Source organism: Syngnathus typhle, linkage group LG3 (genome assembly GCF_033458585.1).
Source record: "Syngnathus typhle isolate RoL2023-S1 ecotype Sweden linkage group LG3, RoL_Styp_1.0, whole genome shotgun sequence".
In the NCBI taxonomy this organism is placed as follows: Eukaryota; Metazoa; Chordata; class Actinopteri; order Syngnathiformes; family Syngnathidae; genus Syngnathus; species Syngnathus typhle.
In genome coordinates this window covers 12,853,187-12,925,275 of record NC_083740.1, presented here as the reverse complement: position 1 = coordinate 12,925,275, position 72,089 = coordinate 12,853,187, and the positions used below count along the sequence as shown (strand labels likewise).

At 41.5% G+C, this 72,089-nt stretch overlaps 4 protein-coding genes across 10 annotated transcripts in view; 2 read left to right on the top strand and 2 right to left on the bottom strand.

Moving 5' to 3' along the window:
* Positions 1-5,544, bottom strand: part of LOC133151719 (high affinity choline transporter 1-like) — a 10,792-nt gene extending 5,248 nt beyond the window's left edge. The window contains exons 1-4 of one of the 4 annotated variants that reach the window (XM_061274982.1): positions 4,474-4,527; positions 2,579-2,629; positions 905-975; positions 202-350 (exon numbers count right to left, since the gene is read on the bottom strand). In XM_061274982.1, coding sequence (XP_061130966.1) covers positions 202-342 — 141 coding nt within the window. In that variant the 5' untranslated portion in view covers positions 343-350; positions 905-975; positions 2,579-2,629; positions 4,474-4,527. Of the gene's footprint in view, positions 1-201; positions 351-904; positions 1,601-2,578; positions 2,630-4,473 lie in introns of those variants that run through there. The other 3 variants (XM_061274984.1, XM_061274980.1, XM_061274981.1) reach the window with 3 other exon arrangements.
* The window catches only part of LOC133151093 (multidrug and toxin extrusion protein 1-like), a 306,257-nt gene extending 276,852 nt beyond the window's left edge, over positions 1-29,405 (bottom strand). Inside the window, exons 1-7 of the mRNA XM_061273845.1 lie at positions 29,253-29,405; positions 29,014-29,115; positions 27,806-27,874; positions 27,474-27,622; positions 26,754-26,796; positions 26,629-26,673; positions 26,405-26,502 (exon numbers count right to left, since the gene is read on the bottom strand). Coding sequence (XP_061129829.1) covers positions 26,405-26,502; positions 26,629-26,673; positions 26,754-26,796; positions 27,474-27,622; positions 27,806-27,874; positions 29,014-29,115; positions 29,253-29,405 — 659 coding nt within the window. The remainder of the gene's footprint in view (positions 1-26,404; positions 26,503-26,628; positions 26,674-26,753; positions 26,797-27,473; positions 27,623-27,805; positions 27,875-29,013; positions 29,116-29,252) is intronic.
* Positions 29,406-32,855: 3,450 nt separating this feature from the next.
* Positions 32,856-36,964, top strand: LOC133151092 (multidrug and toxin extrusion protein 1-like). The gene is made up of 12 exons (XM_061273844.1): positions 32,856-32,924; positions 33,108-33,256; positions 33,934-33,976; positions 34,057-34,101; positions 34,228-34,325; positions 34,617-34,708; positions 35,013-35,194; positions 35,934-36,042; positions 36,304-36,379; positions 36,489-36,558; positions 36,632-36,764; positions 36,858-36,964. Exons 1-12 carry the CDS (start codon positions 32,856-32,858, stop codon positions 36,962-36,964), a joined length of 1,173 nt encoding a protein of 390 aa, XP_061129828.1.
* A 15,931-nt stretch (positions 36,965-52,895) lies between these two features.
* LOC133151678 (high affinity choline transporter 1-like) lies at positions 52,896-70,379 on the top strand. 4 transcript variants are annotated; one of them, XM_061274910.1, is made up of 9 exons: positions 52,896-53,195; positions 58,876-59,074; positions 59,153-59,264; positions 60,501-60,658; positions 64,782-64,930; positions 65,836-65,979; positions 66,162-66,315; positions 68,243-68,460; positions 68,810-70,379. In XM_061274910.1, the coding sequence occupies exons 2-9, from the start codon at positions 58,891-58,893 to the stop codon at positions 69,338-69,340; spliced, it is 1,650 nt and encodes a 549-aa protein (XP_061130894.1). In that variant the 5' UTR covers positions 52,896-53,195; positions 58,876-58,890; the 3' UTR covers positions 69,341-70,379. The 4 variants fall into 4 exon arrangements, with proteins under 4 accessions (XP_061130894.1, XP_061130892.1, XP_061130893.1 ...); XM_061274908.1 differs by lacking the exons at positions 52,896-53,195; positions 58,876-59,074; positions 59,153-59,264 and adding exons at positions 62,503-62,553; positions 64,157-64,227 and having other exon boundaries at positions 60,576-60,658; XM_061274909.1 differs by lacking the exons at positions 52,896-53,195; positions 58,876-59,074; positions 59,153-59,264 and adding exons at positions 62,503-62,553; positions 64,181-64,227 and having other exon boundaries at positions 60,582-60,658.
* Positions 70,380-72,089: the final 1,710 nt, after the last annotated feature.

The following is a 72,089-nucleotide window of genomic DNA, read 5'->3' as shown; positions in this document are numbered from 1 at the left end:
AGAAAAGAAGTCTCCTCCCATACCAATGCATGCATCAGCGGTGCTTCTCGCCGCATATTTGGTCATTGTTTAGCTCTCACTATTTCTTTCTGTTTATTTCAATTTGCAAACGAAAGAAAAGTTGCTTGGCGGTATCAGTCCAGCCCCCCCTTTCACCCCGGGAGAGAAAAAAGTCCTGGAGCCGTCTCTGCATTTACATACCAGGCTGATAAAGATGAGAATGAGCTGGATCACATCTGTGTAAGCCACAGAGTAAAGCCCTCCCAGGAGCGTGTAGGCAATGGCAACGACGGCAGAGATGACAATGGAGTAGCCGTAAGAAAGGTCAAGGATCACACTCATAGTTCCACCTGGAACAAAACAGCATTGTGATGAGCACCAGGCAAGCAGGTTCATGGTGCAACGTACATTCATCACTGGAGACACATGCAACACATTTTTGTGATGGGATTAAATTATTATTATGTTCTAAACCCCTCTTTTGCTTTTAAATCGTTCTCTCTCCTTCTCACAGACATACAGACATACATATACATACATGCATCCACTTTTAACGTATTTATTTGGTCATATTTAATTCATATCCTGAAAAGAACAACCACATATTACAATTGCCTAGCATAGCATTATATTAAACATCTCAAAAATAAATCCTACTGCAAAAGGTGGACATAAAGCAATGATATTAAAAACAGAACCAGAAGACCAGAAGCAGCCTATTGATTGTGACTCCATAACCCTCAATAGACACTGATCATTAAAAAAAGAAAAAAATCAACAAACAAAAAACAGAAGTTTACGAAAGTAATGAAACAGCATGTGTAAAGAATGAGTAAATGTCAATAAGTGAATTTAAAAACAAGAAAATCTTGTTACTCAAACAAGGCAAGCAAAACGTCACTACCTTTACTGTTTCTTCTCCCACCTTGCCAGGGTCCCCCCAGCCGCAGCCTGCAGCCACACCACAACAATGTCCTTAAACAGAGAAGTGTCAGATCTGCACCATCTATCGTTACTTACCACCCTCTGCCCTACCGTGCCCACCCCATCCCACTTTTGTAAAAAACAATTTCTCGCTTCTTGGTGTTTGATGTTTATTTGACTGCCACGTCGTTTACCCTCTTCCCATTCATTGCATTAGTAATACTAGTCTTAACGTACCTACGGGACCCCTTACCAACTAACCTTTACGTAACTTTGACGGCAGTTCACACTTGGCGCTTAAATGCCAAAATGTTCAAGGTGGGGTCAGTCTAAGTCACTCTGTACTCCACATTCACATGTGGTGAGTGGCAGAAAATGAAACTCCAAAACACCACAGCCACCTCTATTTATTTAAAAAAAAAAATAAAAAATCCCCGTCTCAATGATGTCGCTATTTGATTTAATCCCAGTATTAGGTGGTAAGGTATATGCCAAAAGATGGAACAAAAGGTCCAATAATTCGTTTTTAGATGACTTTTAGACAATCTTGAACGAGAAATGGTACCAGTTTTCTTCCGGAAAGAGTATTTTTCACTTGAAGGAAGGGCCTGTCTGTATTTTATAGTACTGAATGTCACGTTGCATTATTTTGTATTACTGGCAGTCATAGTCCGCTCTTGAATTTATATTCAAGAAGGGAAGTGAAGCTATATATGTACTGATGCCACATGTCAACTCAATCTCTTTGGATACATTCTTATCCTTTTATTACCGAAGCCAAGGCTGGCCATGACGTAGCATTGACTGAATTGTCAAGCATTCATGGTTGGTATGCTTTACAGTTTTTGTGGCATCCTCCTTGTGTGTCGAGCTGTGCCCTTTAGCACGGCGCTAATTTTAGGATAAAAATAGATGGTGGAATGAGAATCAGGGGGCCCTTTGGCTTCATAGGTTAGGCCAGAGAATAGGGGTTGCTTAAATACACCCATGTTGTTTTTAGATCCTCTCCCGACCCAGGGACACGCTGAGTGGGGCAAGAAACACGCACACATACAAGGACACACACCACTTTCAAACGTGGCCGATACCAATTTCCTTCCCTGTGGAAATTTGACCGTGGCTGTTGATATTGGATGACGACTGACAGCATGTTTTCTTAAATGCAAAATTCTTTCTTACACTGAATAAGGAGATGCATGATGCTTGGTGTAAATGGTTGAATTTTGCCTAACAAAATTTTTTTGATTGACTTTTTAATCCCATTGGTGCTTTTTTTGTTGTTATTTTGTTTTTAATTTTTTTGCTGACAAACTTCTGTTCTGTTCATAGCGGTCATCCAAATGTCAGAAGGTTTTACTGAGGAGTGAGGTGTCTACCCAGAGACGAAATTGGTTTAATTACTTTGGACATATGTCTCAAGAACATTCCTTTTGTGGAGTGTCAGTGAACAGTTTACAGCGCTTCCATGGTGACTCAAACAGATATTACATGTATAAACATTACGCACGCACGCAAACACACACACGCAGACACACACGCACACACACGCGCACACACAAGAAGCTATGTAAAGGCATATCATTTGCATTGAAGCAATCAGTCAAATAGAAACGTTTTTCATGATACAAACAAACTGGTTTGAATAATTGATCACCTTTCACAATCAACAGGCTGCTCGATGATTAACCCCCTTTTTAGAATACCACTGGAAAAGAAGACAGCGTTAAAACACACACGCAAAAACATTAAATACACTCATAAACCCATTCGCACGGCACATCATAGCACTTACTACATCCACACCTACATAGACACACACAGCAACGTAAAGCATACAGAAATGACAGCAGGAATTACAGTGCAAAATATTGTTTCAAAGAAACAATGCAATATTTCATCAAAATCCTAGCACCGCGACTGAAGTTGTACTAAAATGCATTTGCCAATGCTGACCCTAAAAAGTTTGGGATCACTCACAAAAATAACTGATCAGTTCATGAATGTAAAAGATCAGCTTGGACAATTTAGAGCATTTATAGTCAAACATTTATGCACCCTTCCATGCATCCTGGGCTCATTTGATGTTTAACACACCCTAAAATCCTGTGCATAATAGGCACGCCCCCAAAAAAGTATTCCCAAATTTGGGGTGAGTATTATACATGGGTGTTAATATGACACAAATATATCCACCTTGTTTAGACATTTACCAGTGCATAGACAGTAGCTAGGCATGGTAGCAGGCAAAAATCATGCTATTCATCACGCTACCAATGCGATAAGGCCAACTTCAAAATAAACTTTACCCAACAAAATAATACATGGACATCAATGCCAAAGTACGCTTTTCATTTTGAAGTTGTTTTCGACAGCGTGTTGCAGCATTTTTCAGGCATTGCATCACAAACTGAATTAATAATCAAATAAAATGAACACAGTTTAATTGAGTGCAACTGCTGTATATGTTCAAATTAAGAACAAAGCAATCTGTTTTTTGTCTCCGCACACACTCCTGCTGCTCTCTTCAAAACAGGAAAAGTGCGAGTGGAGGAGTTTGATCCAAACAGTGAAAAAGAGGACAAGTTTAACCCATCATGTCATATAATGTAAAGTGAGACTGTTATGTGAGCATTAAAAAACATAGTTATGGATACCAGCTATAAGGCCACATATTATACATGGGTACAGAGAAAAACAAGTTTTAAAGATTGATTTTGGGGGTGCGGATTATACACAGGTTTGTATTGTACTTGACAGTGAAGTTTAAATATGGTCACCACCTACAAAGCAGAATAGCAGTAACAAAGCAGTCCGGACCATCACATCCGATTATCACTCTTCAGTTAGTTCCGTTGTTGCTGTACATAACTGTCATTTTGAAATGACTTTCCCTGTTACTAATTTTATTGGGAAGGATTCACATTGGTGTTTCGTGGGTAGCATTTAATGAAAGTCCTGGCCAAAATGATTCACCAACATAATGTGCAAAGTTCTTCCATTATAAAAGCGCTTTTCTTTTATAAATATCGGCTTTTTTAAATGATCCCAAACTTTTGCCAAGTAATGAGATTAGTGTTGACATGCGTGTTGTTTATAAATGTAGGTGTCTTAGCATTCTCATTACACTTCAAGAGCATGTACAAAAGCCATGCCCTTATAATTGAGGAGCTGTCCTTGACTTATTTTGGGTATGTCTGTCAGCTGAGGGATCCCGGCCCCTCACCACCCACCAGTGGAAGGACTTCACAAGTTAACATACAAGTGTAAATTCTCGTAATTTAGTCTGGAGGGCGTAGTTTCAACAAGTGCAGGAATAAGCACTCAGGGATCCATCATGGACATTTGACTACCACTACATCAATGGTATGACCTAATTCAATACGGATCTAACTTCAGTAGTTCTATGTATACTACTGACAATAATCATTCGGTCCAGTTGTAGTTTTTCTAGTGCACTGTTCATTGTGTGCTTGGATTTGTTTAAGCCTGCACGGCAGATGTCCACATAATTACTTCACACATGCAGTTCTACAGTATGAAGGAACTCACCCAGGCTGACAAGTGTGCGTGCCACCCACAGAACATCAGCGATCAGTGCAGGGAGGATCAGAGCATTGCTCACAAAGTTCCCATACTTCTTCTGGAAAGGATCCATCATTGTCACATACTTGTTCTCTCTCATGGGCTTTGCAAAGAAAAAGCCACCTGGAATAGAACGGAAAGCATTGGTGCAAAATAAAGCTGTTAGTGCAACAGAAAGAGCTGAGAATTTTCTCAGAGGAACGCAAAAATAGAAATTGGCAAAGAGGGGGTTCAGAAGAATGATGACAGTACATGAGGATGTTAAGGAAAACAAGTGTTCTCTTTAGATCAGGGGTCACCCACGTGGTAGGCCTCAAGGATCACATAAGTAGGACATGGGCCTGTTCCCAAAATAACTCACCAGTGATTTTCTTGTACAAGCAATAAGATTGCACTGTACATTGACAGAGATGTATTAGTGATACAGTATTTATCTATTTCCTAATTATGTCGATAACGTGACAAATGTCTTTGCATAACTTCATATCAGTTATTAGTCATAGCAAAAAGATTTATTGTTTCAAATGTGTGTCAGCCCTCTGCACTAATCAGAGGCCAAGAAGTAGCATTCGGTTTCAAAAAAGTTGGAGACCCCTGCTCGAGATAAGAAAATACTATCAGCTGAACACAGGAGTCCAACGTAGCCAATAGCGGTCAAGAACAGCACATGGCACCTCTTATTTCCCGATCTCACATAACGTTCACATTGTGCCAGCTATTGTGACATTGTCCCAGCAGGTCACATCACCTGTTGCAAATGTTTATGTGCATGTGTATCTCTCAGCGATTAGAGGTCTCTTTGGTTCAAGTCATCACTTTGCACCTGTTGCCTCATATTACCACCCGAAACTAATTTCTCCTGGTCCTATTTTTAAACAGAGCGACACTTTTATAGTTTGGTGCAGTCAGATGGCCGATGGTGGAGAAATTGAGGCTCTGTCAGAACTCAACAGCACTTGTTACTATAAATAAAAAAACAACAACATTGTTTGTCTTTTTCCCTCAAAACGCGGTATGAGATGGTTTGTGTTGATTTGCTGACAATTTTTATCATATTGCAACATGTAATGAAATGCTTATAAATCACCCCCCCCCCCCCTCTTAAAAATGTGCAGCATAAGTTCCATTTACATAGGGGGGGGGGGGCATTGTTGTTGCGTAACGCACAGAAGAACGCACTCCATTTAGCATCTAATTTTACCGGCATTTCCTGCTCCTTGCTGCTATTAATTTCAAAGCTTCTACACTTGTGTGCAAGTGCGTCGTTTATCATCGGGCCTAGCTACGAATCAGAAGACATTTGTCACAAAGGGGAGAACTTTTCAATTTGTGACTTCAGTATAAACAACTTCTACTCATCCAAGAAAAATGTGACAACATAAGGCACTGGCATGAGAGCCCACACTGCTCCCAATGTTGGATTGTACGTGGCTTCCGCTATACCCAAGATAAAACCTCCTCCTACCCACGTGGCTGCAAAGACAGTTTTTATTTTTTTAAATATCTATCATTTGTTGTCTTCCCACAGATAAGCCAGCAACTTTTTATTACCTGTCAGGGTGAAGACGCCCACGAGCAAGTTAATGTTCCGTCCAGCAAGTAGTGTGATCTCCATTCCATCTCCTTTGCATTTTTTCTCCTCCTTCCTGGAACGCATGGAAGCCCAAATGCCTGTGCCCAGGATCAGCAGGTAGAAGGCTGCCATCACCACCAGACCCGGCACGTTTAAAGTCATGGTTAACTATTGCCTCTGTTGAACAGGAAAGACGTATAAATATCGGCCGCGTACACAAAACAAAGACAAATTGCACGTGTCCACTCAACATTAAATTTCAAAATATTTGTCTTAGCCTGGTACAAAATGTGATAGGTGAGAAATGATGGGGTCTGGTTAACATAACTTTTTAGCACATCCTTAAAATAATTCACATCGAAAAGTTTTCTTTGAATGAGCGGACGAGGAAATGCAACAGCAGACAGATTAAAAACGGGCTGGAAATACAAGAGAGTTAAAGGTGGTCTCACAATACCGTACTTCAGAAAACGGTGGACAAACAACTTGAGTGATCGATCAGAGTAACTTGGAAAACAAAGTATTTTTTCAAACATCTCGACATTAGGACACAGGAGAAAAAAAGACAGAGCCTCTGTTCAGTACAAAAAAAATGCATTGTAAGACCAAAGTCAAATTACAACTGCCTCAAGAATGTATGGACATTAACTTGCAAATGAGTACAGGGTAGAAAGGAAGTGTTTGTCAAGGCCAGGGAATAGAAAATAGAAGCCAAGTGGAATGTTGTGTACTATGTGTGTATGCGTGTAATTTTGTGCAAGGTATAGAAGGAATGGCTGACGGACCGGGAAAGTTGCCAAAGGCAACAAAAACTCGCTTATATGGCTCATGTGATCTACAAGTGTGTGCACTGCAGTGCGCGGCTTTTTATCACAGCACACATTGCAGAATTCAAAACGTCGGGCGGAAACCTCCAACATTTGTTCAATTTGATATTGTTTGGCAAAATTGACACTATTGGTCAGCCCCTCACGTGGGTGCGTTATGCGTACAAAATGATTACCCAATCTAAAGTGATGCAAATGGCTTGCGCTTTGTGATTGTTTTTTTTTTTTTTTGGTCCCTTTGAAAAGTGATGGTTTGGGAGATGCGAGAATTCTACTCGACGCCAAAGTGTGTCTATTTTGTAAAGAGGGAGTCGGTGCACTATGTTCATAAGGGAAAAGGAGACGAAAATGGTTTTATAGCTCAATTCTTCTTCTTTTTCCAGATCCAGACAGCAGAGGTACACAGTGGAAACAGCGTTGTGCTTGTTTCTTTTTTACTGTACATGGTTGCCAGTTCTAAATCTCAACTGCATAAAGCACAGTAAAAACAACTTATGTCTGGCGTGTCCAAGAGCAGTGCTAGTGTATACATATACAGTACGGGCAGGGAAGGAGAATTCCCTTAGGATGCTGTTATTTTTTACTAGCTTCTAAAACACACAGCCCACAGCAGGTCTAGATGACACAATCATCCTTCTGTCAGCCACTGTGTGCACAGCTAATACACCATAATCAATCATTACTGCATTAAATGCTGTCTGAGTTGCCCAAATTCATTTATACTAGTTGAGGAATTAAAATGGAAGAACAAACAACCCTGATAGAGAAAACATTGTAGAGCATCTTGTTTACTAACATGTGGTAACTGCCTGAAAGTTTTCAGAAGTTGAATCTTAATATTGAAAATGATATTTGTAGTAGTGGTTTTCTCAATTCAGACAAGTGCACATTTAGTTGTTTGTAGATGGCTGGTTATTTTGGGGAGTCTCCTACTTGACTGTATGCAAGATATTTCACATTGGGGTGATGTCTGGATTCCTTCATAGGGATTGGACTGATTTTGAAGTTGGGGGAGGGGGGCTCCTCTTATATCTACACCCTTAAACACTTTTAACACACAGTAAAATTATAAGCCAAGGAACTCTGGCTGTCAGGTGGCTGAGATATCGGCAGTCGTTTCTTTCTCCCTTTTTTTTTTTTTTACCATGATGGTGTATTGTAAACCACACATCTAGAAAAAAAACCAACAACACCTCAGACATTCATTGTTAATGTTTGTAAAATCCCAAGATCCACATTTTTTTTTGAATGTCAGCTAGTGGGAAACATGATTGATTTGGTGTAATTATAAAAACCGTGGACTACTCATCTTTGGGCCAACTTTTTTTCTTTTCACTTCTGCTGTTGGAGATACAGTAAACATTTCTCACTCCAGACGCATACATTGAGTGCAGCGGGCGTACTCGCATGTGTAATTCGCCGCCACACACGTGACAAATACAGTACAGTAACAAACACTTTATTGAATTATCTCAGTACATATAAATTTCTCTCACTTAGTCTGGCCCCAAATAGTGGGTTGGCTCTGCGTGTTTATCTTATCTGACGAGTACTGTTGACAGACACTGATCACATCACTCTTGTAAGTATTCAGTATTACATATCCTACTGTATATACTGTCCATACTGTATTTTTGGACAAGTCACTATTTACATGTTTTGTGGCTTTTCTGTTTTTTTCGAATGAGCGACATGTTTTCTATACTGCTCATGTTTGGTGCAGTGCATTTTTGGCTGTGTGTACTGTAATTGTTTAGTTTTGATTAAATCATTAAACTATCCCAAATCTGTCATTTTAACCGCTTATAATATGAGAAAGATTGCTATTTCAGCAGGTGAAATAGGTCAAAATGGTCATTTGGCCTCAACCCCAAAACATCTTTGAAATTCCCATTAAAGGAAGGTAATGCAAACATTTTCTTTGTTATAATATGATCTGTGCAGTCCGATTGTGAAAGTTTCAGTTGTGGAATAAGAAATAAACAAGCAAAATCCACCCGTTTTAGCCATCCCATAGTTTTCAAAATAGAAAATGTCTCTCCTAATACATACACTCTCACAACAGCTGCAGCTTCATAAAACACTCAACAGAACACGTAACGTAACAGATCGACAATAATAAAATTTAACATTGTTACAACTTACAACCACCAAGGGGCTAGATCAGGGGTGGGCAATTATTTTGACTCGCGGGCCGAACTGGGTTCTAAATTTGGACCGGAGGGCCGGACCAGGAGCAGATGGACGTAGGCGTTGTGTGAAGTCATATAAGCGACCTGTAAAGGTCATTGCATAAAAGATCTTGGCCTTTAGTAAGTAGTAAAGCATGGATATTCCAAACAAGTTTTTTTGAAAACAAATGCATTTATTAACAGCATTAAAATAATAATAATTCACTAAAAAACTGCTATCAGTGATTCTCATAAAATACGACACTGTTATTATGAATAACAATCTCCATCACTTCAGTGCCTGCAGGTCAGATTAATGAAAGATGTTTATTTTATGAGATCACATCAAACGGCAAACATTCTGACCAAATATATCATCTTGAAGAATCGGTGAAAGCATACATCCAAATAAAGTAATCAAAACAGCAACACGGTGAGGGGTATCTGAAAATCAGAGCAGAGTTTTAACTCGCAAACACCTGGTAACAGAGGTGAGGAAACGGGAAAAACCTCCTTAAAGTAAGCCTTGAGAACTTTACAGGTTAAGATTAGTCGCAAATAGGTGGTGCATCAATGTCCTTGAGCATCCTGCATTGTTTGAAAATGAGAATGGTCGCTAGTTTCAATCCCTGCTATGTGTACAAATCATATTCAAAATGCATTTTTTTTTTACAATAAACTTGAGAGCCTCCCGTTCATTTTCAGTGGGAACAGTGTTATTGGTCTCCCTTTTTTGCTAGTGCGTCATAGTCTGGAGTAAAATTTGTTATGGCAATTCTTAGGCGAGATCCGAGGTGTTGGTCCGTTTACCTTGATCTGTGACGGGTTGATGTTGATGTGGCTGAACGTCACGTCGCGTACGTCGAGCCAAATTGGCCACTCTTTTTTTAACATTCGGCACTCACTTCTTTTTTTCGGGCCACTCATTTTAATGGAAGGATTCCAGGGGAAGGTTTGTGGGTGGCTTTAGCGCAAAACTGCATCTGAAAGCTCAGCGCGCGAATTATAAGAATGCTGTCGTCAAAGCCCACGCTCTAAATTCGGGACTGATACGAATAGAGCGAGAGTGCGCCAAGTCCGTACTACTGAGTACGTACACGCACTTGTGAGTGTGCACCGAGCTTTCTGACACGGCTTCCGGTAGTAAATGCGCAGGCGAGCGCTTCGCCATCTACTGGGAAAACGCAGTCATTGCAGGCAAAATGACCCAAATAAAAAAGTTTAATAATACAATTTGTTCAGGGTTGGCGGGCCGGATTAAACGGTCCCGTGGGCCGGATGTGGCCCGCGGGCCGTAGTTTGCCCACCCCTGGGCTAGATGGATTAAGGAATTTAGGAATGTTATTTTTTTATTGAAACTTCTGGAGTGCAAAAATTATGCATCAGGGGGATACGTTCCTCAGTATAAAATAAGATTTTGAGGTAGGTTTAAATACAGAAAAAGTTACTGCTTATAAATTTAGGGAATTTCTATACAGGGTATTTTATCCAACAGAGCAGCCGCAATTAAACATGTATTGTTGACAGGATATACAATTGACCACCAATTGACATTTGAAGTTGTTGCATCAGAGGGCTCAATGCAACCTTCGGCAACATTTGGCTGCCAGACAGCTGGCAGAGCATTTGTTTATTGCCAGTGTAACTAGAGTAACTTTAGACATGAGGACGCTCTCTGTCTAAATAAGCCATGTCCTCTGATACAGGTGCAGACGTGTGACTTGGCAATGCCCAGCTATTACTATCTATGAATACCTTCCTCCCTAGCCACATGTCTCCATTTCCCTTCCTCTCAGTACTTCTCCGCTGTTGCTCACTATCTTCTCCATCACGCCTGTAATCTTGTGGATAGGTAATTTTCCACTGCTATTAACACCTATGGCCAAATTCCATACAATCACTTGCGCTCATTATTAAAAAAGTAAAAAACGTCTGATGTGTGTTAAAGCTTCCGTGAAATGTGACCTGTGTGTTTTGTCTCATAAAGACAAAAAAAATGCATATCTATCTATCTATCTATCTATATATAAAGTATATAAAGTGTGTGTGTGTGTGTGTGTGTATGTGTGTGTATATATAAAAAACAAACAATTTTTTTTTATATATATATATATGCCCATTTTATGAAGAAGTCTAAAGTCTACAGAATTTGGTTTCGAATTGGGACAGACAGTTCTGATACCTTGGTACAGGGGTGTCAAACTCATGTTTTTTGCGGGCCGCATTGTAGTCATAGCTTCTTTCGGAGGGCCATTATGACTGTCAACCCAAATAAATGAATGAGCACTTCATATTATATACAGTAAAAGCTACAAAACAAACTGACAAATAACTTGTTTTCAAATCAGATGCGTGGATTACACTTATTTAACAATTTTTGCAGTTATTTGTTTCAATAATGTGATCTTTTTCAAGGCTACACACGCACACACGCACACACACAGACACACAGACACACAGACACACAGACAAAGACACAGACACAGACACACGCGCGCACGCACGCACACACGCACACACGCACACACGCAGACACGCAGACACAGACACACGCACGCACGCACACGCACGCGCGCACACACACACACACACACACACACACACACTCCAAGCAGTGTAGTAGTGAGAAATAATCCCTGGGAGATAAAATTCACAAAAAGCAAACTGGCTGTACACTTTGGTGAGACCCTCTAGTTATGTGGCCTCAAGAGTATTATCACTCAAGGCTATTTAGAGAATGGTTATGTGTGCTGCTCTAACTTGAAGACAAACGGAAGCAAACAAGCATGCATACATTATAATGTAAATGAAAGCAACATTTAGGGCACATCGCATCTGAACAGGACATAGGTAACATACCCAAAACGGTGTTACACAGAACGTCTCAGGTCTTTGTGATGATGGGCGGTGGAAGAGAGAGATGCTATTCTTACAGGTCACAGAACACACCAGATGATTGAGTCCTTCCAAAGAGGAAAAAGAAAAAAAAACATGCACTCAAATGGAATGATGTTAAACACTGCTAAGGAAAAAAAAAAACCTAAGAAAAAAACTACCAGAATTGTACTTAGTTTTGATTTAAATGGTTTGGCGTTTCAAATAAAATGCTGGCAAGTTAGAAGTTGAGGTTTACTGACAGACCAGTCTCAAGGAAGGGAGGGTGGAACTCTCTGGAAGTGGCCTGCAAGCCTTTCCTATAAAGCTCTCCAGGGGGCGTGACAAAGTGGCCAAAGTGGAAAAAAAAACAGGGGACCACTACGACTTGATTGGCGACTGCTCCGAAGACCCAGTCGACCGACAACCAATTAGCTGTGAGCAGAATGCATGGCGTGGCCCAGCCCACATGTAAAGTCAATCCATATGTGGGTGACTGGTCCTGGAGTGCCCACTCCCAGCACCTTCTCCGTTCAACACTTGCACTCAATTCACATCCTCTACCCAAATGAAAATAACTAACTATAACTATAAATTGTAGATGTACGTATATATAACATAGGAATACAATTGACATCTTAGCTCAACATCTCACCTACCTGTTGTGTTTGACAGTGACTGTGTACAGCCAGCCTGACACCTCACACACTCACAACATATAGGAAAAAAACAAAAAATGTCCTCCTCTCTCAGGCTGCCTGTACTGTGTTGCTCCCTTACAGTTTGATTAGTGTGTGCTGTGTGGATGTGAGTGCCTCCTTTCTCAAGACTTCCACAAAGCCCTCCTTGTTTCTCTCCATATGGTTTAATGCATGAAGTATTGAGTAAATCACATGGGAAGAAACGTTGCTACAGCACTGAAGAATTGAGTTCACGAAAGAAATGTACCCCAAGCTCTCTACTTTCACTTTGAAACACATCTAGATCCCCGGGCCTTGAGTTTGACACGTGAGATAAACATTTCAATGTTAATATCCACTTTACACACACTCATCCTATCATATAATGCTACGTTTGATCAGGAATTAAGACATTAAGAAGTTGGTAAGACTTCAGGACAATTGTCTGTTTGGGAACAGTTAATTAAGGCCTTTTCAGTTACAGTGCCGAAAGCAAGGTTACTCCTGTATGAATTTGGTGTGAAAGAACAGTTTCAGAAAGGGGCAACTAGTCGTTTACTATATATATATATTTTTTACCTTTTTGGCTTTCTGCTCGTGCAGTAATTGCATGCTCTAATATGATTACAAGTCTGACCAACAATATAGTCAAAAGCCAAGTCAATGAATGCACATATTAAACAGTAACAGAATTCATTGGCGTCATCTGATCAAACTTTAAACAAACATTACGCACAACTGGGAAAAGTAACAATGTACAATGGGCACTGTCCTGGCACTAGAAGTGAACTTTGAGGAATGCTGTCATGGAGATTTACAAGTTAACAACTTCTAGGCATTACTTTTAATATGCCCAGCGGGCATGAAAAGAACAGATCATATTTGACTGTTACTCTAAGAAAGGCAACAAAAACACCAATGGTGTGAAATAGGTCCAAATTAAGGACATGTAATGTTGACCTACAATTTTATAGGGTGAGTTTAACAGTTCAAAATAAATCAGGATAATCAAATTTTCTTCTGAGCAATGAAATGCATCAAAAGGAAAATTGAACTCACGGCGACGGGCTGGCAACCAGTTTAGGGTGTACCCCACCTTGCCCAAAGTCAGCGTGGCAACTCCAGCACACCTGTAATTCTAAAGAAGATAAGTAGAACAGAGAATGAATGAATGGATAATAAGAAACAGTAAACCAGATTACACACGAACAAGAGCATTCAAAATGTCTATGCAAATATTTGTCCAGGTTCTTTGAGTCTCTTAAAGACATTATGGACCATAGTTGATGATGAAATCTAAATTCATTGCAATGTTTCAGTTGAAATGTTCTTAAACAGTTGGATTATTTGTTAACAGTTGTTCACAAAGCAGTGAAACAGAGCCTTTTGAGGATAACTCTTTTGTAACCAATCATGACACTCACCCGTTTTCAATTAACCAGCTCACCTATGGAATGTTCCATTTTTTCCAGCATCCCTCCACTTTCCCAATGGTTTGTTATCCCATCCCATCTTTTTTTGCGGACATCATATTCAAAATGAGAGAATATTTGCCAGGAAATAACTTTCATTATCTTAAACATTTAGTATCTTATTTGTATTGTGATCAGTTATTATAGGTTAGAATGGGTTTGCAAATCACTGTACTGTTTTTATTTGTTTTTAATAAGGGTGCCAACGTCACTGGAATTGGGAGTTCTCATAAATACGTATAAAAGAATCCAAATAGGTTGACAAACATTATGAAATATTTACATGCTGCTATACCAACTAGGTAATTGTACATTATGTATTTCATCAATCATATTGCTGGATTTGGTCCAGACCCCATTTCTTCAATATGCTAAGTTCCATGCATTTTCTATACCTCATGTACAATTAAAGTCATGTGTGAGCTGGAACCTAATGTAACTGACTTGCCAGAGAAATGAGGTTACAGTCTGGACTGGTGGCCAGCCAGTCGTAGGGCACGTTCCTCGTTTGGCGACAAATTATCACTCAGAGGATCTCGAGTTGTTTCAATTTCTAGGGGCGAAAAAAGAAGAGCACAGACATGACACAGAACGAGTTGTTTCAAATGGCAACTTTGTTTTTGCATTTAAGCAACACAAACATTTGTGGTACTCAATTGACAATTTACACCAAGCACAGAGAGGGGGGGGGGGGGGGGGGGGGGTGTTGAACATGGAGTCAACTGGTAAATTTCCATTCCCAAAACTAACACCTTCACCAGATTAGCCCTGCTTGTTTGGCTGCAGTTAAACAGGAGTAATCACACCTTGGAAGAGCTGTTGCATAAAACATGAATCATGGCTCCAACAAGAGAAACAAAGGAGAAGATTAGCAAACTTCTCAAAGAAGGTAAATGGTTATTCACAATCAACAGTGATAAAATCTGGACCAAGAAGAAATTGATTTGGTTTAGTAAAGACAGAAAATTTAAAACAACCTCTTACTAGAAACTAGAAAATGCACAGCAGAACAAATGAGGAACAAATGGAAGGAAACTGGATTCAGCCCCTGTGATCGAACTATTAGAAACCACGTAAAGGAAATACGATTTACATATCCAAAAAGATGAGAAAATGACTGCCTGGAGAAAACATTTCAACAGTCATATGGAGTCATATGGCTCGCATTGCATCATCCGAACCACTTTTTCTCCAGAGTTATGGGCTTGCCGGAGCCTATCCCAGCAGTCTTTGGGCGGTCGATGGGGAACACCTTAAACTGGTCACTAGCCAATCGCAAGGCACATGTAGACAAACATCCATTCACTCACACCTACTGAAAATTTGGAGTGCTCAATTGACCTACCATGTATGGGACAAAACCCACGCAAGCACAGGGAGAACATGCAAACTTCTCACAGGAAGGCCAAAGCTGAGATCAAACACCTCAGAACTGTGAGGTGGACGGGCTGAGCATAATATACAAATTTAGATTTGGATCATTTTTTTTGTCTTATCAATTGAATGTGGAACAAGGACATTTGGGAATGAGTAAATAATTTTTCAAGACAATAACACATCTAGCCGTGATGTAAAAATTGTCAAAACATTCCTTAAAGACACATACGGTCAATGTCAAGTCCTGCCAATGGTTCATTTCTCAATATAACTGAAAATCTTTTCTATCTGGTTGAAAGTTTAAGAAAATGGTCCAGGACAAGAGACTAATCTGACAACAACAGATTGATGAAGAGTTCTGTTTATCACACATTAAGTCTATGCCTCTGAGACTGCAAGCTCTTATATACATATAAAAAAAAGCCAGACAATGTATTAGTGGCATTTTGAAGTGTTCATTTGTTGTTGTTTTTCCATAATCTCATAATTTTCTCCTCAGAATTAAGTGATTCCATAATTTTTCCTAGATTAGTTTGAGTTGCATGATTGAAACAATTGAATAAAGATTCTCCGAGACTGGTAATTCTGTAATTTTCACTAGGGGTTGTATGGAAAAACAAGCGTACACAATTAAGTGAGTTTTTCTTTTAAGGGAGCAACTGACAATTGAAGCCAAACTTCAAAATCGGTCCGACTCGAGAGTAGTCAGACCACGAAGAGACCCCATGCAAAGTCCAAAGCTTCGACTGATCCCCACCACATCCAAAACGGCTTCCATAGCAACCCCAAGTGGTAGTGCATTAGTATTTATTTTACCATATTGAGTCCATCATACTTACATTTGTGTTTGTATTCCTTTCTAAGTAAGACTATTGCTGATTACGGAAATATTTTCCATTTGAAACGGTGCGTTTATACGACACCTATAGCGCAGCAGAATTTTGAAGCAGCTTATGATCAGACAAAGTGACCTAATGCTCGAGGCTACGAAAATATGTCGCGTTTGACGTAACGTTAAACCTTTTGTGGTCATATGTTTTAGCATCGACATATGACAGCTATGTTTAGTCATAAACTTTAGATAACACAATCGAAACGCTTCGTGCTTTCTTTCTCTGCTGCGAATATGCGTAATTTACGTCACACGTGAGTAATATGTTCATGACATAATTTTTTATATTGTTTATTTTATTTTTGTTTTATTTTCCCTAGTGCTTGTTTATTTGGATTATAAAAGAAGTGCTGAATTGTTTCCATTGAAAAATAAGCACTCCTGCAATTTAGAATGTTGCATAAAATATAAACTCTCTAAAAAAAATTAAAAATGTACCAAGCATTTTGTCTACTTTTATATGCATGGATAATAAAAGCAAAACATTTGGACATTTTACAACAATGTCTAACATTCATTCATTCATTCATTCATTCATTCATTCATTCATTCATTCATGACAGCAAGTGTGTGTGTGTGTGTGTGTGTGTGTGTGTGTGTGTGTGTGTGTGTGTGTGTGTGTGTGTGTGTATAAACTAGCAAATACACGTTCATAAATTAACACAATCTAATCTCAACATGTAACATATATCAATACATATTAATTTCTAACACTTCATTTTCTTTTTTTTATTTTAAGAACTGGAGTCCTGTTCTCTGTGAATAAATGTTGATGTGAATAAATGTGCAACTCGATATTGACGTCAATACGATGACAGCGATCTGACTTCCTAGGTAAATGGAACGTGACACCATTCCATGATGACGGGGGTTGTGCCGGGCCGTGAGGGCACGCTGCCTCATACTTTCAGTGGGTAAACATGCCAGTTTGCCAGTCACTCTGCTGCCTTTGGCTTTATAATTCATAGAATCTCTTACTCTTTGCTCGTTCATTTACTTGGATAATATCTCATGGGTCGCAACTCATCAGTTCCTGTGCCAGTCAATCACACGAACAAAAGTAGAATAGAAACGTTTTTGTCATTGCACAATACATAAAATAAACATCGACCGAGAATAATAAGACCGCTGAACAGAATACTTCAGGGAGATCATCAATAGACATCCCTCTCCACACCCGGTAGAAGCACAATTAACTGAAATTGTTGATCCGAACAAAGCAATTAAGTGTTGCCTGCCGACTGCGTATAGGCAGGCATACGCATATCATAAGAAAACGGATGTATATAAAACTCCAACTGCACATACAATATGTTGTACTGTGTTATATGTACTGAACAAAAAAAAAAAAACACGGCACAACCATTAAGAAAATAGCCAATGGCCTCAGATAAAGTAATTGGAGGATAACAAAGGAGAGAGTGTGGATATTTTGAGAGATGGATTGCAGTGATTACTCACTGCACGGGTGCATTCCAGCTACGAAGACTCAACATGTCGTTGCAACATGGTTCAGTGGCAAAGCCCCTGAAGATGTATAGATATATGGTACACTGTCAGGCTGAATGCAAAGCAAGGGAATAGATTAAAATAAAAAATGCAGAATCAGGTGGTTGCGTTCACCGCAATGAACACTGGAATAGTACTGGAATGCAGGTCTATGGGTATGGTGGAAGTTACAGACTAAACAGACCAGCAAGTAGGTGGCAGGGGAGGATAAAAAGACACCAGTGGTACATATCAGGGCAGGGCCATCAGCCACAGCTGCAAGAGAAACCTTGGAGAAAATTCAAGAATCAAAACTCAATGAGGGAAAGAGCTTGCTGGTGCCAGATGAAATTAACGAGAAATAGCAGAGAGTAGAAATTGCTGATCTGATGACAAACATGACATGAATGAAAACGTTACCCCGGGAGGATCTAATTTATAAGGGATTTTGTTTAAATTAAGATTTTGCTTCAGCAACCAGCAAAGATGCTAGACAACCATCAGCTAATTAATCGCCTCCTTCATTTCATTTGGTCTGGTGGGCATGATGGTGCACACAACATGCATTGACATCTTTGTTGACCCCAATCGGACCATCTGAATTTGTTCATTTTGTGTACCCTCCACCTCCAGGCAACGTGTTCTTCCCCAAATATTTACTAAACGTTAAAACTACAAAAGTCACAGTTTTTTTATATTGATAATTCAATGTTTTGGGGGGAAATCCTTGACAACCCCTGATAATGGCTCCACAAGGGTGCACACGTTTCCTATACAAACACAACTGAACTGATTTACAAATCATGCCAGTAGAAAATCATTTTTTGTCCCAAGGGTAAGAAGTAAAAGTTCATGCTCGCTTCACTTTAATGATTACAACCTGACAAAAAGTCAAGGTACAGAGAATAATGTGCTGATAAAAGGAGCCATATTCAAATCTGCAAAAATCAAAACTGTTACGCTTCACAATGCAGAGTTCAATCAAACAGCAAGCAAAGACAATGAAAATAGGAAAAAGCAATGTTGACAATGTACTGAATCAACAGACACTATGGCTTTCCAGACAAAACAGGTCCGTTTACAACACATCTGAAAGAATGAGGGTCAAATCTAGGTCAAGGTGGAAATTATTATTGCAGTGGTGCTGAATGAAGTCAGAGGGATTCTATTGTTTCAGATTCTTGGATTTCAGTCCAGCCCTTTGCCCTGTTTCGACTGACTTTTGCGTAAACAATTTCCCCTGAGCAAAACAAATAAATACACGAGTAAAGGAGGCAGAGAAAAAGAGACTTTAAAGCTATTTTGGAACACGTGGCCGCCACACTGAAGGGGAGTATGAGGGCACACAGCTCACTCTTCTCATAAACATACCGTATAAATGTCATTGGACAGACAGGGTCTACAGATTTTTGTCCAAAAATGATTTGATCCAGAATATTGGATGTGGCAACTGTGGATCATTCTTGGTATCAACATGACTCAAAACATTCCCAATTAGAATGTGGGGTAGAAAGGAAGACTGGAAAGGTTTTACTGAGTTGGAAAGACTTTCGAAGCTCAAAAATGAAACAGAGGCTAGCCTTTTAAATAGATGCAAGAATTTTTATTTGAAATTTCAATTAGCAAAATAGCTGATGGTGTAGGGGTACACGCGGCTGACTTGTGTGCGGGCAGTGTGGGATTGATTCCTGCTCAGTGGCAGTGTGCATGTGGGTGTGAATGGTTGTTCGTCTCCATATGTGCCCTGCGACAATTTCAGGGTGTAATCTGCCTTTCGCCCCATATCAGTTGGGATAGGCTCCAGCGCCTCTGGCACCCCTGAACAGGATAGGCAGTGTTATAAATGAAATGGAAATGGATGGATGAATTTCAATTAGTAAACGGTGAAGAGCACCCTGAGAAAAGCCACACTAGTAAGAGCAAAGCATGAAAACTCCATATAGGAGGGCTTCAGATTTGATGCCAGAACCTTTTGACAATGAGGCCGACTAGCTTACCACTACTACAAATTTTGTGCATTATTTCGTTGAGGATTAACCGAACCTAATGCCCTATTGAAGTTATTTTTTTATTTTTTATTTATTCATTCACAAAAAATCTGCTGTTTACTTATTTACTTGTTTATTTGTTTACTTACCCTAATTCTGCTGCTAAATACATGTAAAGTGCAGCTTCAGTCCGTTGACTATTGTCAATACTGCTCTAATGCTTTGATTTCTGTAATAGATTGACCTTGAAGTATGTGAATGCAACAAACATTTTGATATGTTAAGTCATTTGTGAGTGTTTGTCAAATTGAAAGTTGGTTTATGTTGCCATGTTTACTCTGAATCGTATTCCTTAACCTTCACATGTTCGGCAGCAGGTGCGCTTAGAGTCACCCACACGGCCCATGTACCCTGACTTAATGTGTTTGGCGTGTTGCTGCGTAATTAAATAGCTTTGATAAGGTCACTGCAACTATTATTGTTGTTCCCAGTAAGGATAGGGTCCGAGTGGCATTGTGAACACATTCTGATTCTGTGGATTTATTTCATCTTGGTGATATGTGCCCGTTGAGAAACCTCGACTAAAACTCTATGACACATGCTGATTGTAGTTCTTTGTCAGTTATCTACCTTCCAAATGATGACCTCGAATTGGAAAGGGATTAATTGATCATTTGTAAATAATTGGTAAATTGGTTGGTTTCCTTGTGTGGCATTGACGCATTTTTCATGGATCTTCATTTGAGTTGAGATGAAGCTGTGTACATCTATGTTCTTAAAAAAATATTGAGTGTACCTGTTGATGGCCACGTCCACAACAGCAAAAATCGTAACTTTTTTCACGTACACCACAAAATTTCCACTTGGAGTAACTTAGGGTTGAGTTTCTTGACCAAAGGCACGGCAACATTGCTCATTCAGAGCTGAGATTCAAACCAGCGACCCTTCAGTTACTAGACCGGCTGTAGCAAGTGAGCCAACATCTTAAATTTTACCGTTTTCAAGTGACTCAAGAATGAATTAGCTCAGTTAGTCCATCTATGCCATAGGTGTCAAACTCAAGGCCCGGGGGGCAGATGTGGCCCACTGCATCATTTTCTGTGGCCCGCGAAGACAAACTGCATTGAATTTATGTCGTACTAAAATTGCAAATTGTTTTAACTTTTAAAAAAAGTTTCCACTCGTCTGATTTGAAAAAACATATTTGTCAGTTTGTTTTGTAGCTTATACTGTATATAATATGAGGCGTTCATTTATTTGGGTTGACCGTTATTATGGCCCTCCGAGGGAAACGATGACTACAATGTGGCCCGCGACAAAAATGAGCTTGACACCCCTGATCTATGGCATTTCCTACTTAAATTGATGGAAATGGCAGTAATGCTGTATAGTAAGTACTTTGAATGGAAGCAGTGAAAGAACACTTTGTCTTTCATTTGGAGAACCAATTACATTTTTAGCAGTTCACTTTTGAGGGAGGGCAGACAATATACAAGAGAAAAACAAGAACTGACAACGTTAGTGTAGGACATGACACAGAAGAGAATATACTGCTAGTGTTACAACAAAATATGTGCAGTACAAGTATTATATTGCCTTTTTGGCATGAAGAATGCATGCACTTCAGTACAGCATATCTGAATACAATCCAAATGCTTCAATGTGCACAGGTTTAAAACGGTGAACTGATAACAACATGGAGCTTGTTAAAAAGCCATAAACAGTTAACACAATTTTGTTGCCGAGACTCACTTCAATCCTCAGACAAGGAAGTGCCTAATGATAATTCCGGCTGCCAAGATGGCAACAAAGATAAGTAAAATTAAGGCACGCTTCAAAAGCAGTTGTTTCAGTGTGGTGACTGCAGTTTCATGCTGGTCTGGAATCTGTTGGTCCTCTGCAGTACTCTCACATCTGGGTGAAGGAGCAGGAACCACTGCAGTAGAGTCTAGAAACGAATTAAAAGCGTGATGTATTGACTGATGGGCAAATAATATCACAATAATGTAGCTTCTCATCCAAGTATGTTGCACTTATTGGCAGTTTTGACAAATTTGACCTCCAAATCACTGTATCCACTTTCACGTTGTCTAAACCATGCATTCAAAAGTTTGAGGTCACTTATATGTGAATGATATTAATGATCATAATTATAATAATTAATATCATTTATTGCCCAGTTGTCTTACTGATGTTTTTGATGTTACTGATATCTGTTGTTAAAACCAGAGAACCATCAGTATGTGCATGTTCAAGCCAAGTATATTACGTAATTGCAACATGGTGATAATCTGCATTATTCTAAACGTGGTCTTGCCTGGCTCGCAGACTACCATTTCCACAGTGTCTTCAACCTTGACCTGAACACCTGCTCTCCTTTGAGCCTGACCAGTACTCTCACATCTGGGTGAAGGAGCAGGAACCACTGCAGTAGAGTCTAGAAACAAATTAAAAGCGTGATGTATTGACTGATGGGCAAATAATATCACAATAATGTAGCTTCTCATCCAAGTATGTTGCACTTACTGGCAGTTTTGACAAATTTGACCTCCAAATCACTGTATCCACTTTCATGTTGTCTAAACCATGCATTCAAAAGTTTGAGGTCACTTATAAATGACATTAATGATCATAATTATAATAATTAATATCATTTATTGCCCAGTTGTCTTACTGAGGTTTTTGGTGTTACTGATATCTGTTGTTAAAACCAGAGAACCATCAGTATGTGCATGTTCAAGCCAAGTATATTACATAATTGCAACATGGTGATAATCTGCATTATTCTAAACGTGGTCTTGCCTGGCTCGCAGTCTACCATTTCCACAGTGGCTTCAACCTTGTCCTGAACACCTGCTCTCCTTTGAGCCTGACCAGTACTCTCACATCTGGGTGAAGGAGCAGGAACCACTGCAGTAGAGTCTAGAAACGAATTAAAAGCGTGATGTATTGACTGATGGGCAAATAATATCACAATAATGTAGCGTCTCATCCAAGTATGTTGCACTTACTGGCAGTTTTGACAAATCTGACCTCCAAATCACTGTATCCACTTTCATGTTGTCTAAACCATGCATTCAAAAGTTTGAGGTCACTTATAAATGATATTAATGATCATAATTATAATCATTAATATCATTTATTGCCCAGTTGTCTTACTGATGTTTTTGGTGTTACTGATATCTGTTGTTAAAACCAGAGAACCATCAGTATGTGCATGTTCAAGCCAAGTATATTACGTAATTGCAACATGGTGATAATCTGCATTATTCTAAACGTGGTCTTGCCTGGCTCGCAGTCTACCATTTCCACAGTGGCTTCAACCTTGTCCTGAACACCTGCTCTCCTTTGAGCCTGACCAGTACTCTCACATCTGGGTGAAGGAGCAGGAACCACTGCAGTAGAGTCTAGAAACGAATTAAAAGCGTGATGTATTGACTGATGGGCAAATAATATCACAATAATGTAGCTTCTCATCCAAGTATGTTGCACTTACTGGCAGTTTTGACAAATTTGACCTCCAAATCACTGTATCCACTTTCATGTTGTCTAAACCATGCATTCAAAAGTTTGAGGTCACTTATATGTAAATGATATTAATGATCATAATTATAATAATTAATATCATTTATTGCCCAGTTGTCTTACTGATGTTTTTGATGTTACTGATATCTGTTGTTAAAACCAGAGAACCATCAGTATGTGCATGTTCAAGCCAAGTATATTACGTAATTGCAACATGGTGATAATCTGCATTATTCTAAACGTGGACTTGCCTGGCTCGCAGTCTACCATTTCCACAGTGTCTTCAACATTGTCCCGAACACCTGCTTTCCTTTGAGCCTGACCAGAGATACACAAATATGTCAAAATTAAAATCATTTAAATTGTATGCCATGTTTGTGTTTTCCAGCAAATTAGTTATTCACATCATCGGCAGCCTTTCTCCAATCAAGACGGCACAAATATGTCACGAAGGAAATGGCCTGCAGTACCACACAGATCGTAAGACCAGTCCAAAGTCCTGTTCAAGAATCAACAGAAGCAAACAGAATCTTATGAGTCACACTGTTGGGATGATTGTGTAATGTAAAACACGATTATGCTTGTTTCTTACCTACAACGCCCAATTGTGTCTTAAACAATAAAGACACACCTATTGGAAAGCCAATGAAGTAGTGTCCAACCAGGTTGGACACAGCACCGACCTTTTGTTTTCCAACTCCTCGAAAAACACCTCCACTCACAGTCTTTGATGAGAATTGCAATTAATTCTTTCAGACGTCAACATTGATCACTTTCCCATGAAATTAATTTTCTCACCGCAATAGCATGAGCAAGATGCATGACCCAAAAAACAACCATGACATCAGCAGTCCTCTTTAAAATGTTTCTGAAGGAAAGATAAAGTTGGAAAAAAAACAAAATACAATACAATGTTAATGTCAAGGTAAGCGTGTGGCAAATTTGTTATATTATCAAGTGAAGGTGAGATGACTCACGGATCTGTGGTGAAAATGTAGCCAACTGCATTTCCGGATAGTGTAAGGCTAAGTCCAACACAAAGGGCGAATGCAGCTACAATGGGAAAGAGACAAACTGAATAAAATTCATGAAATGGTAACTCATCGTGATCCATGAATGTTTTTGCATTTAACCCTCTCCAAATTCATTTTACAGCATAATTTTTGGCATGGATGGCAAATCAGCTCATTTGAGGGGCCATGAGACAGATGTCATTCCACGTCACTGGCATGTTCTCTTTTTATTGCAGTGACAACCAGTGGGCTGAATAGTTTGGCCGTAAGCTGTCTTGTTCGTCTGTGTTTTTGCCCTTACATGTACAGATGATGGAAACTTTACAAGACAACTTGGCTTGCACACTGTTTCCTGCAACAAGAGCCTTCCCTACATTGACACTAGCTGCAGTTGCCATTCCAATGGGGAACTGAAAAAGTCAAAAATGTATAGAATCAGAAACACTTTTGAGTCATTCAAAATTCCATAATGTAGATCAGAGTGGCCAACATAACGCTCATAAAACACATGCGACTCTTTGGCTATCTTTTTTTCTGTCAGTCGGTCAATTTTTCAATGATTAATATTTTATATATTAATATTGTGAAGCCTGGTTTCATCTGCACAGCCATCTTGGAAATTGGAAGGAAAAGAACTGAGCAGATAGCTCCTATATTTCAAAATTGGTCCTAAATTTTGATTGACTGGCTTATAGTATTTATTGGAAAGATACGGTATCCCTGTTAGGCTGCTCCGTTCTCGACTTGGCTTAGTTCTCAGTGGCTGAATGAAGGCGCATGTTCCACTTTAGAAGATAATCACAGACAGGGTTGCTGGTGGTTGGGACTTCTGCTTTATAGAATTGTATATTTTGTGCAGCGAAATGGAGAATTCTGCTCTCCAAACCTAAAAATGATTGCAAAAAATAGTTGAGTCTCCTACCGTCTAAACCGAGATCAGAAAAGATCAGCGCTATTCAGCTATGGTTTAAAATTTACGATACGTCCCATAGCTAAATCCACAGACCAGCAAATTTATTTGTTGTGGATACAAAATCTTCACAATATCTCTTTTTACAAAGATAATGTTTAGGTTCAAGAAACACAGTCTGACTTTTAATGTTAATTGAGTTGGCCACCACTGAATGACATGAATTCCATTTGACTTACCACCAAAGCCACAAGAGTCAGGTGATAGACCGCAGATTGAGCTCCCAACTCAACTTCACTAATCATGCCAGCAAGACATCCTCCCACTTCAAATGCCCACCACTCAAGGCAAAACATGAGCATGCTTGGCATGGCCAGCTTGACAAAGGGTCCCCACTCCTCGAGACACTCACGTGACCAGCCTGAGGATCAAAAATTTAAGTCATCAACAAATCTGTGTTTTAATGAGACTTGAAGTGTTACATTTGATTATATGATGTGAAACCACTACTTTTGACCATCGTGACTGCCTCCATCATTTAATCTGCCCATCTCCATGTAGAGCTACAGTCATTAACAATTTAGTTGAAACATCATCACATACGACACTAACTGTAGGAGTAACTATAAATACTGTACACTGTACAGGTAGTGTACTATTATAACTTAATAAGATGCATTCACTTATCCATTCATCATTGCATTGAAAGTTAGAAGGCAACTGACCTTCCCAATTGGGTAACCCCTTCCGCCAAATATAGGCCAGTAGGGTGATGGAAAGAAAATACTGTGACATTAAATTTGCTCCGGCAGACCCACTTTAACAAACACAAACATAGAATGTTTTAAACACAGGTATGAAATTAGAGTGGTTAAGAGCAGTAAGAGTAGTAACACTGAAATAAAAATACCTTCAAAACACATTTAGGCAAGTAGAGTGTGCATTGCATTGTGGGAATTAATATCAGCATAAAAATATAAACACCTCTGCATGTTAATGATACTGAGTAAATATTACACTAATTGAAAGTTGATCTTCAACGTATTTGCAAAACATACAAGATCTGTATTTTTGTAAATAAAAAATATATATATTCTGGGAAACTTACGGAACTCCCAGTTGCAGAAGATGGAGGAAAACATAATTGATGAATGCGTTTAAAATGTTTCCAATTACACCGGTTACGACTTGAGGCCAAATAATTCCCTGCAAAATAAACAAAACAAAACAACGGACGCACACACACACACACACACACGCACGCAGGCTCTTGAAATGTATTATGTCTATTATTAACTTTCATATAAAAGATATTGTATTGCTACACAGCACCTGGTTCTGAAGATATCTTCCCAGCAGCTGGTACATAAATGCCGCCTGATAGAGAGAAAACATCATTTTACTACATGATAGAAGCCGTCTACATAACTTATGGACAGAGACAAAAGTGAACTCACTGGCAGAGAAGCCATGACGATGTTCACATACGCTTGTGCCAGACTGTGAAGCACACAAAACGTCACGTGAAATTGCGGTATGGAGACATTAAAATATAGATCACATGCATTATTATATTATAGTAATGTTTAGGATGTCACGATATTGTAAGGTATCTCGGTTTCAAAATTCTACCCATTATATTGCAGACACGCTCGGACAAACGTCACCAATGATATTTATTGAAGTAAAACACTGAACTCTGCTGTCAACTTTGGCTCAGGCCAAAGAACTGTGTGCACCGCTGTGGTGCATCATCATGCATGGAGATGGATGCTTACATGCTGAATGCATGTTGTATTTTTTTATATTGCCCAAATTTTGAGTTTGTGTGACTTTTTATAAACTGAATCCAATTACATAAAAAATGAGTCTGCATAAGAAAATCAAACCTCTTCTTCATGTTAATGGTAATACACTTTGCTAAAACTCAAGGGATTTTTTTTACAGTAAATACAACGTGTGATTAACAATGAGTGAACAATAAAAGAGATTAATCCTGATTAAATATTTTAATCGCTTGACCACTAAATGATATGAGTAATAATAGTCTGATGGATGCATTACCTTCTTTATGTATTTATTATACCAATAGTTAACTAATAAAAAATAATAATAATAATAAAAATGAATAAAAAATAGTATGCTGAAGGTGATGGGAGGATTAAAACGCGACTTACCTGGCAACCTCATGGCTCTGTTTAACGGCAAGTAAAAAGGTTTCAGTATAGATGAGAACAGCGCAGCAGGGGAAACACGCCAGAATGATAATCAGAACCCCTCTCTGAAGGATCAGCCCCACGCGCGTCGGGTTTCCACTTCCAATGGTCTACACAAGAGCAGAATCAAATAAATAGCAACACCGGAAGCCCACTAATGAATACTGTAGTTTTGATAGATGGAAGAAATCTTGATAGACAAATCCAAGGTTGAACTGTTTTGAAGTGGAGCTGAGAGTGAGCCCAAAGAGGCTTTGTTTCACTAAAAGTGCAACCTTTCTTGAGGGCACTACCTGAGGTATAAGGGTGTCACAAGTCAATGACAAGCCACTCCCAACGGTAATGCCAGTCACACTAACCATCTGCAATTAAAGAAGCATTAATAAAGACATGGCGTATTACGATATTTCTTTGACACAGAGGTTTGAGCACAGCATTCAGTCAAACGTCCCTCTCAAATAAGCTAATTTACAATGTTTTTCCATAGAAAATTTCCTGTCACCAAGGCACCATCTCATGGAAAAATAATCAAAACTTCTGGCATTCAAAAAGCACTACCTCTTAATTGTGGGATTCCCAGTGTCACCCTTTGCATTGAAGTACTACACATTAGCTTATATCTTTAATTACAACGGCCAACTATAGAAAAGAGCCTACAATCTGCCAGGCAAAGTTATTTTACTAACTAAATAACTAAGACTAAAATTGATGAAACATTTTGTTTACGGAACAAAAAAATAACAACTTACTTCTTACTACAATAAAAAAAAAACACACACAAAAATGTAACTTCTGCTGTTGCCTTTCAGCAATAAGTTCAGGAATGCTCTGACACACAGAAACAATCACATCTCACTGTTGAGTCAATCTTGTCTTTCCAACAAAATTTAAATTTTGTCTGATAATTCATTATTTTAAATCATGTGGCTATTGCAGACAAATTTGCTTGGTCAATTTGTCTTTGACAATATATACATTATCTTGCCAATTACATCATTCTAAGATCATTTTATGAACATTTAATACGCTGTTGCTCATAGATTTGGAATACAATGTCTTGTTTTACAGTGGCAAGCAAATGTTATGACGTCATTTCATCTATGCCTGATGCATGATGAAATCTGTGCCTTAGGTTAAAAGTGATAAAAGTAATTCATTTTGAGAACTATAATTATGGCCAACAGTCTATTTACCCAATGTTTTCCAGCTTTAAACAAGCCACTTCACAGTTTGAAAACCCTAGCAAACATTTCAAAAGTCCCACAAACTGACACACTTGAGTCATGCTGCACATGCTCAATCAAAATGAGCAAAATTATTGCTTTGACCAGTCCCCCTCCCAACGTTGATTTGGGTGACAAATTACAGAGCACGTTAAGGTAAAAAACCACAACAGCAATAAGAAAAAATGCATTGATTTTTTTTCTGAAAGTAGCATTTGTCAGGCAAGATAAATGTGTCAATGTACTATTGGAAATAACAATGGGGCAAATGTCCTCACCGCAGTTGCCAGTGATACAGCTGAAAGTTGTGTTTTCCCGAGATGACCGCAAAACACCAGGCCGATAATGTTGATCAAGTAGATCATCAACTGGGAAAGGGTCTGGAGTAGTTACAAACAAAGTGGTAAACGGCTTATCACCAGTATTAAGATTGATCAAATATACACACACATACATATACAATTACACAATTTGAGCCAAATGAAGCTTTGTCAGTCATTTCATCTTGGGATCTTACCACAGGTCCTGCCAGCTTCAAAAGGAGAATCAGTTCGGTGCAGCAACTGGACGGGAACGGGATGAATCCTCTAATGCCTCCCAACCACATGCCGCGAGAAGAGGCTCCATTCGCCTCTGAATCTTGCCGAGCCTCTTCGGAAGTCTCAACCATGATGCTTATAGCGGGCAGAGAAGGAGATATTAAGGCTCATTGTGTGAAGGCGAAGGCCTTCACACATATGTTATTCTACTCCATTTACTTTATTATTGTGTGAAGGCGAAGGCAGTTACTCATCAGTTAATGAGTAATAACATGTAATAGTACAGTAATAGAATTGTGTCGATCGTAATTAACATCAGTTAGAAGTGAGGAATTGCTACTTTCCCCACTAACGCAACAATCCTGGTTAAAATGTAAGCATATATTAAGGGTTCTTAATAACGTTGTGAGAATGTCTCGCGTTGCCACTTACCTTTCTCGTCTTCAAGATGATAATGAGGTTTACAATTATACCACACCCACTTTTCGGCGGCGCAAAACGTCGGCGTGAAAGGTCTGTGCGAAGTCTGAAAAGCGAAGGTAACTTCTAGTCGTAGCGTCAAAACTTTCGTAGACACAGAAGAAAAACACTGAGAGCGGAACACATCGCTCTAAATTCGTGTGAAATATGATTACACAATTGAGTGAACATGTGCATGTTTATATTTACGTGAACGCAACGCTTTTAGACCCCCCCCCCCACCACCTTAAAACGTGAAAAATGGTAGCGTCCTCTCCAAGTCAAGACGGTAAAATAAGATACACTATATCAAGTTATAGAATGTACATACAAGACAACATAACAATAAACTATGATCACAAGACAATATAATAGTAAACTTCAAGGAATTCAATAAATGTAAATTATGAATAATGTCATTCAAAACAGGTTTCTTTTATACAACAAATCACAACATAAGTTGTCAACATACACTTTACACTTTTCTTTCTAAACAAGAAGGAAAAAAAACAGTTGTATGGTGCTTTTTGGAACAAAAATACAGTATGATATGTATTAGTTGTTTGGGGAGGAATCGAATATATAAATGCGTGAAATATTACAAATAACTCTTCAAAACGAAAAAAAAAAAATATATATATATATATATAAAATGTTTTACTGACTCAATAAATACTAAACATAAAAAATGACAAACAAGAACGTATACATTGGACTTGACTTGTATGTGATGAAATTAACATGTAAATATTGGAAACATAATTTAAGGCAAAGAAATATAGAAAGGCCAACAATTGTGCAACTCAAAACAGTGAAGACTTCTAAGTTCAAAGCAGTGTCTATAGACAAATAAAAAAAATCTACAGCAAATAAATAAATAAATAAATAAATAAATAAATAAATAAATAAATAAATAAATAAATAAATAAATAAATAAATAAATAAATAAATAAATAAATAAATAAATAAATAAATAAATGAGAACACCCCGGGAACGTACGCCAGGATCCTGTTCGTGGACTTCAGCTCGGCGTTCAACACCATCGCCCCTGACATCCTCCAACAGAAGCTCATCCAGCTTGCGGTGCCTGCCTCCACCTGTCAGTGGATCACCAGCTTCCTGACCAACAGGAGACAGCGTGTGAGGCTGGGGGGCATCACATCTGACACCCGGACCACCAACACTGGAGCCCCTCAGGGGTGCGTCCTCTCCCCACTGCTCTTCTCCCTCTACACCAATGATTTCTCCTCAGGTGACTCTCGTGTGAAGCTCCTGAAGTATGCAGACGACACCACTCTCATCGGACTGATCCAGGACGGTGATGAGACTGCGTACAGACAGGAGGTGGAGCGGCTGGTCCACTGGTGCAGTCAAAACCATCTGGAGCTGAACCCGCTCAAGACCGTGGAGATGACAGTGGATTTCAGGCGAGACCCTTCACCACTTTTACCCCTCACTATCCGCAGTAATACTATTCTCTCCACAGACACCTTCAAGTTCCTGGGAACCACAATCTCTCGGGACCTGAAATGGACCGGCCACATAGACTCTGTCCGGAAGAAGGCCCAGCAGAGGCTGTACTTCCTGAGACAGCTCAAGAAGTTCAACCTGCCGCGAGAGCTTCTGAAGACCTTCTACACTGCCATCATCCAGTCTGTCCTCTGCACCTCCATCACTGTCTGGTTTGGATCGGCCTCCAAACAAGACAAGCACAGACTACAACGGACAATCAGAACTGCAGAAAAGATCATTGGAATCAACCTCCCATCTATCCAAGACTTGTACCTGTCCAGGACCAGGAATCGGGCAAGGAACATCTCTACAGACCCTTCTCACCCGGGTTGCAGTCTGTTTGAACTACTCCCCTCCGGACGGCGTTATAGAGCTCGGTACGCCAAAACCAGCAGACACAGAGACAGCTTCTTCCCCCAGGCTGTTGCTCTGATGAACTCACACCACTCATAGAGTCTCAGAGACATTACTGTGCAATAACATCCTACTCCTCACACCTTCTTGAATTTGTCTACACTGTTTTTGCCATTATTCACATGTCCTGAATGTTGTTAGTCACCTAAATGAAGCCATGCTTGGTATTTCAAATTTCTTTTTTAAAATGGACGTATTTAAGCGCGACCATCGAACTGTTAAGGCATTCGTCGCTGATTCGGAGCACACGCGGGTCATGGCAGCATCCATTTACTTTTTCTGTCTTCTTGGGTTTTCACCAAGTGAAGCATATTTGAACAGGTTTCTCCCTTCCCAAGTGAAGTTACAAGGGCTTGGTTATGGAGTGATAGACTTCAACCAAGAAGGTGGTGGGTTCAATCGTCAAGTCAATTTAGACTTGAATTTTTTCCCCAGCTAATTTTGTGAATCATTTGCCCATTTAAACTACGTCAAATATAGCTGAGATTGCCAAAATAAACATACAGATGGAAATAAATAGCCTGTGTAGGCCTATCCTCTTTTGGTGCAAAATGAAATAACATTCTGGTCCCCAAGTTGCTTCTTGGTTATATTGGTGGTCCCTTGGACATAACCAGTTGAAAACCCCTGGTGTAGTTTTTTGGTTAATTGAATTTGTGAAGACTGTTGGGATAGGCTCCAGCACGCCCTCGACCCTTGGGGGGACGAGTGGTACGGAAAATAGATGGCTGGATTGATGAATTTGTGAAAGCTAGACGTGTTTGTTATTTTGGCCCTGGCTTACTCTGAAGAAGCTCTTCACATGGTATTAATCCACTTCTGATCAACCGTGTGGTATTTTACGTTATATCGTAGACCAACTTTTAGATAGTGGAGCAACTTTGAGATGTACCTGAAAGCCAGTGAATGACTGCTGTATGACAGAAAACTACCAAAATGTTGGTGGATTTGTGGACATAACCTGGATGTATTAATCACAGATAATTGTGAAAAAAATGACTTACTGCAATTGATAATGATACAGCTGCAAGTTCTACTTTTCCCAAATGACCTTGGTGACAGGAAATTTTCTATGGAAAAACATTGTAAATTAGCTTATTTGAGAGGGACGTTTGACTGAATGCTGTGCTCAAACCTCTGTGTCAAAGAAATATCGTAATACGCCATGTCTTTATTAATGCTTCTTTAATTGCAGATGGTTAGTGTGACTGGCATTACCGTTGGGAGTGGCTTGTCATTGACTTGTGACACCCTTATACCTCAGGTAGTGCCCTCAAGAAAGGTTGCACTTTTAGTGAAACAAAGCCTCTTTGGGCTCACTCTCAGCTCCACTTCAAAACAGTTCAACCTTGGATTTGTCTATCAAGATTTCTTCCATCTATCAAAACTACAGTATTCATTAGTGGGCTTCCGGTGTTGCTATTTATTTGATTCTGCTCTTGTGTAGACCTTTGGAAGTGGAAACCCGACGCGCGTGGGGCTGATCCTTCAGAGAGGGGTTCTGATTATCATTCTGGCGTGTTTCCCCTGCTGGGCTGTTCTCATCTATACTGAAACCTTTTTACTTGCCGTTAAACAGAGCCATGAGGTTGCCAGGTAAGTCGCGTTTTAATCCTCCCATCACCTTCAGCATACTATTTTTTATTCATTTTTATTATTATTATTATTTTTTATTAGTTAACTATTGGTATAATAAATACATAAAGAAGGTAATGCATCCATCAGACTATTATTACTCATATCATTTAGTGGTCAAGCGATTAAAATATTTAATCAGGATTAATCTCTTTTATTGTTCACTCATTGTTAATCACACGTTGTATTTACTGTAAAAAAAATCCCTTGAGTTTTAGCAAAGTGTATTACCATTAACATGAAGAAGAGGTTTGATTTTCTTATGCAGACTCATTTTTTATGTAATTGGATTCAGTTTATAAAAAGTCACACAAACTCAAAATTTGGGCAATATAAAAAAATACAACATGCATTCAGCATGTAAGCATCCATCTCCATGCATGATGATGCACCACAGCGGTGCACACAGTTCTTTGGCCTGAGCCAAAGTTGACAGCAGAGTTCAGTGTTTTACTTCAATAAATATCATTGGTGACGTTTGTCCGAGCGTGTCTGCAATATAATGGGTAGAATTTTGAAACCGAGATACCTTACAATATCGTGACATCCTAAACATTACTATAATATAATAATGCATGTGATCTATATTTTAATGTCTCCATACCGCAATTTCACGTGACGTTTTGTGTGCTTCACAGTCTGGCACAAGCGTATGTGAACATCGTCATGGCTTCTCTGCCAGTGAGTTCACTTTTGTCTCTGTCCATAAGTTATGTAGACGGCTTCTATCATGTAGTAAAATGATGTTTTCTCTCTATCAGGCGGCATTTATGTACCAGCTGCTGGGAAGATATCTTCAGAACCAGGTGCTGTGTAGCAATACAATATCTTTTATATGAAAGTTAATAATAGACATAATACATTTCAAGAGCCTGCGTGCGTGTGTGTGTGTGTGTGTGTGCGTCCGTTGTTTTGTTTTGTTTATTTTGCAGGGAATTATTTGGCCTCAAGTCGTAACCGGTGTAATTGGAAACATTTTAAACGCATTCATCAATTATGTTTTCCTCCATCTTCTGCAACTGGGAGTTCCGTAAGTTTCCCAGAATATATATATTTTTTATTTACAAAAATACAGATCTTGTATGTTTTGCAAATACGTTGAAGATCAACTTTCAATTAGTGTAATATTTACTCAGTATCATTAACATGCAGAGGTGTTTATATTTTTATGCTGATATTAATTCCCACAATGCAATGCACACTCTACTTGCCTAAATGTGTTTTGAAGGTATTTTTATTTCAGTGTTACTACTCTTACTGCTCTTAACCACTCTAATTTCATACCTGTGTTTAAAACATTCTATGTTTGTGTTTGTTAAAGTGGGTCTGCCGGAGCAAATTTAATGTCACAGTATTTTCTTTCCATCACCCTACTGGCCTATATTTGGCGGAAGGGGTTACCCAAATGGGGAGGTCAGTTGCCTTCTAACTTTCAATGCAATGATGAATGGATAAGTGAATGCATCTTATTAAGTTATAATAGTACACTACCTGTACAGTGTACAGTATTTATAGTTACTCCTACAGTTAGTGTCGTATGTGATGATGTTTCAACTAAATTGTTAATGACTGTAGCTCTACATGGAGATGGGCAGATTAAATGATGGAGGCAGTCACGATGGTCAAAAGTAGTGGTTTCACATCATATAATCAAATGTAACACTTCAAGTCTCATTAAAACACAGATTTGTTGATGACTTAAATTTTTGATCCTCAGGCTGGTCACGTGAGTGTCTCGAGGAGTGGGGACCCTTTGTCAAGCTGGCCATGCCAAGCATGCTCATGTTTTGCCTTGAGTGGTGGGCATTTGAAGTGGGAGGATGTCTTGCTGGCATGATTAGTGAAGTTGAGTTGGGAGCTCAATCTGCGGTCTATAACCTGACTCTTGTGGCTTTGGTGGTAAGTCAAATGGAATTCATGTCATTCAGTGGTGGCCAACTCAATTAACATTAAAAGTCAGACTGTGTTTCTTGAACCTAAACATTATCTTTGTAAAAAGAGATATTGTGAAGATTTTGTATCCACAACAAATAAATTTGCTGGTCTGTGGATTTAGCTATGGGACGTATCGTAAATTTTAAACCATAGCTGAATAGCGCTGATCTTTTCTGATCTCGGTTTAGACGGTAGGAGACTCAACTATTTTTTGCAATCATTTTTAGGTTTGGAGAGCAGAATTCTCCATTTCGCTGCACAAAATATACAATTCTATAAAGCAGAAGTCCCAACCACCAGCAACCCTGTCTGTGATTATCTTCTAAAGTGGAACATGCGCCTTCATTCAGCCACTGAGAACTAAGCCAAGTCGAGAACGGAGCAGCCTAACAGGGATACCGTATCTTTCCAATAAATACTATAAGCCAGTCAATCAAAATTTAGGACCAATTTTGAAATATAGGAGCTATCTGCTCAGTTCTTTTCCTTCCAATTTCCAAGATGGCTGTGCAGATGAAACCAGGCTTCACAATATTAATATATAAAATATTAATCATTGAAAAATTGACCGACTGACAGAAAAAAAGATAGCCAAAGAGTCGCATGTGTTTTATGAGCGTTATGTTGGCCACTCTGATCTACATTATGGAATTTTGAATGACTCAAAAGTGTTTCTGATTCTATACATTTTTGACTTTTTCAGTTCCCCATTGGAATGGCAACTGCAGCTAGTGTCAATGTAGGGAAGGCTCTTGTTGCAGGAAACAGTGTGCAAGCCAAGTTGTCTTGTAAAGTTTCCATCATCTGTACATGTAAGGGCAAAAACACAGACGAACAAGACAGCTTACGGCCAAACTATTCAGCCCACTGGTTGTCACTGCAATAAAAAGAGAACATGCCAGTGACGTGGAATGACATCTGTCTCATGGCCCCTCAAATGAGCTGATTTGCCATCCATGCCAAAAATTATGCTGTAAAATGAATTTGGAGAGGGTTAAATGCAAAAACATTCATGGATCACGATGAGTTACCATTTCATGAATTTTATTCAGTTTGTCTCTTTCCCATTGTAGCTGCATTCGCCCTTTGTGTTGGACTTAGCCTTACACTATCCGGAAATGCAGTTGGCTACATTTTCACCACAGATCCGTGAGTCATCTCACCTTCACTTGATAATATAACAAATTTGCCACACGCTTACCTTGACATTAACATTGTATTGTATTTTGTTTTTTTTCCAACTTTATCTTTCCTTCAGAAACATTTTAAAGAGGACTGCTGATGTCATGGTTGTTTTTTGGGTCATGCATCTTGCTCATGCTATTGCGGTGAGAAAATTAATTTCATGGGAAAGTGATCAATGTTGACGTCTGAAAGAATTAATTGCAATTCTCATCAAAGACTGTGAGTGGAGGTGTTTTTCGAGGAGTTGGAAAACAAAAGGTCGGTGCTGTGTCCAACCTGGTTGGACACTACTTCATTGGCTTTCCAATAGGTGTGTCTTTATTGTTTAAGACACAATTGGGCGTTGTAGGTAAGAAACAAGCATAATCGTGTTTTACATTACACAATCATCCCAACAGTGTGACTCATAAGATTCTGTTTGCTTCTGTTGATTCTTGAACAGGACTTTGGACTGGTCTTACGATCTGTGTGGTACTGCAGGCCATTTCCTTCGTGACATATTTGTGCCGTCTTGATTGGAGAAAGGCTGCCGATGATGTGAATAACTAATTTGCTGGAAAACACAAACATGGCATACAATTTAAATGATTTTAATTTTGACATATTTGTGTATCTCTGGTCAGGCTCAAAGGAAAGCAGGTGTTCGGGACAATGTTGAAGACACTGTGGAAATGGTAGACTGCGAGCCAGGCAAGTCCACGTTTAGAATAATGCAGATTATCACCATGTTGCAATTACGTAATATACTTGGCTTGAACATGCACATACTGATGGTTCTCTGGTTTTAACAACAGATATCAGTAACATCAAAAACATCAGTAAGACAACTGGGCAATAAATGATATTAATTATTATAATTATGATCATTAATATCATTTACATATAAGTGACCTCAAACTTTTGAATGCATGGTTTAGACAACATGAAAGTGGATACAGTGATTTGGAGGTCAAATTTGTCAAAACTGCCAGTAAGTGCAACATACTTGGATGAGAAGCTACATTATTGTGATATTATTTGCCCATCAGTCAATACATCACGCTTTTAATTCGTTTCTAGACTCTACTGCAGTGGTTCCTGCTCCTTCACCCAGATGTGAGAGTACTGGTCAGGCTCAAAGGAGAGCAGGTGTTCAGGACAAGGTTGAAGCCACTGTGGAAATGGTAGACTGCGAGCCAGGCAAGACCACGTTTAGAATAATGCAGATTATCACCATGTTGCAATTACGTAATATACTTGGCTTGAACATGCACATACTGATGGTTCTCTGGTTTTAACAACAGATATCAGTAACACCAAAAACATCAGTAAGACAACTGGGCAATAAATGATATTAATGATTATAATTATGATCATTAATATCATTTATAAGTGACCTCAAACTTTTGAATGCATGGTTTAGACAACATGAAAGTGGATACAGTGATTTGGAGGTCAGATTTGTCAAAACTGCCAGTAAGTGCAACATACTTGGATGAGACGCTACATTATTGTGATATTATTTGCCCATCAGTCAATACATCACGCTTTTAATTCGTTTCTAGACTCTACTGCAGTGGTTCCTGCTCCTTCACCCAGATGTGAGAGTACTGGTCAGGCTCAAAGGAGAGCAGGTGTTCAGGACAAGGTTGAAGCCACTGTGGAAATGGTAGACTGCGAGCCAGGCAAGACCACGTTTAGAATAATGCAGATTATCACCATGTTGCAATTATGTAATATACTTGGCTTGAACATGCACATACTGATGGTTCTCTGGTTTTAACAACAGATATCAGTAACACCAAAAACCTCAGTAAGACAACTGGGCAATAAATGATATTAATTATTATAATTATGATCATTAATGTCATTTATAAGTGACCTCAAACTTTTGAATGCATGGTTTAGACAACATGAAAGTGGATACAGTGATTTGGAGGTCAAATTTGTCAAAACTGCCAGTAAGTGCAACATACTTGGATGAGAAGCTACATTATTGTGATATTATTTGCCCATCAGTCAATACATCACGCTTTTAATTTGTTTCTAGACTCTACTGCAGTGGTTCCTGCTCCTTCACCCAGATGTGAGAGTACTGGTCAGGCTCAAAGGAGAGCAGGTGTTCAGGTCAAGGTTGAAGACACTGTGGAAATGGTAGTCTGCGAGCCAGGCAAGACCACGTTTAGAATAATGCAGATTATCACCATGTTGCAATTACGTAATATACTTGGCTTGAACATGCACATACTGATGGTTCTCTGGTTTTAACAACAGATATCAGTAACATCAAAAACATCAGTAAGACAACTGGGCAATAAATGATATTAATTATTATAATTATGATCATTAATATCATTCACATATAAGTGACCTCAAACTTTTGAATGCATGGTTTAGACAACGTGAAAGTGGATACAGTGATTTGGAGGTCAAATTTGTCAAAACTGCCAATAAGTGCAACATACTTGGATGAGAAGCTACATTATTGTGATATTATTTGCCCATCAGTCAATACATCACGCTTTTAATTCGTTTCTAGACTCTACTGCAGTGGTTCCTGCTCCTTCACCCAGATGTGAGAGTACTGCAGAGGACCAACAGATTCCAGACCAGCATGAAACTGCAGTCACCACACTGAAACAACTGCTTTTGAAGCGTGCCTTAATTTTACTTATCTTTGTTGCCATCTTGGCAGCCGGAATTATCATTAGGCACTTCCTTGTCTGAGGATTGAAGTGAGTCTCGGCAACAAAATTGTGTTAACTGTTTATGGCTTTTTAACAAGCTCCATGTTGTTATCAGTTCACCGTTTTAAACCTGTGCACATTGAAGCATTTGGATTGTATTCAGATATGCTGTACTGAAGTGCATGCATTCTTCATGCCAAAAAGGCAATATAATACTTGTACTGCACATATTTTGTTGTAACACTAGCAGTATATTCTCTTCTGTGTCATGTCCTACACTAACGTTGTCAGTTCTTGTTTTTCTCTTGTATATTGTCTGCCCTCCCTCAAAAGTGAACTGCTAAAAATGTAATTGGTTCTCCAAATGAAAGACAAAGTGTTCTTTCACTGCTTCCATTCAAAGTACTTACTATACAGCATTACTGCCATTTCCATCAATTTAAGTAGGAAATGCCATAGATCAGGGGTGTCAAGCTCATTTTTGTCGCGGGCCACATTGTAGTCATCGTTTCCCTCGGAGGGCCATAATAACGGTCAACCCAAATAAATGAACGCCTTGTAGTGGGTTGACATAATTCACCCGGAACCTAAGTTCACGTTGCCGAGTTCCGGTGGGATGTTTTACACGTGTGGGAGTTTCCGTTTTGATTAGTGTGTGTTAGGATCTCGAAGGGAAAAGAGTCGGCCCGTGGTTGAGAGAAGCAAGTTATAAATGTCATTAAAACAACTGCCGTTGGCACCGTCATTTATCACTCCGCCTCCGACTCCAGTCCTTGCACACCACACTGGTGACCCTGACATCAGTCCCGCTGAGGATTCCGGGACTGAACAGAATACCGAGCGAGACGGCATGGCGCATTCCGCCGTCCTCAGGCTGCCTGAGTTTTGGGAGACTTCTGCAGCAACGTGGTTCGCACAGGCGGAGGCTCAGTTCGCCCTCCGGGGAATTACGGATGACGCCACATGCTACTACCACGTTGTCTCGGCACTCGGAAGCTCCACCGCTGCCAGAGCCGTAAGTTTCATCACTTCCCCTCCGGCCCAGGATAAATATGCAGGGCTCAAGGCTTATCTCCTCAGGATTTTTGAACTGTCGCGATCCGAACGAGCCCGGCGCCTGCTTGCTATTCAGGGCATGGGGGACAGCAAACCCTCTGAACACATGGAGATGATGTTAAACCTGCTGGGTGGGGAAGAGCCGAATTTTCTTTTCATTGAACTGTTTCTGCGACATATGCCGCCGCACGTCCAAACGGCCCTCGCAAATACGGCTATTACGGAGCCGCGTGCTCTGGCGGAGGAAGCGGACCGTTTCTACTTGGCCACCCAGCGTTTCGCCCCTGGTGTGCTGGCCCCAACACGCAGCTACACGTCCCCAAGCGCTGGCGTTTCCCCTGGCAGAGGACACGCTGCAACTGACGGCCGCGCCAGCACAGGTTTGTGCTACTTCCATGCACGTTTTGGCGCCAAGGCTAAGAGGTGCCGCTCCCCTTGCAACTTCAACACGACGGGAAACGCCAAAGCCTGCGCTCAGTAGTGGCCGTGACCGCAGGCAAAAAGAACCGGCTGCTGTTCATTGAGGACTCCCTCTCTGGTCGCAGATTCCTCTGTGACACCGGTGCCCAGAGGAGCGTCCTGCCGGCTACGGTGGACGACGCCGCTGGAGGGTTGCACGGCCCGCCCTTGACATCCGCCAACGACACCCCCATCAGGACGTATGGCACAAAGACTGTGGACGTATGTTTCGGGGGTCAGCGTTTCACATGGGACTTTGTCACTGCCGACATCTCCTTCCCCCTGCTCGGCGCAGATTTTTTGTGCGCCCACGGACTGCTCGTGGATGTTAAGAACGGCCGCCTGGTGGACGCATTAACCTTCTCCTCTTTCGCATGTGTCCGCGATGAGGGGAATTATGTGAGTCTCTCTAGTTCGCTCTCCGAGGGCGACGTGTACCAGAAACTCCTCGGGGAGTTCCCCAGCCTTACACAGCCCACTTTTGCCGCCACCACAGCTAAACATGGGGTCGAGCACCACATCGAGACCAAAGGCCCCCCCATCTACGCTAGGGCCCGACGGCTCAACCCGGAGAGACTGACGATTGCTCGGGCCGAGTTCGCCAACATGGAACGCCTTGGCATTATTCGCCGCTCTGACAGCCCGTGGGCCTCCCCGCTCCACATGGTGCCTAAGCCAGACGGTGGTTGGCGCCCGTGTGGCGACTACCGCCGCCTCAATGATGCCACCACGCCCGACCGCTACCCGGTCCCCCATGTTCAGGACTTTTCGGTACATCTAGCAGGGAAGCACCTGTTCTCCAAGGTGGACCTGGTGCGGGGTTATCACCAAGTCCCAGTGCACCCTGCTGACATCCCTAAAACGGCAGTGGTGACTCCTTTCGGGCTTTTCGAGTTTCTTAGGATGCCCTTCGGCCTGAAAAATGCGGCCCAGTCCTTCCAGCGGTTGATGGACTCTGCGCTTAGGGACATGCCTTTCATCTTCGTCTACTTGGACGATGTCCTCGTCGCCAGCTCCTCGGAGGAGGAGCATGCGGCGCACCTGCGGGCCCTTTTCACAAGGCTCGACCAGCATGGCCTGATCATTAACCCGGCGAAGTGCGTCTTCGGAGTGCCGTCGATCCAGTTTCTTGGGCATCTCATCGGCAGTAATGGGGCCACCCCCCTCCCGACAAAGGTGGAAGCGGTCTCCGCTTTTCCCCGCCCACGTTCGGCCCGGGGGCTCCGGGAGTTCCTTGGGATGGTTACATTCTACCACCGATTCATACGCCGGGCGGCCCACATTATGCACCCACTGTATGAGGCCCTTAAGGGTAAAACCCCCAACCAGGACATCGACTGGACCCCCGAGGGGATCAAGGCTTTCGAGGATACTAAGGCTGCGCTGTGCCAGGCCACCATGTTGGTCCACCCGTCGCCTGGAGCCCCGGTCGCCCTCACGACCGACGCATCTGACTACGCAGTTGGTGCTGTATTTGAGCAGTGGGTTGGTGGCGCCTGGCAACCGCTCGCCTTTTTCAGCCGCCAGCTGGTCCCTAGGGAGCGCAAGTACAGCACGTTCGACAGGGAGCTACTCGGCGTCTGGTTGGCGATCCGCCATTTCCGCTCCATCCTGGAAGGCCGTGAGTTTACGGTTTTCGTCGACCACAAACCCCTCACGTTCTCTATGTCCAAGGTGGCTGAGCCGTGGTCCGCCCGCCAGCAGCGTCAGCTGTCTTTTATCTCCGAGTACACCACAGATATCCGACACATCGCCGGCAAGTCCAACGTGGTCGCCGATTGCCTCTCTAGAGCGGTCATCCACACGGTTCAGCTGGGGCTTGACTACTCAAGTATGAGTGCTGACCAAGCCTCAGATCCTGGGATCCAGTCGCTCAGAGACTCGGACACTGGACTGCGTCTGGAGGAGGTCGCGGTTGGCGACTCAGGTGTCAGGCTGTGGTGCGACCTCTCCACCGGCCAACCTAGACCACTTGTCCCTGCCAGCTGGCAGCGGGCTGTCTTTGAGGCGATACACGGCCTGTCCCATCCTGGCAGAAAAGCGTCCGTGAGGCTGGTGGCTCAGAAGTTCGTCTGGAAAGGGCTGAAGAGGGACGTGCGGGCCTGGGTCGACTCGTGTGTGGCTTGTCAGCGTGCGAAGGTGCACCGCCATACCAAGGCCCCGTTGGAGCCGTTCACTGTCCCCGAAAGGAGGTTCGACCACGTCAACATCGACCTTGTGGGCCCGCTCCCCCCTTCCCATGGTTTCACCTACCTCCTCACCATGGTGGACAGGACGACCCGTTGGCCGGAAGCCGTCCCCCTCTCCTCAACCTCGGCTGCTGACGTGGCCCGGGCGTTTATTGGCACATGGGTCGCGCGCTTTGGAACACCTTCAGACCTCTCCTCGGACCGGGGTGCACAGTTTACTTCCGAGATCTGGAATGTGGTTGCTGGAGGCTTGGGCGTCAAGCTGCACCGCACCACCGCTTATCACCCCCAGGCTAACGGGCTGTGCGAGCGGTTCCACCGCTCCATGAAGGCTGCTCTACGCGCCAGTCTGGTGGATGGCAACTGGGTGGACAGACTTCCCTGGGTCATGCTGGGCCTCAGGACGGCCCCTAAGGAGGACTTGCAGTCCTCGTCTGCTGAGCTCGTCTACGGCCAGGTACTACGAGTTCCTGGGGACTTCATTCCAGACGCCACAACGCCTTGGTCGGCGGCCGGGCAGCGGTCCTCCCTGCTGGAAGTTGCCGGGACGTTCGCACCTGTCCCCACGTCACGGCACTGCACCCCTGTTTCCCGGGTGCCCACCGACCTACGCTCGGCGGGTTTTGTGTTCATCCGCCACGACGCCCACCGCGGGCCGTTGCGTCCGCCTTACGACGGGCCTTTTAAGGTCTTGCAGCACGGGAGTAAGAGCATGGTCGTGGACATCGGCGGTAGGCCTGAAACTATCTCGGTTGATAGGATTAAGCCTGCCCACGTGGATGTTTCCCGGACATTGGAATTGGCGCAGGCCCCACGCCGCGGACGCCCCCCAGCGCCACGCCCCTCCGACATGACCGAGCTCCCGCCTGCCCGACCGACAATGCGACCGTCCAGCCCAGCGGTCTTTCCGGTGGCGCCCCCTACCCTTGACCCCCTGCCAGCCCCTGCCTCCTACACCCGCTGTGGTCGGGCTGTCGTTCCTTTCCGGCGCGGGGATTTTGACTATGGGTGAATTCTGGGGGGGCATGTGTAGTGGGTTGACATAATTCACCCGGAACCTAAGTTCACGTTGCCGAGTTCCGGTGGGATGTTTTACACGTGTGGGAGTTTCCGTTTTGATTAGTGTGTGTTAGGATCTCGAAGGGAAAAGAGTCGGCCCGTGGTTGAGAGAAGCAAGTTATAAATGTCATTAAAACAACTGCCGTTGGCACCGTCATTTATCACTCCGCCTCCGACTCCAGTCCTTGCACACCACAGCCTCATATTATATACAGTATAAGCTACAAAACAAACTGACAAATATGTTTTTTCAAATCAGACGAGTGGAAACTTTTTTTAAAAGTTAAAACAATTTGCAATTTTAGTACGACATAAATTCAATGCAGTTTGTCTTCGCGGGCCACAGAAAATGATGCAGTGGGCCACATCTGCCCCCCGGGCCTTGAGTTTGACACCTATGGCATAGATGGACTAACTGAGCTAATTCATTCTTGAGTCACTTGAAAACGGTAAAATTTAAGATGTTGGCTCACTTGCTACAGCCGGTCTAGTAACTGAAGGGTCGCTGGTTTGAATCTCAGCTCTGAATGAGCAATGTTGCCGTGCCTTTGGTCAAGAAACTCAACCCTAAGTTACTCCAAGTGGAAATTTTGTGGTGTACGTGAAAAAAGTTACGATTTTTGCTGTTGTGGACGTGGCCATCAACAGGTACACTCAATATTTTTTTAAGAACATAGATGTACACAGCTTCATCTCAACTCAAATGAAGATCCATGAAAAATGCGTCAATGCCACACAAGGAAACCAACCAATTTACCAATTATTTACAAATGATCAATTAATCCCTTTCCAATTCGAGGTCATCATTTGGAAGGTAGATAACTGACAAAGAACTACAATCAGCATGTGTCATAGAGTTTTAGTCGAGGTTTCTCAACGGGCACATATCACCAAGATGAAATAAATCCACAGAATCAGAATGTGTTCACAATGCCACTCGGACCCTATCCTTACTGGGAACAACAATAATAGTTGCAGTGACCTTATCAAAGCTATTTAATTACGCAGCAACACGCCAAACACATTAAGTCAGGGTACATGGGCCGTGTGGGTGACTCTAAGCGCACCTGCTGCCGAACATGTGAAGGTTAAGGAATACGATTCAGAGTAAACATGGCAACATAAACCAACTTTCAATTTGACAAACACTCACAAATGACTTAACATATCAAAATGTTTGTTGCATTCACATACTTCAAGGTCAATCTATTACAGAAATCAAAGCATTAGAGCAGTATTGACAATAGTCAACGGACTGAAGCTGCACTTTACATGTATTTAGCAGCAGAATTAGGGTAAGTAAACAAATAAACAAGTAAATAAGTAAACAGCAGATTTTTTGTGAATGAATAAATAAAAAATAAAAAAATAACTTCAATAGGGCATTAGGTTCGGTTAATCCTCAACGAAATAATGCACAAAATTTGTAGTAGTGGTAAGCTAGTCGGCCTCATTGTCAAAAGGTTCTGGCATCAAATCTGAAGCCCTCCTATATGGAGTTTTCATGCTTTGCTCTTACTAGTGTGGCTTTTCTCAGGGTGCTCTTCACCGTTTACTAATTGAAATTCATCCATCCATTTCCATTTCATTTATAACACTGCCTATCCTGTTCAGGGGTGCCAGAGGCGCTGGAGCCTATCCCAACTGATATGGGGCGAAAGGCAGATTACACCCTGAAATTGTCGCAGGGCACATATGGAGACGAACAACCATTCACACCCACATGCACACTGCCACTGAGCAGGAATCAATCCCACACTGCCCGCACACAAGTCAGCCGCGTGTACCCCTACACCATCAGCTATTTTGCTAATTGAAATTTCAAATAAAAATTCTTGCATCTATTTAAAAGGCTAGCCTCTGTTTCATTTTTGAGCTTCGAAAGTCTTTCCAACTCAGTAAAACCTTTCCAGTCTTCCTTTCTACCCCACATTCTAATTGGGAATGTTTTGAGTCATGTTGATACCAAGAATGATCCACAGTTGCCACATCCAATATTCTGGATCAAATCATTTTTGGACAAAAATCTGTAGACCCTGTCTGTCCAATGACATTTATACGGTATGTTTATGAGAAGAGTGAGCTGTGTGCCCTCATACTCCCCTTCAGTGTGGCGGCCACGTGTTCCAAAATAGCTTTAAAGTCTCTTTTTCTCTGCCTCCTTTACTCGTGTATTTATTTGTTTTGCTCAGGGGAAATTGTTTACGCAAAAGTCAGTCGAAACAGGGCAAAGGGCTGGACTGAAATCCAAGAATCTGAAACAATAGAATCCCTCTGACTTCATTCAGCACCACTGCAATAATAATTTCCACCTTGACCTAGATTTGACCCTCATTCTTTCAGATGTGTTGTAAACGGACCTGTTTTGTCTGGAAAGCCATAGTGTCTGTTGATTCAGTACATTGTCAACATTGCTTTTTCCTATTTTCATTGTCTTTGCTTGCTGTTTGATTGAACTCTGCATTGTGAAGCGTAACAGTTTTGATTTTTGCAGATTTGAATATGGCTCCTTTTATCAGCACATTATTCTCTGTACCTTGACTTTTTGTCAGGTTGTAATCATTAAAGTGAAGCGAGCATGAACTTTTACTTCTTACCCTTGGGACAAAAAATGATTTTCTACTGGCATGATTTGTAAATCAGTTCAGTTGTGTTTGTATAGGAAACGTGTGCACCCTTGTGGAGCCATTATCAGGGGTTGTCAAGGATTTCCCCCCAAAACATTGAATTATCAATATAAAAAAACTGTGACTTTTGTAGTTTTAACGTTTAGTAAATATTTGGGGAAGAACACGTTGCCTGGAGGTGGAGGGTACACAAAATGAACAAATTCAGATGGTCCGATTGGGGTCAACAAAGATGTCAATGCATGTTGTGTGCACCATCATGCCCACCAGACCAAATGAAATGAAGGAGGCGATTAATTAGCTGATGGTTGTCTAGCATCTTTGCTGGTTGCTGAAGCAAAATCTTAATTTAAACAAAATCCCTTATAAATTAGATCCTCCCGGGGTAACGTTTTCATTCATGTCATGTTTGTCATCAGATCAGCAATTTCTACTCTCTGCTATTTCTCGTTAATTTCATCTGGCACCAGCAAGCTCTTTCCCTCATTGAGTTTTGATTCTTGAATTTTCTCCAAGGTTTCTCTTGCAGCTGTGGCTGATGGCCCTGCCCTGATATGTACCACTGGTGTCTTTTTATCCTCCCCTGCCACCTACTTGCTGGTCTGTTTAGTCTGTAACTTCCACCATACCCATAGACCTGCATTCCAGTACTATTCCAGTGTTCATTGCGGTGAACGCAACCACCTGATTCTGCATTTTTTATTTTAATCTATTCCCTTGCTTTGCATTCAGCCTGACAGTGTACCATATATCTATACATCTTCAGGGGCTTTGCCACTGAACCATGTTGCAACGACATGTTGAGTCTTCGTAGCTGGAATGCACCCGTGCAGTGAGTAATCACTGCAATCCATCTCTCAAAATATCCACACTCTCTCCTTTGTTATCCTCCAATTACTTTATCTGAGGCCATTGGCTATTTTCTTAATGGTTGTGCCGTGTTTTTTTTTTTTTGTTCAGTACATATAACACAGTACAACATATTGTATGTGCAGTTGGAGTTTTATATACATCCGTTTTCTTATGATATGCGTATGCCTGCCTATACGCAGTCGGCAGGCAACACTTAATTGCTTTGTTCGGATCAACAATTTCAGTTAATTGTGCTTCTACCGGGTGTGGAGAGGGATGTCTATTGATGATCTCCCTGAAGTATTCTGTTCAGCGGTCTTATTATTCTCGGTCGATGTTTATTTTATGTATTGTGCAATGACAAAAACGTTTCTATTCTACTTTTGTTCGTGTGATTGACTGGCACAGGAACTGATGAGTTGCGACCCATGAGATATTATCCAAGTAAATGAACGAGCAAAGAGTAAGAGATTCTATGAATTATAAAGCCAAAGGCAGCAGAGTGACTGGCAAACTGGCATGTTTACCCACTGAAAGTATGAGGCAGCGTGCCCTCACGGCCCGGCACAACCCCCGTCATCATGGAATGGTGTCACGTTCCATTTACCTAGGAAGTCAGATCGCTGTCATCGTATTGACGTCAATATCGAGTTGCACATTTATTCACATCAACATTTATTCACAGAGAACAGGACTCCAGTTCTTAAAATAAAAAAAAGAAAATGAAGTGTTAGAAATTAATATGTATTGATATATGTTACATGTTGAGATTAGATTGTGTTAATTTATGAACGTGTATTTGCTAGTTTATACACACACACACACACACACACACACACACACACACACACACACACACACACACACTTGCTGTCATGAATGAATGAATGAATGAATGAATGAATGAATGAATGAATGAATGAATGTTAGACATTGTTGTAAAATGTCCAAATGTTTTGCTTTTATTATCCATGCATATAAAAGTAGACAAAATGCTTGGTACATTTTTAATATTTTTTAGAGAGTTTATATTTTATGCAACATTCTAAATTGCAGGAGTGCTTATTTTTCAATGGAAACAATTCAGCACTTCTTTTATAATCCAAATAAACAAGCACTAGGGAAAATAAAACAAAAATAAAATAAACAATATAAAAAATTATGTCATGAACATATTACTCACGTGTGACGTAAATTACGCATATTCGCAGCAGAGAAAGAAAGCACGAAGCGTTTCGATTGTGTTATCTAAAGTTTATGACTAAACATAGCTGTCATATGTCGATGCTAAAACATATGACCACAAAAGGTTTAACGTTACGTCAAACGCGACATATTTTCGTAGCCTCGAGCATTAGGTCACTTTGTCTGATCATAAGCTGCTTCAAAATTCTGCTGCGCTATAGGTGTCGTATAAACGCACCGTTTCAAATGGAAAATATTTCCGTAATCAGCAATAGTCTTACTTAGAAAGGAATACAAACACAAATGTAAGTATGATGGACTCAATATGGTAAAATAAATACTAATGCACTACCACTTGGGGTTGCTATGGAAGCCGTTTTGGATGTGGTGGGGATCAGTCGAAGCTTTGGACTTTGCATGGGGTCTCTTCGTGGTCTGACTACTCTCGAGTCGGACCGATTTTGAAGTTTGGCTTCAATTGTCAGTTGCTCCCTTAAAAGAAAAACTCACTTAATTGTGTACGCTTGTTTTTCCATACAACCCCTAGTGAAAATTACAGAATTACCAGTCTCGGAGAATCTTTATTCAATTGTTTCAATCATGCAACTCAAACTAATCTAGGAAAAATTATGGAATCACTTAATTCTGAGGAGAAAATTATGAGATTATGGAAAAACAACAACAAATGAACACTTCAAAATGCCACTAATACATTGTCTGGCTTTTTTTTATATGTATATAAGAGCTTGCAGTCTCAGAGGCATAGACTTAATGTGTGATAAACAGAACTCTTCATCAATCTGTTGTTGTCAGATTAGTCTCTTGTCCTGGACCATTTTCTTAAACTTTCAACCAGATAGAAAAGATTTTCAGTTATATTGAGAAATGAACCATTGGCAGGACTTGACATTGACCGTATGTGTCTTTAAGGAATGTTTTGACAATTTTTACATCACGGCTAGATGTGTTATTGTCTTGAAAAATTATTTACTCATTCCCAAATGTCCTTGTTCCACATTCAATTGATAAGACAAAAAAAATGATCCAAATCTAAATTTGTATATTATGCTCAGCCCGTCCACCTCACAGTTCTGAGGTGTTTGATCTCAGCTTTGGCCTTCCTGTGAGAAGTTTGCATGTTCTCCCTGTGCTTGCGTGGGTTTTGTCCCATACATGGTAGGTCAATTGAGCACTCCAAATTTTCAGTAGGTGTGAGTGAATGGATGTTTGTCTACATGTGCCTTGCGATTGGCTAGTGACCAGTTTAAGGTGTTCCCCATCGACCGCCCAAAGACTGCTGGGATAGGCTCCGGCAAGCCCATAACTCTGGAGAAAAAGTGGTTCGGATGATGCAATGCGAGCCATATGACTCCATATGACTGTTGAAATGTTTTCTCCAGGCAGTCATTTTCTCATCTTTTTGGATATGTAAATCGTATTTCCTTTACGTGGTTTCTAATAGTTCGATCACAGGGGCTGAATCCAGTTTCCTTCCATTTGTTCCTCATTTGTTCTGCTGTGCATTTTCTAGTTTCTAGTAAGAGGTTGTTTTAAATTTTCTGTCTTTACTAAACCAAATCAATTTCTTCTTGGTCCAGATTTTATCACTGTTGATTGTGAATAACCATTTACCTTCTTTGAGAAGTTTGCTAATCTTCTCCTTTGTTTCTCTTGTTGGAGCCATGATTCATGTTTTATGCAACAGCTCTTCCAAGGTGTGATTACTCCTGTTTAACTGCAGCCAAACAAGCAGGGCTAATCTGGTGAAGGTGTTAGTTTTGGGAATGGAAATTTACCAGTTGACTCCATGTTCAACACCCCCCCCCCCCCCCCCCCCCTCTCTGTGCTTGGTGTAAATTGTCAATTGAGTACCACAAATGTTTGTGTTGCTTAAATGCAAAAACAAAGTTGCCATTTGAAACAACTCGTTCTGTGTCATGTCTGTGCTCTTCTTTTTTCGCCCCTAGAAATTGAAACAACTCGAGATCCTCTGAGTGATAATTTGTCGCCAAACGAGGAACGTGCCCTACGACTGGCTGGCCACCAGTCCAGACTGTAACCTCATTTCTCTGGCAAGTCAGTTACATTAGGTTCCAGCTCACACATGACTTTAATTGTACATGAGGTATAGAAAATGCATGGAACTTAGCATATTGAAGAAATGGGGTCTGGACCAAATCCAGCAATATGATTGATGAAATACATAATGTACAATTACCTAGTTGGTATAGCAGCATGTAAATATTTCATAATGTTTGTCAACCTATTTGGATTCTTTTATACGTATTTATGAGAACTCCCAATTCCAGTGACGTTGGCACCCTTATTAAAAACAAATAAAAACAGTACAGTGATTTGCAAACCCATTCTAACCTATAATAACTGATCACAATACAAATAAGATACTAAATGTTTAAGATAATGAAAGTTATTTCCTGGCAAATATTCTCTCATTTTGAATATGATGTCCGCAAAAAAAGATGGGATGGGATAACAAACCATTGGGAAAGTGGAGGGATGCTGGAAAAAATGGAACATTCCATAGGTGAGCTGGTTAATTGAAAACGGGTGAGTGTCATGATTGGTTACAAAAGAGTTATCCTCAAAAGGCTCTGTTTCACTGCTTTGTGAACAACTGTTAACAAATAATCCAACTGTTTAAGAACATTTCAACTGAAACATTGCAATGAATTTAGATTTCATCATCAACTATGGTCCATAATGTCTTTAAGAGACTCAAAGAACCTGGACAAATATTTGCATAGACATTTTGAATGCTCTTGTTCGTGTGTAATCTGGTTTACTGTTTCTTATTATCCATTCATTCATTCTCTGTTCTACTTATCTTCTTTAGAATTACAGGTGTGCTGGAGTTGCCACGCTGACTTTGGGCAAGGTGGGGTACACCCTAAACTGGTTGCCAGCCCGTCGCCGTGAGTTCAATTTTCCTTTTGATGCATTTCATTGCTCAGAAGAAAATTTGATTATCCTGATTTATTTTGAACTGTTAAACTCACCCTATAAAATTGTAGGTCAACATTACATGTCCTTAATTTGGACCTATTTCACACCATTGGTGTTTTTGTTGCCTTTCTTAGAGTAACAGTCAAATATGATCTGTTCTTTTCATGCCCGCTGGGCATATTAAAAGTAATGCCTAGAAGTTGTTAACTTGTAAATCTCCATGACAGCATTCCTCAAAGTTCACTTCTAGTGCCAGGACAGTGCCCATTGTACATTGTTACTTTTCCCAGTTGTGCGTAATGTTTGTTTAAAGTTTGATCAGATGACGCCAATGAATTCTGTTACTGTTTAATATGTGCATTCATTGACTTGGCTTTTGACTATATTGTTGGTCAGACTTGTAATCATATTAGAGCATGCAATTACTGCACGAGCAGAAAGCCAAAAAGGTAAAAAATATATATATATAGTAAACGACTAGTTGCCCCTTTCTGAAACTGTTCTTTCACACCAAATTCATACAGGAGTAACCTTGCTTTCGGCACTGTAACTGAAAAGGCCTTAATTAACTGTTCCCAAACAGACAATTGTCCTGAAGTCTTACCAACTTCTTAATGTCTTAATTCCTGATCAAACGTAGCATTATATGATAGGATGAGTGTGTGTAAAGTGGATATTAACATTGAAATGTTTATCTCACGTGTCAAACTCAAGGCCCGGGGATCTAGATGTGTTTCAAAGTGAAAGTAGAGAGCTTGGGGTACATTTCTTTCGTGAACTCAATTCTTCAGTGCTGTAGCAACGTTTCTTCCCATGTGATTTACTCAATACTTCATGCATTAAACCATATGGAGAGAAACAAGGAGGGCTTTGTGGAAGTCTTGAGAAAGGAGGCACTCACATCCACACAGCACACACTAATCAAACTGTAAGGGAGCAACACAGTACAGGCAGCCTGAGAGAGGAGGACATTTTTTGTTTTTTTCCTATATGTTGTGAGTGTGTGAGGTGTCAGGCTGGCTGTACACAGTCACTGTCAAACACAACAGGTAGGTGAGATGTTGAGCTAAGATGTCAATTGTATTCCTATGTTATATATACGTACATCTACAATTTATAGTTATAGTTAGTTATTTTCATTTGGGTAGAGGATGTGAATTGAGTGCAAGTGTTGAACGGAGAAGGTGCTGGGAGTGGGCACTCCAGGACCAGTCACCCACATATGGATTGACTTTACATGTGGGCTGGGCCACGCCATGCATTCTGCTCACAGCTAATTGGTTGTCGGTCGACTGGGTCTTCGGAGCAGTCGCCAATCAAGTCGTAGTGGTCCCCTGTTTTTTTTTCCACTTTGGCCACTTTGTCACGCCCCCTGGAGAGCTTTATAGGAAAGGCTTGCAGGCCACTTCCAGAGAGTTCCACCCTCCCTTCCTTGAGACTGGTCTGTCAGTAAACCTCAACTTCTAACTTGCCAGCATTTTATTTGAAACGCCAAACCATTTAAATCAAAACTAAGTACAATTCTGGTAGTTTTTTTCTTAGGTTTTTTTTTTTCCTTAGCAGTGTTTAACATCATTCCATTTGAGTGCATGTTTTTTTTTCTTTTTCCTCTTTGGAAGGACTCAATCATCTGGTGTGTTCTGTGACCTGTAAGAATAGCATCTCTCTCTTCCACCGCCCATCATCACAAAGACCTGAGACGTTCTGTGTAACACCGTTTTGGGTATGTTACCTATGTCCTGTTCAGATGCGATGTGCCCTAAATGTTGCTTTCATTTACATTATAATGTATGCATGCTTGTTTGCTTCCGTTTGTCTTCAAGTTAGAGCAGCACACATAACCATTCTCTAAATAGCCTTGAGTGATAATACTCTTGAGGCCACATAACTAGAGGGTCTCACCAAAGTGTACAGCCAGTTTGCTTTTTGTGAATTTTATCTCCCAGGGATTATTTCTCACTACTACACTGCTTGGAGTGTGTGTGTGTGTGTGTGTGTGTGTGTGTGCGCGCGTGCGTGTGCGTGCGTGCGTGTGTCTGTGTCTGCGTGTCTGCGTGTGTGCGTGTGTGCGTGTGTGCGTGCGTGCGCGCGTGTGTCTGTGTCTGTGTCTTTGTCTGTGTGTCTGTGTGTCTGTGTGTCTGTGTGTGTGCGTGTGTGCGTGTGTAGCCTTGAAAAAGATCACATTATTGAAACAAATAACTGCAAAAATTGTTAAATAAGTGTAATCCACGCATCTGATTTGAAAACAAGTTATTTGTCAGTTTGTTTTGTAGCTTTTACTGTATATAATATGAAGTGCTCATTCATTTATTTGGGTTGACAGTCATAATGGCCCTCCGAAAGAAGCTATGACTACAATGCGGCCCGCAAAAAACATGAGTTTGACACCCCTGTACCAAGGTATCAGAACTGTCTGTCCCAATTCGAAACCAAATTCTGTAGACTTTAGACTTCTTCATAAAATGGGCATATATATATATATAAAAAAAAATTGTTTGTTTTTTATATATACACACACATACACACACACACACACACACACTTTATATACTTTATATATAGATAGATAGATAGATAGATATGCATTTTTTTTGTCTTTATGAGACAAAACACACAGGTCACATTTCACGGAAGCTTTAACACACATCAGACGTTTTTTACTTTTTTAATAATGAGCGCAAGTGATTGTATGGAATTTGGCCATAGGTGTTAATAGCAGTGGAAAATTACCTATCCACAAGATTACAGGCGTGATGGAGAAGATAGTGAGCAACAGCGGAGAAGTACTGAGAGGAAGGGAAATGGAGACATGTGGCTAGGGAGGAAGGTATTCATAGATAGTAATAGCTGGGCATTGCCAAGTCACACGTCTGCACCTGTATCAGAGGACATGGCTTATTTAGACAGAGAGCGTCCTCATGTCTAAAGTTACTCTAGTTACACTGGCAATAAACAAATGCTCTGCCAGCTGTCTGGCAGCCAAATGTTGCCGAAGGTTGCATTGAGCCCTCTGATGCAACAACTTCAAATGTCAATTGGTGGTCAATTGTATATCCTGTCAACAATACATGTTTAATTGCGGCTGCTCTGTTGGATAAAATACCCTGTATAGAAATTCCCTAAATTTATAAGCAGTAACTTTTTCTGTATTTAAACCTACCTCAAAATCTTATTTTATACTGAGGAACGTATCCCCCTGATGCATAATTTTTGCACTCCAGAAGTTTCAATAAAAAAATAACATTCCTAAATTCCTTAATCCATCTAGCCCAGGGGTGGGCAAACTACGGCCCGCGGGCCACATCCGGCCCACGGGACCGTTTAATCCGGCCCGCCAACCCTGAACAAATTGTATTATTAAACTTTTTTATTTGGGTCATTTTGCCTGCAATGACTGCGTTTTCCCAGTAGATGGCGAAGCGCTCGCCTGCGCATTTACTACCGGAAGCCGTGTCAGAAAGCTCGGTGCACACTCACAAGTGCGTGTACGTACTCAGTAGTACGGACTTGGCGCACTCTCGCTCTATTCGTATCAGTCCCGAATTTAGAGCGTGGGCTTTGACGACAGCATTCTTATAATTCGCGCGCTGAGCTTTCAGATGCAGTTTTGCGCTAAAGCCACCCACAAACCTTCCCCTGGAATCCTTCCATTAAAATGAGTGGCCCGAAAAAAAGAAGTGAGTGCCGAATGTTAAAAAAAGAGTGGCCAATTTGGCTCGACGTACGCGACGTGACGTTCAGCCACATCAACATCAACCCGTCACAGATCAAGGTAAACGGACCAACACCTCGGATCTCGCCTAAGAATTGCCATAACAAATTTTACTCCAGACTATGACGCACTAGCAAAAAAGGGAGACCAATAACACTGTTCCCACTGAAAATGAACGGGAGGCTCTCAAGTTTATTGTAAAAAAAAAATGCATTTTGAATATGATTTGTACACATAGCAGGGATTGAAACTAGCGACCATTCTCATTTTCAAACAATGCAGGATGCTCAAGGACATTGATGCACCACCTATTTGCGACTAATCTTAACCTGTAAAGTTCTCAAGGCTTACTTTAAGGAGGTTTTTCCCGTTTCCTCACCTCTGTTACCAGGTGTTTGCGAGTTAAAACTCTGCTCTGATTTTCAGATACCCCTCACCGTGTTGCTGTTTTGATTACTTTATTTGGATGTATGCTTTCACCGATTCTTCAAGATGATATATTTGGTCAGAATGTTTGCCGTTTGATGTGATCTCATAAAATAAACATCTTTCATTAATCTGACCTGCAGGCACTGAAGTGATGGAGATTGTTATTCATAATAACAGTGTCGTATTTTATGAGAATCACTGATAGCAGTTTTTTAGTGAATTATTATTATTTTAATGCTGTTAATAAATGCATTTGTTTTCAAAAAAACTTGTTTGGAATATCCATGCTTTACTACTTACTAAAGGCCAAGATCTTTTATGCAATGACCTTTACAGGTCGCTTATATGACTTCACACAACGCCTACGTCCATCTGCTCCTGGTCCGGCCCTCCGGTCCAAATTTAGAACCCAGTTCGGCCCGCGAGTCAAAATAATTGCCCACCCCTGATCTAGCCCCTTGGTGGTTGTAAGTTGTAACAATGTTAAATTTTATTATTGTCGATCTGTTACGTTACGTGTTCTGTTGAGTGTTTTATGAAGCTGCAGCTGTTGTGAGAGTGTATGTATTAGGAGAGACATTTTCTATTTTGAAAACTATGGGATGGCTAAAACGGGTGGATTTTGCTTGTTTATTTCTTATTCCACAACTGAAACTTTCACAATCGGACTGCACAGATCATATTATAACAAAGAAAATGTTTGCATTACCTTCCTTTAATGGGAATTTCAAAGATGTTTTGGGGTTGAGGCCAAATGACCATTTTGACCTATTTCACCTGCTGAAATAGCAATCTTTCTCATATTATAAGCGGTTAAAATGACAGATTTGGGATAGTTTAATGATTTAATCAAAACTAAACAATTACAGTACACACAGCCAAAAATGCACTGCACCAAACATGAGCAGTATAGAAAACATGTCGCTCATTCGAAAAAAACAGAAAAGCCACAAAACATGTAAATAGTGACTTGTCCAAAAATACAGTATGGACAGTATATACAGTAGGATATGTAATACTGAATACTTACAAGAGTGATGTGATCAGTGTCTGTCAACAGTACTCGTCAGATAAGATAAACACGCAGAGCCAACCCACTATTTGGGGCCAGACTAAGTGAGAGAAATTTATATGTACTGAGATAATTCAATAAAGTGTTTGTTACTGTACTGTATTTGTCACGTGTGTGGCGGCGAATTACACATGCGAGTACGCCCGCTGCACTCAATGTATGCGTCTGGAGTGAGAAATGTTTACTGTATCTCCAACAGCAGAAGTGAAAAGAAAAAAAGTTGGCCCAAAGATGAGTAGTCCACGGTTTTTATAATTACACCAAATCAATCATGTTTCCCACTAGCTGACATTCAAAAAAAAATGTGGATCTTGGGATTTTACAAACATTAACAATGAATGTCTGAGGTGTTGTTGGTTTTTTTTCTAGATGTGTGGTTTACAATACACCATCATGGTAAAAAAAAAAAAAAGGGAGAAAGAAACGACTGCCGATATCTCAGCCACCTGACAGCCAGAGTTCCTTGGCTTATAATTTTACTGTGTGTTAAAAGTGTTTAAGGGTGTAGATATAAGAGGAGCCCCCCTCCCCCAACTTCAAAATCAGTCCAATCCCTATGAAGGAATCCAGACATCACCCCAATGTGAAATATCTTGCATACAGTCAAGTAGGAGACTCCCCAAAATAACCAGCCATCTACAAACAACTAAATGTGCACTTGTCTGAATTGAGAAAACCACTACTACAAATATCATTTTCAATATTAAGATTCAACTTCTGAAAACTTTCAGGCAGTTACCACATGTTAGTAAACAAGATGCTCTACAATGTTTTCTCTATCAGGGTTGTTTGTTCTTCCATTTTAATTCCTCAACTAGTATAAATGAATTTGGGCAACTCAGACAGCATTTAATGCAGTAATGATTGATTATGGTGTATTAGCTGTGCACACAGTGGCTGACAGAAGGATGATTGTGTCATCTAGACCTGCTGTGGGCTGTGTGTTTTAGAAGCTAGTAAAAAATAACAGCATCCTAAGGGAATTCTCCTTCCCTGCCCGTACTGTATATGTATACACTAGCACTGCTCTTGGACACGCCAGACATAAGTTGTTTTTACTGTGCTTTATGCAGTTGAGATTTAGAACTGGCAACCATGTACAGTAAAAAAGAAACAAGCACAACGCTGTTTCCACTGTGTACCTCTGCTGTCTGGATCTGGAAAAAGAAGAAGAATTGAGCTATAAAACCATTTTCGTCTCCTTTTCCCTTATGAACATAGTGCACCGACTCCCTCTTTACAAAATAGACACACTTTGGCGTCGAGTAGAATTCTCGCATCTCCCAAACCATCACTTTTCAAAGGGACCAAAAAAAAAAAAAAACAATCACAAAGCGCAAGCCATTTGCATCACTTTAGATTGGGTAATCATTTTGTACGCATAACGCACCCACGTGAGGGGCTGACCAATAGTGTCAATTTTGCCAAACAATATCAAATTGAACAAATGTTGGAGGTTTCCGCCCGACGTTTTGAATTCTGCAATGTGTGCTGTGATAAAAAGCCGCGCACTGCAGTGCACACACTTGTAGATCACATGAGCCATATAAGCGAGTTTTTGTTGCCTTTGGCAACTTTCCCGGTCCGTCAGCCATTCCTTCTATACCTTGCACAAAATTACACGCATACACACATAGTACACAACATTCCACTTGGCTTCTATTTTCTATTCCCTGGCCTTGACAAACACTTCCTTTCTACCCTGTACTCATTTGCAAGTTAATGTCCATACATTCTTGAGGCAGTTGTAATTTGACTTTGGTCTTACAATGCATTTTTTTTGTACTGAACAGAGGCTCTGTCTTTTTTTCTCCTGTGTCCTAATGTCGAGATGTTTGAAAAAATACTTTGTTTTCCAAGTTACTCTGATCGATCACTCAAGTTGTTTGTCCACCGTTTTCTGAAGTACGGTATTGTGAGACCACCTTTAACTCTCTTGTATTTCCAGCCCGTTTTTAATCTGTCTGCTGTTGCATTTCCTCGTCCGCTCATTCAAAGAAAACTTTTCGATGTGAATTATTTTAAGGATGTGCTAAAAAGTTATGTTAACCAGACCCCATCATTTCTCACCTATCACATTTTGTACCAGGCTAAGACAAATATTTTGAAATTTAATGTTGAGTGGACACGTGCAATTTGTCTTTGTTTTGTGTACGCGGCCGATATTTATACGTCTTTCCTGTTCAACAGAGGCAATAGTTAACCATGACTTTAAACGTGCCGGGTCTGGTGGTGATGGCAGCCTTCTACCTGCTGATCCTGGGCACAGGCATTTGGGCTTCCATGCGTTCCAGGAAGGAGGAGAAAAAATGCAAAGGAGATGGAATGGAGATCACACTACTTGCTGGACGGAACATTAACTTGCTCGTGGGCGTCTTCACCCTGACAGGTAATAAAAAGTTGCTGGCTTATCTGTGGGAAGACAACAAATGATAGATATTTAAAAAAATAAAAACTGTCTTTGCAGCCACGTGGGTAGGAGGAGGTTTTATCTTGGGTATAGCGGAAGCCACGTACAATCCAACATTGGGAGCAGTGTGGGCTCTCATGCCAGTGCCTTATGTTGTCACATTTTTCTTGGATGAGTAGAAGTTGTTTATACTGAAGTCACAAATTGAAAAGTTCTCCCCTTTGTGACAAATGTCTTCTGATTCGTAGCTAGGCCCGATGATAAACGACGCACTTGCACACAAGTGTAGAAGCTTTGAAATTAATAGCAGCAAGGAGCAGGAAATGCCGGTAAAATTAGATGCTAAATGGAGTGCGTTCTTCTGTGCGTTACGCAACAACAATGCCCCCCCCCCCCTATGTAAATGGAACTTATGCTGCACATTTTTAAGAGGGGGGGGGGGGGTGATTTATAAGCATTTCATTACATGTTGCAATATGATAAAAATTGTCAGCAAATCAACACAAACCATCTCATACCGCGTTTTGAGGGAAAAAGACAAACAATGTTGTTGTTTTTTTATTTATAGTAACAAGTGCTGTTGAGTTCTGACAGAGCCTCAATTTCTCCACCATCGGCCATCTGACTGCACCAAACTATAAAAGTGTCGCTCTGTTTAAAAATAGGACCAGGAGAAATTAGTTTCGGGTGGTAATATGAGGCAACAGGTGCAAAGTGATGACTTGAACCAAAGAGACCTCTAATCGCTGAGAGATACACATGCACATAAACATTTGCAACAGGTGATGTGACCTGCTGGGACAATGTCACAATAGCTGGCACAATGTGAACGTTATGTGAGATCGGGAAATAAGAGGTGCCATGTGCTGTTCTTGACCGCTATTGGCTACGTTGGACTCCTGTGTTCAGCTGATAGTATTTTCTTATCTCGAGCAGGGGTCTCCAACTTTTTTGAAACCGAATGCTACTTCTTGGCCTCTGATTAGTGCAGAGGGCTGACACACATTTGAAACAATAAATCTTTTTGCTATGACTAATAACTGATATGAAGTTATGCAAAGACATTTGTCACGTTATCGACATAATTAGGAAATAGATAAATACTGTATCACTAATACATCTCTGTCAATGTACAGTGCAATCTTATTGCTTGTACAAGAAAATCACTGGTGAGTTATTTTGGGAACAGGCCCATGTCCTACTTATGTGATCCTTGAGGCCTACCACGTGGGTGACCCCTGATCTAAAGAGAACACTTGTTTTCCTTAACATCCTCATGTACTGTCATCATTCTTCTGAACCCCCTCTTTGCCAATTTCTATTTTTGCGTTCCTCTGAGAAAATTCTCAGCTCTTTCTGTTGCACTAACAGCTTTATTTTGCACCAATGCTTTCCGTTCTATTCCAGGTGGCTTTTTCTTTGCAAAGCCCATGAGAGAGAACAAGTATGTGACAATGATGGATCCTTTCCAGAAGAAGTATGGGAACTTTGTGAGCAATGCTCTGATCCTCCCTGCACTGATCGCTGATGTTCTGTGGGTGGCACGCACACTTGTCAGCCTGGGTGAGTTCCTTCATACTGTAGAACTGCATGTGTGAAGTAATTATGTGGACATCTGCCGTGCAGGCTTAAACAAATCCAAGCACACAATGAACAGTGCACTAGAAAAACTACAACTGGACCGAATGATTATTGTCAGTAGTATACATAGAACTACTGAAGTTAGATCCGTATTGAATTAGGTCATACCATTGATGTAGTGGTAGTCAAATGTCCATGATGGATCCCTGAGTGCTTATTCCTGCACTTGTTGAAACTACGCCCTCCAGACTAAATTACGAGAATTTACACTTGTATGTTAACTTGTGAAGTCCTTCCACTGGTGGGTGGTGAGGGGCCGGGATCCCTCAGCTGACAGACATACCCAAAATAAGTCAAGGACAGCTCCTCAATTATAAGGGCATGGCTTTTGTACATGCTCTTGAAGTGTAATGAGAATGCTAAGACACCTACATTTATAAACAACACGCATGTCAACACTAATCTCATTACTTGGCAAAAGTTTGGGATCATTTAAAAAAGCCGATATTTATAAAAGAAAAGCGCTTTTATAATGGAAGAACTTTGCACATTATGTTGGTGAATCATTTTGGCCAGGACTTTCATTAAATGCTACCCACGAAACACCAATGTGAATCCTTCCCAATAAAATTAGTAACAGGGAAAGTCATTTCAAAATGACAGTTATGTACAGCAACAACGGAACTAACTGAAGAGTGATAATCGGATGTGATGGTCCGGACTGCTTTGTTACTGCTATTCTGCTTTGTAGGTGGTGACCATATTTAAACTTCACTGTCAAGTACAATACAAACCTGTGTATAATCCGCACCCCCAAAATCAATCTTTAAAACTTGTTTTTCTCTGTACCCATGTATAATATGTGGCCTTATAGCTGGTATCCATAACTATGTTTTTTAATGCTCACATAACAGTCTCACTTTACATTATATGACATGATGGGTTAAACTTGTCCTCTTTTTCACTGTTTGGATCAAACTCCTCCACTCGCACTTTTCCTGTTTTGAAGAGAGCAGCAGGAGTGTGTGCGGAGACAAAAAACAGATTGCTTTGTTCTTAATTTGAACATATACAGCAGTTGCACTCAATTAAACTGTGTTCATTTTATTTGATTATTAATTCAGTTTGTGATGCAATGCCTGAAAAATGCTGCAACACGCTGTCGAAAACAACTTCAAAATGAAAAGCGTACTTTGGCATTGATGTCCATGTATTATTTTGTTGGGTAAAGTTTATTTTGAAGTTGGCCTTATCGCATTGGTAGCGTGATGAATAGCATGATTTTTGCCTGCTACCATGCCTAGCTACTGTCTATGCACTGGTAAATGTCTAAACAAGGTGGATATATTTGTGTCATATTAACACCCATGTATAATACTCACCCCAAATTTGGGAATACTTTTTTGGGGGCGTGCCTATTATGCACAGGATTTTAGGGTGTGTTAAACATCAAATGAGCCCAGGATGCATGGAAGGGTGCATAAATGTTTGACTATAAATGCTCTAAATTGTCCAAGCTGATCTTTTACATTCATGAACTGATCAGTTATTTTTGTGAGTGATCCCAAACTTTTTAGGGTCAGCATTGGCAAATGCATTTTAGTACAACTTCAGTCGCGGTGCTAGGATTTTGATGAAATATTGCATTGTTTCTTTGAAACAATATTTTGCACTGTAATTCCTGCTGTCATTTCTGTATGCTTTACGTTGCTGTGTGTGTCTATGTAGGTGTGGATGTAGTAAGTGCTATGATGTGCCGTGCGAATGGGTTTATGAGTGTATTTAATGTTTTTGCGTGTGTGTTTTAACGCTGTCTTCTTTTCCAGTGGTATTCTAAAAAGGGGGTTAATCATCGAGCAGCCTGTTGATTGTGAAAGGTGATCAATTATTCAAACCAGTTTGTTTGTATCATGAAAAACGTTTCTATTTGACTGATTGCTTCAATGCAAATGATATGCCTTTACATAGCTTCTTGTGTGTGCGCGTGTGTGTGCGTGTGTGTCTGCGTGTGTGTGTTTGCGTGCGTGCGTAATGTTTATACATGTAATATCTGTTTGAGTCACCATGGAAGCGCTGTAAACTGTTCACTGACACTCCACAAAAGGAATGTTCTTGAGACATATGTCCAAAGTAATTAAACCAATTTCGTCTCTGGGTAGACACCTCACTCCTCAGTAAAACCTTCTGACATTTGGATGACCGCTATGAACAGAACAGAAGTTTGTCAGCAAAAAAATTAAAAACAAAATAACAACAAAAAAAGCACCAATGGGATTAAAAAGTCAATCAAAAAAATTTTGTTAGGCAAAATTCAACCATTTACACCAAGCATCATGCATCTCCTTATTCAGTGTAAGAAAGAATTTTGCATTTAAGAAAACATGCTGTCAGTCGTCATCCAATATCAACAGCCACGGTCAAATTTCCACAGGGAAGGAAATTGGTATCGGCCACGTTTGAAAGTGGTGTGTGTCCTTGTATGTGTGCGTGTTTCTTGCCCCACTCAGCGTGTCCCTGGGTCGGGAGAGGATCTAAAAACAACATGGGTGTATTTAAGCAACCCCTATTCTCTGGCCTAACCTATGAAGCCAAAGGGCCCCCTGATTCTCATTCCACCATCTATTTTTATCCTAAAATTAGCGCCGTGCTAAAGGGCACAGCTCGACACACAAGGAGGATGCCACAAAAACTGTAAAGCATACCAACCATGAATGCTTGACAATTCAGTCAATGCTACGTCATGGCCAGCCTTGGCTTCGGTAATAAAAGGATAAGAATGTATCCAAAGAGATTGAGTTGACATGTGGCATCAGTACATATATAGCTTCACTTCCCTTCTTGAATATAAATTCAAGAGCGGACTATGACTGCCAGTAATACAAAATAATGCAACGTGACATTCAGTACTATAAAATACAGACAGGCCCTTCCTTCAAGTGAAAAATACTCTTTCCGGAAGAAAACTGGTACCATTTCTCGTTCAAGATTGTCTAAAAGTCATCTAAAAACGAATTATTGGACCTTTTGTTCCATCTTTTGGCATATACCTTACCACCTAATACTGGGATTAAATCAAATAGCGACATCATTGAGACGGGGATTTTTTATTTTTTTTTTTAAATAAATAGAGGTGGCTGTGGTGTTTTGGAGTTTCATTTTCTGCCACTCACCACATGTGAATGTGGAGTACAGAGTGACTTAGACTGACCCCACCTTGAACATTTTGGCATTTAAGCGCCAAGTGTGAACTGCCGTCAAAGTTACGTAAAGGTTAGTTGGTAAGGGGTCCCGTAGGTACGTTAAGACTAGTATTACTAATGCAATGAATGGGAAGAGGGTAAACGACGTGGCAGTCAAATAAACATCAAACACCAAGAAGCGAGAAATTGTTTTTTACAAAAGTGGGATGGGGTGGGCACGGTAGGGCAGAGGGTGGTAAGTAACGATAGATGGTGCAGATCTGACACTTCTCTGTTTAAGGACATTGTTGTGGTGTGGCTGCAGGCTGCGGCTGGGGGGACCCTGGCAAGGTGGGAGAAGAAACAGTAAAGGTAGTGACGTTTTGCTTGCCTTGTTTGAGTAACAAGATTTTCTTGTTTTTAAATTCACTTATTGACATTTACTCATTCTTTACACATGCTGTTTCATTACTTTCGTAAACTTCTGTTTTTTGTTTGTTGATTTTTTTCTTTTTTTAATGATCAGTGTCTATTGAGGGTTATGGAGTCACAATCAATAGGCTGCTTCTGGTCTTCTGGTTCTGTTTTTAATATCATTGCTTTATGTCCACCTTTTGCAGTAGGATTTATTTTTGAGATGTTTAATATAATGCTATGCTAGGCAATTGTAATATGTGGTTGTTCTTTTCAGGATATGAATTAAATATGACCAAATAAATACGTTAAAAGTGGATGCATGTATGTATATGTATGTCTGTATGTCTGTGAGAAGGAGAGAGAACGATTTAAAAGCAAAAGAGGGGTTTAGAACATAATAATAATTTAATCCCATCACAAAAATGTGTTGCATGTGTCTCCAGTGATGAATGTACGTTGCACCATGAACCTGCTTGCCTGGTGCTCATCACAATGCTGTTTTGTTCCAGGTGGAACTATGAGTGTGATCCTTGACCTTTCTTACGGCTACTCCATTGTCATCTCTGCCGTCGTTGCCATTGCCTACACGCTCCTGGGAGGGCTTTACTCTGTGGCTTACACAGATGTGATCCAGCTCATTCTCATCTTTATCAGCCTGGTATGTAAATGCAGAGACGGCTCCAGGACTTTTTTCTCTCCCGGGGTGAAAGGGGGGGCTGGACTGATACCGCCAAGCAACTTTTCTTTCGTTTGCAAATTGAAATAAACAGAAAGAAATAGTGAGAGCTAAACAATGACCAAATATGCGGCGAGAAGCACCGCTGATGCATGCATTGGTATGGGAGGAGACTTCTTTTCTTCCACAAGGAAATCAAGGGCAGGATCAGTTATTTCAGCAATTATTTGCCATGACTTGCTCTTAATTGAGTCAAATCGCTTTCAAATGATATTAGGCATTAACTACGGGAGTATTACGGGAGTATTGGCTTGACAGCAGAATATTTGTATTAAAAGGGTGACAGACTTTCCATTTGTATAAGGATTTTCAGTGAGGGACTATGTGGTACAGTAAATATGCCGACGTTTTGTGGTAGCCTATTTTAACTGCTGTCTTTAAGAATGTAGCCATCTAGGAACAGCTGTCACAGTGGCGCTTAGCTGCTATTTACTGCTCGCCATAGCAGTTCTGCGCATGTGGCCCGCATTTTGAATTAGCCCAAATAACGTTTGAACTGAAAAAGGTTCTGGTTCGTAACTGGAGCTCATGGACCAGCCCCCCCGCAAGCTATACTTAGTTTCTTTCCTGGAAACTTGTGACCATTGCGAGCCGATGCGCGTGGTAAAGTTGTTACATTAAATTTTAACGCCTTTATATTTTTCTAAAATACTTTGGGAAAGTTCAGCAGCCATATTTCTTACAGTTTTACAGTAATAGCGAAACATACTGCAACGCCACTTATGGTATGGGCCTGGAGAAACTTGGTTTGGATTCCTAGTTTCCAGTCAGACTTCCTCCACTGAGTGCATAATGAAATCAACTTAGCTTTGTGGTTGTGTACACAGTGGGTGTGCGTCCCTTTCCTGTTGACCAACCCTCACTCTGTGGACATCTCGCTGACGGCCTACAACCAGACCTTCCAGGCTCCCTGGGTTGGCACGGTGGAGCTTGATCGAGCCGGCAAGTGGTTTGACGACTTCATGCTGCTGGTGAGTCAGGGATCGCTTCATAAATATACACCGGACAGTAAAAATACATATCTCCTGCGACACGATGTACTGGATTTAAGATTTCTTGCCACAAAAGGATCTTGGAATGGATTTGATGCCAGCTGTTAATTTCCTGAGATGTGAAAAACAGTACAATTTCGTGCTGGTCGTGTTTGTGACAGGCTCTCGGCGGTCTAGCCTACCAAGCGTTCTACCAGAGGATCCTGTCGGCCTCATCTTACACCCAGGCTCAAATGACCTGCTTTGCCTCTGCTGCCTTCTGCCTGGTGCTGGGTATCCCCTCAGTGCTGGTGGGAGCTGTGGCTGCATCGACTGGTACATTCAACTCTTAATTGGACTCGCGGTGTAAAGACATTCAGGGCCTTTTGTCAGGAATGAGTTGAGCCAGGGCGACCAAGTGCAGCTTGGACCAGGATTTATTGAAGGGGAAGGGAGTTGGAAGGGAGTCAGGTGGGGAAACGAAGACACAAACGGGATAGAGACTCACGGCCAGCAAACAGACAGACCGACCGACAGAAGTCCACTTGGACACTTGGATACTAGGACAAGGATTAAAATTCTGACCGTGAGCCTCCAGACAGACCGAGGAAAACCGAACGACAGGAACAGGAACACTGGGCGCGGACAGGGACGGATCACAACAGTAGACACCGACAGGGAGAAATACACGGGCAGGGCTTAAATACACAGGGTAACAAGAGGAACCAGGTGACAGACATTACGGTAACGAAAGGGGTGTGGCCGAGGGAAGTGCAGGCGGCCCGTGCTCTGGCACGGTTGTGACAGTACCCCCCCCACAAGGGACGGCTCCCGACGTCCCAAAAATCCAATCCCTCACGACGGCACGCGGGGGGGCGGGTGGGCAGAGAACCGCACTCTGGCGGCGACTAGGGGCAGAGAACCGCACTCTGGCGGCGACTAAGGGCAGAGAGCCGCACTCGGGCTGCGGCGACTAGGGGCAGAGAGTCGCACTCGGGCTGCGGCGACTAGGGGCAGAGAGCCGCACTCGGGCTGCGGCGACTAGGGGCAGAGAACCGCACTCGGGCGGCGACTTGGGGGGAACCGAATCGCACCGCACTCGGGCGGCGACTTGGGGGGAACCGAATCGCACCGCACTCGGGCGGCGACTTGGGCAAACAAAACCGCAATCGGCGGACACCCGGGGAAACAAAACCGCAATCGGCGGACACCCGGGGAAACAAAGCCGCAATCGGCGGAAACCGCAATCGGCAGACACCCGGGGAAACAGAGCCGCAATCGGCGGACACCCGGGGAAACAAAACCGCAATCGGCGGACGCCCGGGGAAACAAAACCGCAATCGGCGGACGCCCGGGGAAACAGAGCCGCAATCGGCGGACACCCGGGGAAACAGAACCGCACTCGGGGGAAACTCGAAAGTCCGGACTGCACTCAGCGGCAAGAGTCACCACGCGCTGCAGCAGAGGGGGTGGGTCCCCGGACGATCGCGGGTCCGGCGCAGCTGGCTTGAATCTGGCGACGCCCGCGGGTCCTGCAACGCTGAGGTGGAGCCAGATGACGACCGCGAGCCTGATGACGCCGGGAGGCACTCCGATGGCGGCCGCGGATCCGGCTTCGCTGGAGCGAAGTCCGACGGCGGCCGCGAATCTGGCGTCGCAGATGGGCGAAGTCCGATGGCACTGGAACCTGCTCGGACGACGGACGTGGCTTGGGCGTCGCAGACGGGAGCTGGTGGTAGAGGAAGGTCCAAGCGCTGGTCGCTGTGATGGTCGGTGTCTTCTGTCAGGAATGAGTTGAGCCAGGGCGACCAAGTGCAGCTTGGACCAGGATTTATTGAAGGGGAAGGGAGTTGGAAGGGAGTCAGGTGGGGAAACGAAGACACAAACGGGATAGAGACTCACGGCCAGCAAACAGACAGACCGACCGACAGAAGTCCACTTGGACACTTGGATACTAGGACAAGGATTAAAATTCTGACCGTGAGCCTCCAGACAGACCGAGGAAAACCGAACGACAGGAACAGGAACACTGGGCGCGGACAGGGACGGATCACAACAGTAGACACCGACAGGGAGAAATACACGGGCAGGGCTTAAATACACAGGGTAACAAGAGGAACCAGGTGACAGACATTACGGTAACGAAAGGGGTGTGGCCGAGGGAAGTGCAGGCGGCCCGTGCTCTGGCACGGTTGTGACACCTTTTGCTGTTTATAGTGCTTCCTCATTTTTTATCAACTCTCCTTATATAATCGTTCCGTAGATTGGAACTCGACAATCTATGGACTGCCATCTCCATATGAGCGTGGCGAAGCAGGTTCCATCCTCCCCATCTCCCTGCAATACTTCACGCCCATGTACGTGTCTATCATCGGGATCGGAGCTGTAGCCGCCGCTGTCATGTCCTCCATGGACTCAGCCCTGCTGTCCTCTGCGTCACTATTCTCCTCCAATATCTACAAGAACATCATCCGGAAGCAGGTGCGTGTCAACAGCGTGTGCTCGGAGATAGAAAAGGAATTACCTGTGGTTTTAGGTATTGGAACTGATTATCAGCTAGCCCTCTATGCAATTATGTGTACGTAGTGCATTTTGCTGCTCAGATCATTAGCAAGGTCTGTTGAAGCTGGATAAAAATCCTGATCATTCATTCAGGAATCAGGTGTGTTGCAACAGGGAGACATAGAAAACTTGCAGGACACTTGCCCTCGAGGAACGAAATTGTCTGCCCGTGACAAACTATGTTGCTTTGTCATGGCCTCAAGACAACACTAGATGTTCCTTTATTCAAAAGCACGCTTTGAAGTGCGCTCCGTCTGTCTCCTCCCAGGCATCGGACCGCGAGATGCAGTGGGTGATCCGGATCTCGGTGGTGGTTGTCGGTCTGGCTGGCACTGGCCTCACCTTCTTGGACAGCAGTGTGCTCGTCTTCTGGCTGGTGGGCGTAGACATGTCCTACACCATCATGTTCCCTCAGCTGGTCTGCGTGCTCTTCTTCAAGGCGTCAAATGCTTACGGGGCCATCGTGGGCTTCCTTATGGGAATCATCTTGAGAATCCTGAGCGGCGAGCCCCTCATCGGCCTGCCGCCCATCCTCCGCTTCCCCAACTGCCGGCTGGATGCTGAAGGCAAGCTTACTCAGTTCTTCCCCTTTCGTACTACGATCATGCTCCTCTCGCTGCTCACCATCATGGTCGTGTCTTGGCTGATGATATTGGTTTTCGACAACGATCTTTTGCCGGAAAATTGGGATGTGTACAAGGCCAAACGCAAGCAAAGCAAGCCTCTAGAAGAGAGGCCCACCGAAGACAACGAAGAACTTGCCGTATCCAAGCAGCTACTGGACACCACCAGCTGCTGAAGGGCCTTTAAGGCAAAGAAATGGGCCGTGACGGGAGGCAGACAAGCTTGTCTGCTCGACGGGGTTTGCCGATGGCCATTAAGCAGCTGAGGTTTAACAGTGTTAATGGAATCTGGACAGAATCTGATTTTGTATCACATACTGAACAGCCCAAAATTGGAAACCCCTAGCACCCGTCTTTAATATCAGCTTCCTTCTACAATCAAACAGTACGAAATGTCAACTTAGCTTGTGTATGATAGTTACCCATTAACCAGTGTAGCATATAAGGTTATTCATTAAAAAAATCCAATTACTGAGCCTTGTTGTCAGCTAATCACACATCTCTACAATGGACAGAAGGAGCACAGCCTTTAAAAAGCATTTCCATTTGGAAAAGAAAGAAGTATGGAGTTTATTAATTGTTTTGTTTCGTTGATTTGTGTTATGTACAGATTTATAAAAATATATTTTATCACGCTAGCAAAAGTATATTGTTTGTTTTTGGATGCAAATGTGGTCCCTTGACTAAAACGCGCCTGCAACACTTTTTGGTTCTCTGCACAAATGTTCAGTCCAACTGGAGAAAGTAGTTAGCAAGTCCTTTATAGCTGATGTGTTGCAATTCGCCAGGCTTGTGCAGATTGTTTTACTTGCAACATACAGTCCAAATTGTCACTTTAGAAACAACGGCAAAAGGCAATCATTTTTTAATTACTCCCATTCAGTACAGTTAAGTTGTAGTATTGATTACACTTGTATTTGCATCAATGCCCCTAACCAGTTCATGTATGTTTGCATGATTGCACATCTTGTGAGCAACTTTATCAATGTTTCAATGTGTTGCATTGTAGCCATGCCCGTATAAAACAGAAAGGTGTACTGATTTGAAAATAAACTCAAGTGTCAACTGTTGTTCTTTATTCACGCACAATCAGTTACTGTATGTGAACATGCCCATAATGTGAATACAAACACCTCAAGCAGGACTGTCAACAGAGGCAAGCCAGTTAAAAACTTTCCATTGTATTCTTTTTGACAATGCTGTGACAATGAGGGGAACCGGGGAAACCGGGGAACCCCCTCCCCCCATCCCTCCAAGATTGTCCCACCCCAGCATGTCACATGCTGCTGGTTGTGCAATGTAAGGAAATATTCCAATTTAAAGACCCCATGCATATGTGATCAATACAAACACTATTTAAAATAAATTCTGGCATCTGTTATGTAACCTGTTTTGAGAGAATGTGCATTTTGTGTTTTCCTTTTAACTGATTATCCTTCAGGCATTGTATTGTGAGCCTCCAAACATTTTCTTGTATAAGGCACAACCTAAACTAGCCTTCACGTAAATATCACTGGAAACTGCTTTGCCCCCCTGATTTAATTGATGCCGTTGAACGTGTGTATACGGACCATCATGTTTAGTGGGCTCGAGGTCAACACTTGTTTCTGAATGCCAATTAAAACAAATTGTCAGATGGTCAAAATCTGTTTTCCAAAGACTTGTGGAATCAAAGCAGAACTCATTGCATGCATCTTTTTGAATAAATGTGAGTTCTAAATGTATTATACACTTGTACAGCTTAATCATAATTTGTACATTGACTCTTGTTATTTTTATATCAAAAGTGGATTGCCATGCGTTGTTAGTTTTAGAGGAACAACACAAACGTGTATTTGTATCTCAAGTGAACAAGGAGTAAAATTTACCCAGGATTTTGCTGAAAAAAAAAATGAATGTAGACCTGTTATCACTTTATGTTCAGATTGGCCTTTTGATTGGCCTGCACTATTCAGCAGTGTGTCACGTCGGAATTGTTAGCACAACGAACACTGCTCCCCAAGCACTACATGCAACTTAAGATATTCAGACATTACAGATGGAAAACTGTGCCTTACTAGTGTAGTTGCGTGACATTTACTTGATACCTTTTGGGGTAGTCATATTTTATTTCCAATGTTTTTAATTCTCCAAAAGTTGCCCATTAACATCCTTGACTGGTTTTAGTTTTATAATTTAAAAAAATGCTCTATTTTATTTCTCCCTCGTTGTCTGCATGTGGTTTTATACTATTATGCATGTCAGTAACTATGTATACTGAACCTTTGTGAAGGCTGTTCTCTCTTGTCGCTTGGCAAGGTCCTACTTTGTAATTGATTGATGTAAATCCCCATGGGGTAAGCTTCTGCGAGAATAAAAGCTGATTTAAAAATGACTACTGGTTACTATGTTTTCTTTGTCATGACTGCAAGGAAATATCTTGGGAACAGCAAAGGGGAAAAATGTAAAAGAGCTGAAAAATATTACTACCGGGCGGCTCGGTGTCGCACTGGGTAGCACGTCCGCCTCACAGCTAGCAGGGTGCGGGTTCGATTCCACCTCCGGCCCTCCCTGTGTGAAGTTTGCATGTTCTCCCCGGGCCCGCGTGGGTTACTCCAGGCACTCCGGTTTCCTCCCACATCCCAAAAACATGCTTGGTGGGCCGACTGAAGACTCCGAATTGTCCCTAGGTGCGAGTGCGTGTGCGAGTGGTTGTTTGTCTCTATGTGCCCTGCGATCGGCTGGCAACCGATTCAGGGTGTCCCCCGCCTACTGCCCGATGACGGCTGGGATAGGCTCCAGCACTCCCGCGACCCCTGTGGGGACTAGGCGGTTTCAGAAAATGGATGGATGGATGGATGGATGGATGGATGGATGGATGGATGGATGGATGGATGGATGGATGGATGGATGGATGGATGGATGGATGGATGGATATTACTACCG

Coding starts and splice junctions, on each gene's coding strand:
- LOC133151092 (XM_061273844.1), top strand. CDS start 32,856: ATGGTTAGTGTGACTGGCATTACCGTTGGGAGTGGCTTGTCATTGACT. Junction 33,257..33,933: donor CAGAGCCATGAGGTTGCCAG/GTAAGTCGCGTT, acceptor TGTGCTTCACAG/TCTGGCACAAGCGTATGTGA. Junction 36,559..36,631: donor ATCTTGCTCATGCTATTGCG/GTGAGAAAATTA, acceptor TTCTCATCAAAG/ACTGTGAGTGGAGGTGTTTT.
- LOC133151678 (XM_061274910.1), top strand. CDS start 58,891: ATGACTTTAAACGTGCCGGGTCTGGTGGTGATGGCAGCCTTCTACCTG. Junction 59,075..59,152: donor GGGCGTCTTCACCCTGACAG/GTAATAAAAAGT, acceptor CTGTCTTTGCAG/CCACGTGGGTAGGAGGAGGT. Junction 66,316..68,242: donor AGCTGTGGCTGCATCGACTG/GTACATTCAACT, acceptor ATCGTTCCGTAG/ATTGGAACTCGACAATCTAT.